This window comes from Phasianus colchicus, chromosome 12 (assembly GCF_987193195.1).
Source record: "Phasianus colchicus chromosome 12, bPhaCol1.hap1.1, whole genome shotgun sequence".
Classification (NCBI taxonomy): domain Eukaryota; kingdom Metazoa; phylum Chordata; class Aves; order Galliformes; family Phasianidae; genus Phasianus; species Phasianus colchicus.
Genome location: NC_143447.1, coordinates 1,098,081 through 1,150,781, shown reverse-complemented (window position 1 = coordinate 1,150,781; position 52,701 = coordinate 1,098,081). Strand labels below are relative to the sequence as shown.

The 52,701-nt window shown below is 45.6% G+C and overlaps 4 protein-coding genes, 1 long non-coding RNA gene and 2 other non-coding genes across 11 annotated transcripts; 3 read left to right on the top strand and 4 right to left on the bottom strand.

The window, feature by feature from the left end:
* Positions 1–6,050: 6,050 nt before the first annotated feature.
* LOC116244480 (mitotic-spindle organizing protein 2B-like) lies at positions 6,051–14,012 on the top strand. 5 transcript variants are annotated; one of them, XR_016470230.1, is made up of 5 exons: positions 6,052–6,260; positions 6,340–6,476; positions 8,978–9,681; positions 10,496–10,644; positions 13,754–13,880. XR_016470230.1 is itself a non-coding variant. In XM_090148563.1 (4 exons), the coding sequence occupies exons 1-3, from the start codon at positions 6,112–6,114 to the stop codon at positions 9,058–9,060; spliced, it is 369 nt and encodes a 122-aa protein (XP_090004689.1). In that variant the 5' UTR covers positions 6,051–6,111; the 3' UTR covers positions 9,061–9,093; positions 13,754–13,876. The 5 variants fall into 5 exon arrangements, 2 of the variants coding, with proteins under 2 accessions (XP_090004689.1, XP_031472022.1); XM_090148563.1 differs by lacking the exon at positions 10,496–10,644 and having other exon boundaries at positions 6,051–6,260; positions 8,978–9,093; positions 13,754–13,876; XR_016470229.1 differs by having other exon boundaries at positions 8,978–10,644.
* A 4,144-nt stretch (positions 14,013–18,156) lies between these two features.
* Positions 18,157–18,228, top strand: TRNAM-CAU (transfer RNA methionine (anticodon CAU)). The gene has a single exon. It is a non-coding gene; the product is annotated as a tRNA-Met (tRNA).
* Positions 18,229–18,421: 193 nt separating this feature from the next.
* Positions 18,422–18,495, bottom strand: TRNAI-AAU (transfer RNA isoleucine (anticodon AAU)). Its single transcript has one exon. It is a non-coding gene; the product is annotated as a tRNA-Ile (tRNA).
* A 4,608-nt stretch (positions 18,496–23,103) lies between these two features.
* LOC116225549 (olfactory receptor 10A7-like) lies at positions 23,104–27,372 on the bottom strand. The gene is made up of 2 exons (XM_031588004.2): positions 27,328–27,372; positions 23,104–24,126 (listed from the first exon to the last, which is right to left on the bottom strand). Exons 1-2 carry the CDS (start codon positions 27,370–27,372, stop codon positions 23,104–23,106), a joined length of 1,068 nt encoding a protein of 355 aa, XP_031443864.2.
* Positions 27,373–30,264: 2,892 nt separating this feature from the next.
* Positions 30,265–31,212, bottom strand: LOC116225557 (olfactory receptor 5V1-like). The gene has a single exon (XM_031588013.1). It carries the CDS (start codon positions 31,210–31,212, stop codon positions 30,265–30,267), a length of 948 nt encoding a protein of 315 aa, XP_031443873.1.
* A 9,090-nt stretch (positions 31,213–40,302) lies between these two features.
* On the bottom strand, positions 40,303–41,286 carry LOC116225555 (olfactory receptor 10A7-like). The gene has a single exon (XM_031588011.1). The coding sequence runs from the start codon at positions 41,284–41,286 to the stop codon at positions 40,303–40,305; it is 984 nt and encodes a 327-aa protein (XP_031443871.1).
* Positions 41,287–45,050: 3,764 nt separating this feature from the next.
* On the top strand, positions 45,051–46,855 carry LOC149916227 (uncharacterized). The gene is made up of 3 exons (XR_016470515.1): positions 45,051–45,275; positions 45,618–45,709; positions 46,571–46,855. It is a non-coding gene; the product is annotated as an uncharacterized LOC149916227 (long non-coding RNA).
* Positions 46,856–52,701: the final 5,846 nt, after the last annotated feature.

The window sequence follows — 52,701 nt, the reverse complement described above, 5'->3', positions numbered from 1 at the left end:
AGGCTGGTGTTCAATGGACAGTCGCGGGCACATAGCTTCTGGCCCTCCCCTCCTCTCATTTGCTCTGGGGATTTTTGGCTCTTGCTTCAAAAGCCTGATTGTGGTAGGGGATTTTGCCTGCATTGTTCAGCCTCATGGGCTGCAGGAAGATGCTCAGGATGGAGTAATGGTCAGCTTTCCCAAGCCAGCCTGGTCAGGGGTTGAACCTGAGCTTCTCAAATCAAGCAGATCCATGCAGGTCCTGCACATCTGGCGTCTCGTTTAGGGATTCCCACAGAAAGTATATTGCTCTGAGCATGGCTCTGGGTCTGGAATACTGTTGCATCCTCTCTTTGTGAAGCCCCATCCTCAGGGGCTTCCCAGAAAATTTAGATGGATTGAATCTCTCTTCAAACTGTTCTTACCCCTGTGTTTGCTCTCCTTTGAGTGAAATGAGTGTTGATGGGAAATAATAGAAGGGCAGATGTGTAACAGGGCGAGTGTAGTGACAGGGGATCCCCATTCATGAGTGAGCTCAACTCCAGAATGGACAAAGACCTGAGCAGCCCGATATGGCTTTGAGATTAACCCCACTGAGGGCATGAAGGTGGTCAAGAAACCTTTCTTTGTAGCAGTTCCCAACCCACTTGTTGTCACAATAATTCCCCATACCCTTCAGCTGCCTCTGTTCTCCATCCCTCCTCCCTGTCACTGAAACAGCTCTGCCATTCATTGCCTGATCTCTAGTTCCTTGCTAAGCCCTCCATAATTGCCAAACTGCTTTAGCATGCTGTAGGCCATGATAATGAAGGAAAGAAGTTTGTTTTGTAATTGGATTAGTGCTGCTGGGAGCATGCTCTTGCACAGAGGTCAGATTGGAGCTGCATGGCCCTGGAGCCCCACGCTGCTCTGCCTGGTTGTGGGCCAGCTTGGGTTTGTGCTTGCTCCTGCACAGGACTTTGCTGGCCAAAAGACACAGCATTGCAGGAGGAAGGCATCCCAGAAGGCTGAAGGGTTGATTCAGGGCTGAATTTGAGCCTGCCTTCCTTGGAAATGGGAATGTTTGCTGAAACTCCGTTAGCATCTGCAATGACCCTTGCCTGCTAGGAATGAAGCGCTTTGGTTGGGGTCAGGCTTGATGTGGGCTTCTTCACCTTTCCCAGCATGAGCCCTCAGGGCTCCTGAACACCAATAGCTGATCCTTGTGGGTTTGGGTAAAACCCATGTATGCAGTTGTCCATCATCGATACCCCCTCCCTGTCCCTCTGGCCCACAGAAGTCCTGTTAAACCTAAGCCTGGCAATTAGATTAAATCCCAGCCCTACCAGTGATGCCTGTGTTGCTTGGATGTTTCTGAGAACAATGCCCTGTGTCCTGTCTCCAGCCACAGCAATCTCCAGTGCTGCAGGGGAAGGATCAAACAAAACCTCAGCTGCCGAAGTTTATAGCAAAGTGGAGAAATTTGTTCCTGACCCCTGCAGGCTACCAGCAAAATGTGCAGTGTAGCACATATGTGCGTGCCATGTGTTTACAATACGGTGCAGCTGAATACCTCCTTTCAAATCTCTTGGAGACCAACGTGTTTGATGCAAGGGGCAGCTTCAGCTCCTGACTCAGAGACCACCCTTGCTCAGTTCCTTTGGTGTACTTCCCCAGCATCATCTTGAACCAGTTTCTTGCTCCTGGTGCCCTCTTTGAAAACTGTCCCAAAACATCTGTGCTCGTATGCTTCCACCTAATTTTCAGTCTATGCTTGTGATGAGTTCTCTCCTTTGCACAGTTTTGGAGGGCTGTTTTTTTAAAGCAGCATGCTTGGGTAGATCTTTTGGGTGAGATCTTCCCAGTGCCTTGCTACTGATGCAGCTCTGTCCCTCTTGAAAACTCAGCCTCGCTTTCATCCCTGAACTGTTTGCTGTTGGTATTCATGGGGTCACTCCAATACTAGGGGTGGAGAGAAAGTCCTAGAAATACCTCTTTGCTCAGAGACACCCTTGTTAATACAAAACATCATTTACTTGATTAGCTGGTTCCTCCACTGTAACCATACCCACCACTCCCATCATTGGAAACTGGTTCCTGTTTCTTCAACCAGCCTAAACGTGCTGCATAATCCTGTCTAAGAAGTTACTTATGAGAGAAGATCATTGAATTAAACTGACAGAATGTATCTGTGATAAATCGTTTCCATTTGCCTTTCTATCTTGAAGCTGGATTTCCTTCAAAACCTGCTCAGAGCCTCAGAAGCCTGTATGTTTGAATCTCTTTTCCCATTTCTGGGGGGCGTGTCAGCTGAATTTGCTTGCTGTTTAAGCTCTTTTCATATTATCCTAAATCTGGTCCTTTTTTTTCACAGTGTTCCTTTCCTCCTTTATCTCAAGCAGTACCTCCCCGTTGACCCTCATCTCGTGCATTGGTACGTGTCCTCACCTGGTGCCTGGGGCGCTGTCCCTCATGCCCCGCTCAGCCTGGTGACCTGCACAGCTACAAGCCTTTCATTTCCAGGATAAAAGTATGCATGCTGAATTTTTCTCCATTAAATGGCAGTGCACAGCAAGCCTTGCTATGTGCCGGCATGGGACCAGCGGCTCTCTGCACATGCACGTCCTCTCGCTGTTTGTGTTCGGAGTAGGCTTGCTGTGCAGATATGGTGCAGTGATTTACTGCCCATATGCAGCATTACAGCCTCTCTGCGCATGCACAGCATGTCATGATTTACTGCAGGCATTAATGGTTACCTCTCGGCACATTCGCAGCTCATCTGGTTTTATGCCCGTGCTCACTGCAGTCTCTCTGGTGCTGCACAGCCTGGCCCTATTTACACGCTAGGCTCATCCACCTCTTTGCCCCACTTGCTGCTCACACGTGCCTCTGTCTGTCTCCAAGGGGCACAGTCTGCCCAACTGGCCACTTGCACACAAGGCGGTGTCCAATTTACTGCACATGCAAGGGGTGGGCACTCCATGTGGTGCAGCATGGCCTCTGTGTGCTCACGACATCCTGATCTATTGCATGTGTGTTAGTGGCAAGTCCTGGCTTCTCATGAAATGCCATGCAGCCCCCGCACAGGCGCAGTGCAGTGCTGTTATCTGCATGTGTGCAAGCACTGTCATTGTGTTCTGACATCTGAGCACCCCCTCCTTCCTAATTTATGGTGCAGACTGCAGGCTCTGTGCTGCGTGGAATTCCCTTTACTTTCTACACATGGGGGCTGTCTGACTCTCCTCTGCCCGTGGCCATCTGCTCTGCCCCTTGTAACTGCCTCACAAGGGCTGAGATGCAGCCTTACATCACCACCGTGGGCTGCCCTGGCTGATGGCCTGCTCTGGAAACTGTGGGCTGTGAAGGTGTTACAGTCCGGTCTCTGGAGGACAGCAAGACCCAGTGTCCTGTGAATGTCATTTAACCAGAGCTCCAGGTGCCATCTGGATTGCAGCATCTCTGGTGGTCTTTCCAAAGGATATTAATGGGCTGCCAATGACTACCCCCTACCCTTGGCTTGGGAGAGCAAAAGGGGAAAAGTGTCCTGTCAGAGCACCCAGAAAAGCTTCAGTGGGCAGAATGGACCATGCACGTGCTCACATGCTCAACAATGTTGACTGCTGTCACTTGAAGACTTTGCAGAATGTACCCATAAGGCTCACACCAGGGAAAGTGAGGAAGGTGTGACTCCCAGCTATGGCATACAACTGCCTGTGAAGGAAGCATGGGAGAGTCAGGGTCTCCTATCACTTGCCCTGGAAAGGTTTGTAGTCCTGGTTGTGACACTGGAGGACAGCATGTGCAGAGAGCTGTCAGCTGGAGGGGAACTGGTGGGTGAGTGAGAAGGGGAGGAGCTGTGTCTCCTGCAGTTTGTTGCAGGGAATGTGGATTCTGGTTCTACTCCAGAAAACAGCAAATCATACACCAGAGCAGGCAAGAGACTAAGCACAGTCCTCAGTGCAGTCCTCCAAAGGGCCCACTTAGTTGAAGGTCTCTCCGAAATCCATCTTCAGGCTTTGTGGCTGTGGCCCTGTCTGCCCGCAGATTGCATGGTAATTCTGGCAGTTAGTTCTCACTGGCAGTTGCTGCTCCTGCTATCAGTGCTGTGATAATTGTCCCCGCTGGGCTGGTCCTGCTCAGAGCCATTAGCAGCAAGATCCTTTCATCAAAATATGTCTCATTCCTGTCTTGGCAACTACAGTAAATGTCTGTCTGTTACTGAGGCTGAACGTATATAATGGCACCAGGTGGGGTCACTCTGTAGCGGGGGCTGATTTTGATATGCTTGCAGGGTTCTTGGCACGTGGAATGTCCTCCCCCCAGCTCTGCCATCCATTCGGCAGTGCAGCTGCTGTGCCTGTAGTCTTTGCCATGAGGAGAGTGGAGCAGGTGATCCCTCCCTGATGGCAGAAGCGATGCTGATTTCCATTTAGATAGAGGAATTTCAATCTCAGCTTGATGTCTCCTTGCAACTCAAGACCCAAATTTCCAATTTGCTTCATTGTGTGAAGCCAGATGCTCTCTGCTGGCTTGGGAACTGAGACATGTTTAAGGTGCTGCACCCTAGCACAAGAGGACAGTCAGTGACTGTTTATCCATTTTTAGCTCCCCGGGGCAGCTTGCACATGTGGCTGCATGGCTCCTGCCACACACTGACATCCACTGCCCTGCCTAGGGCCCAAAGCACCTTCCCCACCTGTCAGCCCCCTGATCTCACCCTTGCCCAGAGTCAGGGTGGAGTGTCACAGCCTCATGGGGAATGACTGCAGGTACTGCATTGAAGTCTTGGGGCAGGTGCTTACCAGCAATGAAGGATGCCTTCAGGAAGGCTTTTGGTGACCAGTGGCTCAATGTCCAGGTGGAGATTGGTGACAAATGGTGTCCCTCAGCAGTCAGTCCTGGGACTGATGCTGTTTAGTATCTTCCTCAGTGACATTGACAGCGGGATCAAGTGCACCCTCATCAGTTTGTGGATAACACCAAGATATGTGGCGTGGTGACAGGCCCAAGGGGTGGGATGCCAATCAAAGAGACCCAGAAAGGTTGAGCAGTGAGCCCAGGAGGACCTCATGGGGTTCAACAAAGCCAAGTGCAAGGTCTGCACCACTACCAGACAAACTGGGGGATGAAAGGATTGACAGCAGCCCTGCCAAAAAGGCTGCTGGACATGAGCCAGCACTGCCCTCACAGCCCAGAAGGCCAACACATCCTGGGCTGCATCAAAAGAAATGTGGTCAGCAGAGTGAGGGGGGGATCTGTCCCTCTGCTCTGCGCTGTGCGACCTCACCTGGAGTGCTGCATCCAGATGGGGAGTCCTCAGCACAGGAGTGACATGGAGCTGTTGGAGTGCATCCAGAGAAGGGTGACAGAAATGATTCCAGGGATGGAACACCTCCATACAAGGACAGGCTGAGAACTGGGGCTGTGCAGCCCAGACAGGAGAAAGTTCCAGGGAGTCCTGAGAATGGCCTGTTGCTAAAGTGTCTAACGGGGCTGTAAGAAAGGAAGAGACAGACTGTTTATCAGGGTCTATTGTGATAGGATGAGTGGAAATGGTTCCAAAATAGGAGAGGGCAGATTGAGGTTGGATATAAGAAATTTTTGACACTAAGGGCAGTGAAGCAGTGGGACAGGGTGCCCAGAGAGGCGGTGGTGCCCCGTCCGAGCAGACACCCAGCGCCAGGCTAGGGGCTCTGAGCTCCTGATGTGCTGCGGGCGCCCGTGTGCACTGCAGGGAGTTGGACCAGATGACGTTTAAAGGTCCCTTCCAACTCAAACGATCCTGTGATTCTACGGTTTTATTAAAGGTGCTGCTCAGGAGCAAGGCAGTACTGCCCCCCAGGAGAGGCAAAGTCCAGGAGAAGACGGCATGCCAGCTCAGAGCTCGCTGCAAGGGAGACCAAAGGGAATTCCAGAGAAACCTTCCAGTTCTCCATGAACAGGGAACGAAGGAAACGGCGCGCAAACCGCCTCCGGCCGCCGGCAGGTAACCGCGGGCTGAGGCGCGGCTGCCGCCTGCCGGCTGCGGGAGGGGCGGGCAGGGCCGGGGCCAGGCGGCGAGGGGCGAGGCTTTGCCGTGAGGGGCGGGGCCAGGCGCGGAGGGGCGGGGCATCGGGATCCGGCGCGCGGGTCGGGCGGCAGCGCGGGGCGGCCATGTCGGGCGCGGCGCCGGGGAAGGCGTCGGTGTCGGCGGCGATGTCGGCGTCGGCTCGGCCGCGGCGGAAGGTGCTGAGCGCGGAGGAGGCGGAGCTGTTCGAGCTGGCTCAGGCGGCGGGCAGCGGGCTGGACCCGGAGGTGTTCAAGTGAGCGGCGGTGCGGGGCCGGGACGGGCGGGGAGCGAACGAGCCTCCCGGCCCCGCGCTGATCCCGCCCCGCCCGCAGGGTGCTGCTGGACCTGCTGCGCATGAACGTGGCGCCGCTCGCGGTCTTCCAGGTGCTGAAGTCCATGTGCGCGGGGCAGCGGCTGCCGGCGGGCCCCGACAGCGCTCCCCCCGCCGCGCCGCCCGCCGACAGCCGAGGTAGGGGCCGCGCGGCGAGCCCTCCCCTCTCCGTGTCTCCCGCGGAGCCCCCCGAGGACGCGCCCGCCTTCTCCTTCGCGCTGCGGCCTCCGCGCTTCGCCCACCCGTCGCCCCGCTGCCTCTCGGCGCCGCCCGCCGCCCGCCCCGCCCCGGGGCCGCCCCTGGGCGCTCCGGCGGCCGCTCCGCAGGGCCGGGGGTTCGGGGCCGCGCGGCGGGGGCTGCGGCTGCCGGCCCGGGGGGCGGCCCCGAGGGAGGCGGCCCCGAGGGGGGCGCGGGGCGCCCGCTCCGTGTGAGGCGGCGGTGCTGCGGCTCCTCGGGCTGTGCCCGGACCCGCCGCGCCGGAGCCCTCGCTTCCCTTGTGCTTAGAGGCGTAGCACGGAGGGGCGCGGGCGCTGCGCTGCGCTGCTCGGCGCTGCGGGGCCGGGCTCGGGCGCTCGGCTGCGCAGACGGAGGAGGCCGAGCCGGATGCTGCCCTCGCGCCCCCCTCTCCATCGCTCTCGGTGTTTCTGAGCGAGGACTGCCAGGTGCGGCCTGCGCCCCGCGGATGGGCTCCTCCCTGCTGGAGGAGATGCTCTCGGTTGCAGGCTGCCCGGTGAGAGGACGCTGGCAGTAAAGAGCCTCGCGCGTACCTCACGTGACTTTAATATACGCAGGGACGAAAGAAAACGACTTCTTGAGCAAAGTGAGGAAGGCACGGCACTTGGATGTTCTTCTAGCGCCGGGCCACTGCTGCGAGCTGCTTCAGGATAGCGCTAGGCCGGCTCAGGTCTGCAGTGGCTAAAGGGTCCCTTTTTGTGAACAGCATTACTTCCTCAAGAGGAAAAGCCAAAAACCCTATGGACAAACTTGGTCTGCCCTTGTCACTTGCTTCCTATCAGCCTGAGGTGCTGAAATGCATTAAAGAGATGGTAAACTTCCAGGAATTAGTGTCGGTGTTGGGGCCTTCAGTTGGTTCCCTCTCCATCGATGCAGGAGCATTTCCTGTCCAGGTGCTGTCCGGCTTTGCCTGCAGTCTCTGTGTCCCTGTGCAACCTGCCTTTCAGGCCTGTGTTTCTCCTTAAAACCAACACATAAGTATCTTTGAGTATGTTGTACTGAGCTGGTGAAGCGCAGGGGAAGCTCAGGGAAAGATAGCACTAGCTCTGTGTCACTTGTGGGAAATACAGTGTTAAATTGGTCTTCTGTGTGTCTCACTGCTGCTTTATGTGAAAATGTGAAAACATTTCTTCATTATTTCATGAGACTGGAACGTGCCTGCAGGGCTAGTTGGTGCACTATGTCACTGGATCACACACAGCTTACTAAGATAGGAGGATTGAGCCCATCAAGCCATGTTTTAGTGTTTTGTCCTGTATCTGTAGAGAAAGCTGGTCTGAAACTGGCACTGAGTCGGTGCTCAGTGCTCCTGGCAGAGGGATACTTTGGTCTCCTGTCTCACCACAAATGCTGGTGGGTGATGTTTGTGCAGCTTTGCTGGAAGGCTTGGTCCTCCCAGTTGCATCTGGTTTTTAGGTGTGGATCTTTTTTTTTTTTTTTAAATTTTCTGAGCGCTTTTGCTGCATCAGAACTCAGAGCAGTAGCTAACCTTGAATGAGAATTCTTTGGTGTCTATCAGCTCAAGTGAGTTTGCCAGACTTGATGATGATGAACAGCAGCTAATTCCTTTGTGATTAGAATCACTACTGGCTAGCCATCAGAAAATTCTTTGGGCAAAACTTGTCATGGCAGTGTCTTGTCACAAGCATCCTTACTTCTGTGACTATAAAATCTTCTTAACATCGAGAAAAGTGGACGTATTTGGTTTTTTGTTTTTATTTCCCTCCCCCTCAAGACTTCCTTTTGAGGATGTATTTCTGCAGCCTCTCAGGTGGGAGATGTCTGTCCTTGCTTTGACTCAGCTGCAGAGGGGCTGCCTTAGCTCAGTGCTTGGCCTGTCCTCAGATGGACATCAAACACATTTGCACTTCTGTACAACTTGTGTGTCAGACACCACAGGTGATGTCCACACTTGGAGCGATGTGCCTGTAGTGTCAGAGGAAGATGTTTAGTACTTTTGGTTGAAGGTCATGAAAACAGACTTCCAGAGAGGGGTCTTGGTTTGTGAGAACTGATGATGGTGTAACGCAGAACCAGGCCACCGGTGCCAGCCTTGTGTGTCTTTTACTGCACCTTAGACTGAAGGAACCCTGCCTGTCGAGCAGGAGCTTTACTGGAGCCCTGAGGAAAAGTGGTGTTGACATAAAGATCCCATTAAAATGATCAAATTTTCAGCAAACTAATTATCTCTCCTTTAACTGGGGAAGCAACTAGTTAGCTCAAACTGAAGAGGAAGAGGAATCGGGCTTTCTCGTTTCATGAGCTTTCTGGTTCTGGGCACAGTCCATCTTCATTGGCCCAGTTCGGGAGTTTGGGGTAAGTGCTAACAGGGTGATTGGGGGTATCCTCTGTGCCGGGTCTGTTCTGCAGGAGTGTTTGGTTTGCCTTGCCTCCTTTCCCTTTAGGAACTGCTGCAGGGAAAGGGAACCAAAGCTGTATCTGCTGCGTGCCCTGCCAGCTCCTGTTGGAAGATGCTCCTTCTGTTTAAGAAGAGGATGGTGTGGCTTCTGCACAGGACAAGGCATTGGGAAATGGGAGATGCCCACTGCTTAGCTGGGACTTGTCTGCTGACCAATCCAGAGCTCCTTGTGCTGATACAGAGTGCAGTGATTGTCCTCTATAAGCTTGCCAAGCTGCTTCGCACGATGTTCTTCGGTGCTGCATGTGTGCCCTTTCTTCTGTGCTTCTTCCTTTGTCAGAAGACAGACACGTGGCTGCAGTAATCCAGATCTTGCTACGCATCAGCTGAGACTGCTCTGTTCAAGTTTTATCAGTAGCAGCGATGTACTGGCGTAGGCTTCTCAGATCATCATGATGCAGGGAGGTTTGTTAAAGCAGGTCAAGATTGTTTTTCTGATCATTGTGACTGGGGTAGAGGTGAGAAAGTGCATCGCTTCCTTCCTCTTGCCCTTGTAGTAGTTATTTCAGCTTTCTTGCAGCTGAGGCTCTTAAGCAGCAGGGAATCTAATACAAATGACTTTGTATTGTGTTTTCCCATAGAGTATAACACTTTAAACCGTGATGTTCTGCTTGGAGTTGTTCACTGGTAACAATTCATAGCTGTCTCAAAGTGACTGTGAGAATTGGTGCATCTGTCTGGTGTGTTTAGGTAGGTACAGTCTCGTGCAAGCTGCATTCAGAGCTTTGTCACAGTAATGATTTGGTGCTTATTTTAAAGGGGAAGGATGTGCTTTGGGCAATTTCTTCCTATTCGTGCAGGGGAGATATGTGCATACCACTGATTGGTATGACCACTGTTGTTGCGAGGACCCCCAGTGATAGTTACCACTCCTGGATGCTGCTGGCTGGCTCAGCTGTCTTCTTTGGAGCCCTTTTATACCCACCTTTTGCTTACTCGGCCTTGTGTAGTCCCAGGGTTCATCTAGATGCTAGATTTGTAATGCATGCTTCTTTGTTAAGGAGATAAAGTTGTCATCAATGCTATGTGGAACTTGAATACGGTGGAGGGAATCCCTTCAGAGATATTAAGGATTTGTCTTAATCTTGATGGTGCTGTCAACGTGAACAAGTTGCAGAGAGAATTGGTTTTTTCTGGCTGGTGTAGGCATCTCTTCTATTCCACGTACAGGATGTTTGCAGTCTCATCTGAAGCTGTAAGGCTTTCTCTGAGCTAGATGTTTGAGCCAACTCTTTGCTGTTCTGGCAGCTGTTTTGAACACTGTATGGGCATCACTTTCAGTATATCTTTTTGAGAGTTATTAAGCTTTTATATATATATATATATATATTTTTTTTTCTTTTTCTGTGAGGTAAGAATTGACAGTGAAATGGGATTTAGATGAATACTCCAAATGCCAGACTTGTAATTTGTGGCTTTGGCAAAATAATGAGGTGGAGGTTCATTATGAACAGCAACTAATTCATTCACTTTCTCTCCCCTCGACCAACCTAAAAACACCCAGAAAGTCTTGCTGGTAGACTGAATAGAGCTCTGAAAAGTATGGAACATCTTCATCTCTTCTGTGATTTGCACACAAGAGAAGTGGAGGAAATGAGATTCACGTGTGTGATAATGAAAGCCAGCAAAGCAACCTTCTTAGAGAAGCAAAAGGTAATGGTTTTGAACAGGCTACTGTTCAGTAGGAAATGCTGTAAAATCCTATTCTTTGAAAGTTATTGAATAGGATTTGGCACTTGGTATGTTAATTTAAGCTTGCAGTTGTAGTGCTGCCTAATCCAGCTGAATACCTGGCTTGAGGTTGTAAGTTTTGTTCAGGTCTTTTGTGGCCTATGTAGGTTTCAGCTTTGTATTTCCTCTCCAAATTCAGATGTATGTGTGTGCAAGAGAAGGCAGGTGTTTAAATAATGACCCACTGCTCCATTTAGCTAAATGCATGCTTTCTTAGCAAACTACTTTAGCAGGTGCATTTGAAAACTCATTTTTCTTTTTCCTTGGTTTCAAGACTGTTCCAGTGGATTATTTGAAACATACTCTGCCAATCTTGCCTGGCCTCCTGACTGTGTCTTTGCAGGGAGGCTACTTTAACAGGGATGTTGTCTTGGCTCTGGGGAAAGCCCTGCGTGCCACATTTGTATGAGCTGTTAGGAATAGTTCAGCAGCTTTGGAGACCTGGAAACCCAACAGATTGAGAATGAAGAGCCATAGCTATATACTGGGATTGGTTTGAAGAATGAGGACTAGCTGTATAAGTCTCACTGCTGTTCTCATCTCCAATGGGTGGGCAAAAGTTGAGTCCTGGTAACCCTGTTGTGATTGCAAGAAAGAGGGTCTTCCATTCTTATCAGCTGTTTTTTCATCCATACTTAATTTTCTAGGAAGGCCAGCTTGCTTGCTGGGTCCCATGTAAGCCCTACTGCAAGACAGGAACAGGAGCAGAATTTTGGGGAGTTCAAAGCCCAAGCACAGTTTGCTCTGGCCTTTTTGAATGGGAAAGAGCTAGCACTGAGCTAAATGGGGCACACACATCTGCTCTTCTCATACTGTGTCAGGTTCTTGAGAAGGTGCAAATACAGCTGCTTTTTTTTGGGATCGTATTTGGGCAGACATGTGCCAAATGAGAGACAAGTCAAGCATGACTTGCATTCGTTGTTTGGGCTACAGTTGTTGCAGGACAGTGAGACACATCCGGGTTAAGGGCATCTTGTGTCAGCAAGCTAACTATCAGTGGAATCCTTTTGCTATCTGTCGTACTTAAGTTTCAGAGCTGCTGGTAGTAAACTCTTCTGTGTTTTGCAATAAAGAGCCCTGATATCACCGATAGTGTTTTAACTGGAAGGTTCACCAACCATGTCTGTTGTTGCACACTTTATGGGCTGCTTTGGTTCGGTGCACAGTTCTAGAGATGATGCTTCAAAAAATACAGTTGGCTCTTATGCTGTTGAAGTAACTGGTTTGTTTTGTTGTGATGTGAAGGCTAAGAGGATGGAAGGCAGCGTATGTTTTGTCTGAGAATAGCTTTCTTTTACAAAGAGGTTCTTTCTCCCCAGGTTTTTTCAGCTAGGTCAGAAGATCAAGGGCCTGGCTTCTGGTAGCACTTAATGGTACAATTGCTTGTACATGGATGTAGTTAGTCCATATGTGCAGGCTGAGAACGTGCACTCTTTCTGCACATAGGCATGTGAAGAAGGGGAGAGCCCTCACTTACGTAGAGATGTACTGGTCTGCTAAAAGCATCATGGTGGACTCCAATCCTTTGTGCCAGTTTTTCTCTTAGATACCATGAGGTTGTGTATTGCCTTTGTGCAATATGTTTATTTCCGTTGATGGTACTCACATTACTCAAACTGCTGACGTGCTTACAAGCTTGAGCTATACGAAGAAAAAATGCAAGGCTGGTTGGCTGGCTTGGGCTGATAACTGCTGGTAGATCATTAATGTGACTTACAATAAGAGACATTGTAGAACACCTGATTTGGCTGGGATAAGTGAATGTATTTCTTTTGCTACTCTAATCCATCAAATTTTACAGATAAGAAGGGGTCATACCCTTTGTTTGGAAGTTCTCAGTTGTCTTTCCTGTACTGCGAGGTGTTAGCTTGTGGTATTGATGTGACTGCTGTTCTCAGTTACGCCAAGGAGATGGGGCAGTTGGGTAAGTAAAGCAGGTATTCCTCTAGTCTGTGCCCTTTGGTAGCACAGATGTTCCAGGATGATCCAGATAGCCATGGAGACTCCTGTGTGTGCAGAAGCTAGTGGCATTCTGGAAGTTGCTCTGATACAGTTACTTAAATGTTGCTCTCCTTTTTCATTACATGCATGTAACTGCATGTTCAGAGGAAAACAGCTGACTGGTTTCCTGTGTTTGTTTCCTCCTTACTATGTTCATGTTTAGTGTTGCTTTTGGGAACATACTGTCCTTACTAAAAGCTGTGAAGCTCTTGTAGTCCCTCTGCATTATGTTTCTTTGTTCTTTTGTTTTTATCTTTCCTGATACTTCTCATCTGAAGTAATTCTACCTGATGTCAGCAAACATCAGTGTTCGTCACTTACCCCCTTGTGCTATTGGTTTGCAGCACACCTTTGTCTGTCAGTCTTTCCCCTTTTGCTGGATCTGGCAGGGTGGGCTGTGTGACCCTTGCTTTCTTCAACTTTGATCATTCTAGCCATTTGCTTCTCTCTTCTGTCACATTACACTGCAGACAGAGATGGTCACTTGTGCCTACAGAATCGCAACTTCTGAACACAGTAAGAAAAGTTGAGAGTAGCTCATCTTAGAGGCATCTGGGCTCCTGGAAGTTGCAGACAATGATAGGAAACCCAAACTTGCTCATCAAGACACAAGTGACGTGAGCAGAAGGGTTTCTTGTTTCCAGATTTTGTGACTACAGGCTTCAGAAAGAGGTGGGCAGTGGCACATCAGTTCACTTATCCCAGACTTGAGGTGTTTGATGCTCTTCATGTCCTTGAATTGCTGTTTGCAGTGCTGGTCTTCCTGTGCCAAATGAAAGCAAGTATTCAAAGTGCAGGTTACTTTGTAGATTAAAACTTGAATTTCTAATGCTTCTACTGCAACTCATTTTGTTGTTGTGGCCCTGATTTCACAATTTTGCTTTCTATGTTGGATGCTGGATACATCTGCAACATCTAATACATCTAATCTAATTAGCCTTTTGCATGATTACTTAAGGAATGCTTGCAGCTTAGATGCTGTATGGGTGATGCACAGGGCTGATGCTAATGTATGAATTTGTTCTTTCAGGGAGAAATAAAAGCAGTTCTGCTGTCAGTGGGACCCAGGTACTCATTGAAAGGAGCGGCCGGGAAGGATCTGCCCAGAGGATGCCTCGGCAGCCAAGTGCAAGCCGGCTGCAGAAAGCAGGAGCTTCTGGAAAGAACAGCGGAGGCAGCAGTAGCTAAGATCTTGGCAATGATGAATTTTGATGCTTGAAGATGTATATAAGCCACACCTGTAAAATTGTTTATGTTGTATCTATTAAACTGGCAAACGTTATTTGTAACTCATGGATTATAGCTGTTTTCTTTTTTTATTTATTTTTATTTCCAAAAATTCTGTTGGCAATGCAGACTACTTGGTGTTCTGTGAAGGTTCCTGGTATGAGGAAAGGTGTGGGATGCCTGAATATACTTGAAATAGGGCTGAAGTTGCTGCAGAGTCGTTGTAACTCATTTACAAACCACTGCTTATCACTGCTTCCTTCCCTAAGACTCAGTTAAATATATTCCTTCTAGTTTTATGAATTGAAAAATCTGTTGGTCTGCATTGAGAATGGGGTAGTGTCACGGTAGGTCATATATTGTTAAAGAAAGCTTTGCAACGATGATAGCTTGCACTGGAAACCTGACTGTCTGATGGGGCTATTTTCTTGTTCTTTAGTTGATGATTGCCTTGTCACTTCATGTATATGCTCAGGTGGGTTTTAGCATCTTACCCTGAAGATCGCTTTAGCCTCTTGTGTGAGCATGATGGTATGACAGTCCTAATGATGCTGATGTGATTACTCATTTATTGTTACAGAACTGTTGCCTAATGAGCCAGGTTAAAGAAAGGTTACGCCAGATAAAGGAAGAGAAAAGCTTCATCACTTAGTGTAAGGTACATGCATGTAGTTAAAACAGCTAAGAGGATTTATTAGTGTTCAGTGTTGTCATTCGTTACTTCAGAGCATATCCAGGCAGTTGGTGTACTTGCTATGGCCTTGGTAACTCAGAAGCTGTTAGTGAAATCCATTTCCCTATTCAGATAGAGTGCCTCTGTTCTTGGTGAGGGATAGATAATGTTTCCAAGGGTCACAGAGGTTTCACAGACATTTTGGTCTGTCTGTCAGCCCTGCATAATTAAGGGATTTTGCTAGTGTTGGTATGAGTGTGGAATACTCTGTTGAAGAGCTGTGGGGATGAAGAGGCTGCAGCCTGTCTATGGAGATCAGGACTTTTCAAGGGAGTTAGAAATGGGAGTAAAGTAGTTAATAGCTGGCAGTAGTATACTTTGAAGGGCATCCAAGTGAGGTAGCTTATGAGCTTTTTCATCATTATCAAGGTCTGGGATGTCCTGCTCTGATCTGTGTGCAAGGAAGTGCACCTATTTCCACCCCTACGCCCCCAGGAAAAGCTGAAACAATCATGCTGCTTAGGATAGGCAAATGTAATGGTTGTCCTAGTTGAATTTGCTGGTGGGAGAAGAGCAACTTTAGAGCTGTTTTTTCCTTTGAAAGAACCTTGACTAATGCTTTTTGTCCCTAGAAGGTTGAGCAGACTGGAGATGTGACTCAAAAGAGTGCCTTCCAGCTCAAACAATTCTATGATCCTGAGAATAAATAGTACCTAACAACAGAGTTGGTTCTTGCTTGCATGTTCACTACCTCCTCTCTCCAGCTGGTTTAGTGTCTGCATTTGTTCTGTTTACACCTCTGCATCTCAAGATATATCCTATGTTATACCTACCTACTGCTTTCAAGCTTTTGCAGCATCTTCCACAGTCTGTGGATCGGTGCTCATCTTTTCCTGATAGCCTGTTTTCCTGAGAAGATTGTCCTGCTCTCTTTTCCCTATTACCTTGCTGAATAATAGTGCTTGATGTGTACTCTAATATCCTGTCCCTTCCAAACATTTGCAGCAAGTGAGGCACCACCATTCCCTGCTGCGGGGGAGGGATGGCTTGCTCTGTTGTCTAGAGGACAGTGCTGCTTGGTGGGGGCACGGATCTGGGATGTTGTGTTGAGATTGTTAAAGGTTGTCCAACTCTCTTAAGTATTATTCCCTGTTATTTTTCCGTACAAGTTCTGATGATGCTAGGAAGGTCAACCTGGAACCTATCACACCTGAATATGGATTGGTAGTCCAGGCCATGGGAGTGGTAGACGGGGCTGAGAAGCTAAGAAGTGGATGAAACCTTCTTATCAGACAGATAGGAGCAGCTTCATATTCACAGGTCTCAGTCTTCATGGGGGCCTTTAGCCACCCTCGATCTCTGCTGGAAGGACAGCTGTATGGGAACTGTTGATCATGGCCTGAACCTCTGATTGACCACCTGAGGCAAGCAATGAGTCAGGCCTGGGAGTGCAGGTGAAGGCAATTCTCCTGCCCTACTGGAAGGGGTGGAGCCTGGCTGCACCTCTCCTAGACCCCATTCAAGGGCTGACTGCCTCTGAGGAAGGATCTCATTTGGAGATTGCTCCTCGTGGAGTTTATTGTGAGCCTACAACATCAGTGAGCATTTTTCATTTATTATCTTTCCACTGTGATAATCCTACTTAGCCTAACTTCTGTATGCTTATTGATTGTACAGCAGCACTGCAAGACCTAAGCAGTCCTGGTGAGTGACAAATTCCTGACCCAAGTGATACAGAAGAGCCTGTGAGGTGCTCTGCTGGACTTCTTCCAACTAGTTGGCAGGGAAGGGCTCACTGGGAATAGGTGGCTTTGGCTGCAGTGGTCATAAGGTGCTGGAGTTCAAAGAGTCAGTAGGGCAAAAAGCAAGATCGCAATGGTAGGCTTTAGGAGAGCAAGCCTTGCAAATGAATCTCTGAAGAAACCAAAGAGCCTCATGGAATAAGATCAAGAAGGGAAGAGGGACTCACAAGAGGAGGTTAGCATTTGAGGTCACCTCTTCCAAGCTTGAGTGATCCTTTCCAATAACCCAGAGCAGCATCCCTCACCATTGCCTTACAGCTCTTCCTCTCCCTCAAGCTGCGTCTTGAGCCACAGTCCCATGTCCAACCTTTATTGCAACTGCATTCAATTTTTCTCCCGGCTCTGCAGAACTTTAAGGGTGTACAGGAGAGTGTCTATTTTAAGGGTATTTGGTCATGGACATTTTTTAAAGGTGAAAGGGAGGCACTGTTGAGAACTAACTGATCAGTTACACTGATTTATGAGACCAGGCAAGGATGTAGAAATGCTTATTCCTGACGGGTAATCTAATGGAGGACTTTTGAGGTGGGAAAGAATCACAAGAAGCAGAGCTCCCAGTCACACTGGTGAGCTAAGCTACAGGTACCACTTCCAGGGAGAATAAACACTGCAACAGATGAGACTGAACCAAAGGGGCACTGCAGGGTAAAGAAGCTGCAGAGTTCTGCAGAGCCATGGAGGTGTGCAGGGGAAAGGTGGAGAAGAAGAAACAGAGGAGATTAGTAGAAAAGGATCAGTCCAAAGTATAACGTGTTTAGTTAGTATGCTTAATCCTGAAGCTGGTGCATGGGGTATGCTAGGAGGGCCAGGACAATGTGAGTGATGAAAAGTGTCTAGGACTAGTGCAAGGAGTAGCAAGGAGAGGGGCAAGGAAGGCTGGGGGTGGTAGTGACAGGAGCTAAGGCTGGTCTTTCTTGCCTGTTTCTCTCCCAGAACCATGGCACTGAGGGAAGAAGGAGGACCAGGGCTGTCCTTGTTGCAGAAATAAGGGGTGTTCTGGGGAAGCACAATCCCGAGGCTGCAAGGAGGCATGTTAGCGGATGTCTGTGGTATAGGCTTTGCAGATCCTCCCCCTCCCCCCCCATGGGTGCATTCCTTGGAACTGTGTGTGTGTAGGAAGGCAAGGATCCCCTTGGAAGCATTCTCCTTAAGTGAGTTGCAAGCAGGTTCCCCTGCACAGAGCAATGTTTGGTGACATGATTAGAGGCTCATCTCCATGGCTGAAGAGAAGTGGAGGAACAAGGATAAGCAAGTGGACACCAGGAATCATCACCAGCAAACTGCCTAGTTGGCTGCACTCATGCCTGTCCCAGAGGCACCCATCATGATGGTCAATGGAAGTGGCTCTTCAGATCATCTCTTGGACTGAGGAAGATCACTGCTAAGGGATGGTGTCTGTGTGCCGTTGGTGGTGAGCATCGAGCTTGGCCAGCTGTTGAGTGGGATAGGGGCTTGTGGGCTGGGTATTGAACACACCCTAAGTCAGTCAATACCCATACCCTGTCCCAGTCTGGGTGCTAGGAGGACCAGAGGGGCCTGTTCTGGGGACAAGGCAGTCTTGGGGCCAGTTGTAACGCCTGCTGCATGTGCAGATGTGTGTGCTTGTGATGAAGCAGCTGGTGGAATAGGATAACCTAAAAAACAACAGACAGCAAGAACATGAATAGAAAGAAGCAAGAGCAGGGCGTAGTAGTGCCTAGATATAAGGCTTTCTCCAAGCGCTGAGCGGAGAGCAGAGTGGCGCAGCGGAAGCGTGCTGGGCCCATAACCCAGAGGTCGATGGATCGAAACCATCCTCTGCTAGTCTTGTGTTTTTTTTTTTTCCTCCCCCCCCCGCAGTTTTAGTTTAAAGAACTACCTCACCGTGCTCTTCCTCCCTGCACGCCCTTGATTGCGTGGTGCCGGTGTGGGGCCGTGTGGATCGCGTCCGTCGAGCAGCGACGGAAAAACGGGGGGTGGGGGTAAAACAAAAAACCACGAAAATTACTCCCCAGTGTGGCCCGTACGGGGATCGAACCCGCGACCTTGGCGTTATTAGCACCACGCTCTAACCAACTGAGCTAACCGGCCCTCGCGAGAGTACGTCCCTAATAGCCATCCTTGTAGAAACAAAAGCTGCATCCCAGCAGAAGACGGTTTACATTCTGCGTGCCTCCGCTGTATCGCTCTGCTGTTCTAATGGGAGCCGCTCCGTGCTCACCCTCTTACCTATGGCCCAGCCTCACAGCCCTACCCAGCCCGGTGGATGTCCTCATGAGATGGGAGATGCTGCAGCAAAGTACTCCTATGCCGTATGTTATATGACTGTCCCATCTGCTGCGTGTGCGGGCTTTGAACTTCTCTTGGGGACTAGAACAGAAGTTATCTGCCATATTGCCGAAAGCTGAACAGCAGAAAAACTCATCTGAGATATTCTCCTGTGTTTTTGGCCATCCTGGTGTTAGCTGCCATGCTGCTATTGAATTCATTTGCCTTTGTGTGGGAGCTCAGGAAAATAGATAATTGTGCAGAATGTTAAAGAATGGGGACATGCATTTTTACACAAGTTTCTCAAAAATTTGGGGGCTTGATTTTGGCCTCATGCTGGGTTTCTGGCAATGACTGCCCATCTTGCTTCCCCCTTGCTTTCACATCTCATTTCAAATGGATGCAGGGAAGTGGAGGGGACCTCTTAGGGGTTGGTGTTACATCAGTGATAGAATCATAGAATTGCAAGGTTGGAAATGACCTGCAAGATCATCTAATCCAACTGTCCTCCCATTACCATTGCTACCACAATCACTAAACCAGATCTCGCAGCTCCTCATCCAGATGCCTCTTGAACACTGCAGGGACGGCGACTCCACCACCTCCCTGTGCAGCCATTCCAGTTCCTGACCACTGTCTGAGAGAAAAAGTTCTTCCTTATGTCCAACCTAAACCTCCTCTGGTACAACTTGCGGCCATTTCCTCGGATCCTGTTTGTTGCCTGGGAGAAGAGGCCAAACACCTCCTCATCACAACCTCCCACAACAAAGTCTCCTCTTCTCCAGACTAAACAATCCCAGCTTCCTCAGCCTCCCCCAGACCCCTCACCAGTTTCGTTGCCCTTCTCTGGACACGCTCCAGGGCCTCAGTGTCTTTCCTGTAGTGAGGGGCCCAAAACTGAACACAGCACTCGATGTGCGGCCTCAGCAAGGGTGTGTACAGGGGGTGATTACCTCCCTGCTCCTGCTCACTAAACTGTTTCTAATGCAGGCCAGGATGCCGTTGGCCCTCTTGGCCACCTGGGCACACCGTCAGCTCACATTCAGCCAAGCATCAACCAACACCCCCAGGTCCCTTTCCTCTTCACAATCATCCAGCCACTCGTCCCCAAGCCTATAACGCTGCATGGTGTTGTTGTGGCCAAAGTGCAGGACCCTGCATTTGGCCTTGTTGAACCTCATCCCATTCACCTCAGCCCAGCTCTCCGGTTTATCTAGATCCCTCTGAAGGGCCTTCCCTACCCTCACGCAGATTGACACTGCCTCCCAACTTGGTGTCTTCTGCAAACTTACTGAGGGTGATACAAACATGTTCTGGCTAACCTATCTCCTCTTCTTGCCTCTCAAAGGTAATGGCTGTTCAGCACAGAGAAAAATATGTGAAATCATATAATGGTTTGGTCTTTGAGGGGCCTTTAAAGATAATCTAGTTCCAACCCTGGGCAGGATCACCTCCCAGTAGGTAAAGTTACCTAAAGCTCCACCCAACCAGGCCTTGAACACTTCTAGGGATGGGGTACCCACAGCTTCTCCAGCCAGACTGTTCAAGCACCTCACCACTCACCACAGCAAAGAATTTCTTCCTAGTATCTAATCTTAATCTACACTCTTTTAGCTTAAAAATGTGTTCTCTCTTATCCTATCACTACACGCTCTTGTAAAAAGACTCTCCATCTTTCTTATAACCTCTTTAGGTATTAAAAGGCCACAATGAAGTCCTCTCAGAGCCTTCTTCATGATGAACTTGCTCAATACCCTTAGTCTTTTCTTGCAGGAGAGATGCTCCAGCCATCTGATCATCCTTCATGCCCTGTACTGAACCTACACAAACAAGCCTGTGTCTTTCCTGTGCCTATGCTGAGGGCTCAGCAGTACTGCAGAGGTGGATTTCATGGGAGCACTGTAGAGAGGGGCAATCATTTCCCTTGCCCTGCTGGCCATGCTTGTTTTTATGCTGCTCAGGGTATAGTTGGCCTTCTGGGCTGCAGGTGTTTACTGCCAACTCATGTACAAGTTTTCATCCACGAGAACCCACAGGTCCTTCTCTCTGCTCTCAATGTGTTCATTCTTCAGTCTGTGCAGATGTGTTCACCTCACACTTGGCTCTGTTAAGCTCTATGGGATTTATGTGGGTCCACTTCTCCAGAGCGCACAAACCCTTTGGATGCATCCCTTTCTTTTATTATATCAGCTGTATCACTCAGCTTGAAGCTGTATGCAAACATGCTGAGAGTGCACTTGATTCCCCTGTATGCTTCATTATCAATGATATTAAATATTACCAGTCTCAGTATGGACTCTAAGACCTGGACATGGGGCTGTTGACCACAGCTCTCTGGATGCAAGTGTCCAGCCAATTTCTTATCCACCAAACAATCCACTCTTCAAATTCTTCTGTCTCCAATTTAGTGGCAACAGTGTTCTGTGAAATACTTCCTGATGCATGCTTACCTATGCAGACACCTCAAAAGAGGATTTCTGTTCTCCTAAGCTTGCTTTCTTTGTTCAATCTCAAGCATTTCCTAGTACTTGCTCTAGTCCTTGATTCTCACACTGTTGAGGCCAGACAACATGGAGGCAGGGACGCACAAAAGAGGTATGAATTACTATTTCCAAATCAAGTGTCTGTTGACAGCAATCCTTCACCCCTCTGGTAGTGCTTGATGTCAGGCAGAGCTGTAGGACTCCTATGAGATATGATCCTCTACAGGTCCTTGGGAAGCCACAGTTCTTGCCTCAAGTGCAGAATCGAAGCCATAGCAAGGCTCTGCCCACTGTATATTTCACCAATCACTTTGCCAGGGTGCTCTTCCAATATTTTGTCACACAGGCAAGTCGTATGCTAACATCCTCATGTCTATGCCATGTCATAGAATCATAGACTGGCCTGGGTTGAGAAGGACCTCAAAGATCATCTAGTTTAAGCCCCTCTGCCATTGGCAGTTGCCAGCCAGCAGACCAGGTTGCCCAGAGCCACATCCAGCCTGGCCTTGAATGCCTCCAGGGATGAGGCATCCACAGTCTCCTTGGATGACCTGTTCCAATGCATTATTACCCTCTGTGTGAAAAACTTCCTCCTAATATCCAACCTAAACCACCCTCGTCTCAATTTAAAACCATTCCCCCTTGTCCTATCACTATCCACCCTTATAAACAGCCGTTCCCTCTCTTCTTTATATGCTCCCTTCAAGTAGGCCACAATGAGGTCTCTTTGGAGCCTTCTCCAAGCTAAACAAGCCCAGTTCCATCAACCTTTCTTCATAAGAGAGGTGCTCCAGCCCTCTGATCATCATGTCCCTCCCACTGCACAGCCTGAGAGCCCAGAGAAGTCCTTCTTCTCAAGAAGTCCTTTTTAAGACAGATCTTCCTGGTGATGCCTTGTGCTTTATCACTCCACTGCTACACTCCAAAACACTGTTTTCCTTCATTTCCATATTCCCATACTACACAGATGTGCCTAGAGTTGCATTTCATCTCTGACACAGCTGTGAACTGGTCTTGAGTAATTGTTCCTGGTGTTGGTTTGTAATTCTGTCGTATAGCAATACTCACTTTGACAGCCTGTGGGATCACCTTGATTTAAAAGCCATCTGCACGTCTGGTTGTGGGAAAGCAGGTACAGGTGGCCCAGCACGAGTAGGTGAGTTGAACCAAATGACCTCCAGAGATCCCTTCCAACTTCAGCCATTCTGGGCTTTATGACCTCTTACCTCATTTGGGTTGCCATATACCACATAGGCTCATGGGAAACTCACATCTTTTTACATTGGAACCAAAATAGGACGAAGTAGGACTTTTACAGAAATGCTAGATCTATCTTCAAGCCACCAAATCAAGCTCCTCTCAACTGTTCAACTAAATGAACTGAAATGTTGATAATCAAATTGACTAGATTGTCGTTGACTGTGATGAAGATAGAGGTGCTGACTTACCTATAGATACCTACAGTCAGATGTCATAATCTTGAACTGAATTCCATGCAGCTACCTACTCAACTGAATTTATCTGGTTCGTGTTTACTATCTAGTGGAAGGAAATAATTTCTCTGTAATTAGTCACATTGCTATGCAAGCCATATGTTGGCATTTTCTTCCTGAAACTGCACAATTTTGTTTTCTGACTAAGCTGGAATTTTGCTACATCTTAGGTTTCTGTATGTTGGAGTCAAGCATTCTTATGACAGTGATTTATTCTGTACTAGCTTGAAAGCAAACCAGTGTGTAGAAAAAGGACAAAGGCTTTAGCATATCATAATTAATACACTGACTTTGTGGCTCATTTCTGTAGTTTCTGTAATATTTAGGATAGTTTCATGAAACATATTTATTTAATACATAGATGATGTACATTTCTCAGTAATTTCCAGTAAGAGGTAAAATGTCCAAACTTTGAGAGATGTCCAGACTTTTAGGAAAGCATTAATTCTCCTGTTTTAACCTCTAAAGTGTGAGCAACTTTTTGAAAATAAGTGAAACCCTCTGGGCAGAGGCATCTTGCTGAATTGTCTCCTTCCAAATATCTTCCTTAGAGCATGCTTTACTTCTTTGTTTCGTAAGCTGTAGATGATTGGGTTCAGCATGGGAGTTACTACTGTATAAGAAAGAGCCACTGGTTTCCTGCTCTTTACCAAGAATCTGGACCTTGGCTTTAAATGTATCAAGCCAGTTGTGCAGTAGAACAGCATCACCACCACCAGGTGAGCAAAGCAGGTGAAGAAAGCTTTGTGTCTTCCTTCAGAAGATGGCATTTGGAGGATGGTATGGATTATTTGGATGTAAGAGGCTGCTATCAAGATAAATGGGATCAGAACAATTGTAACAGTAGCGACGAACACAAGAAGCTCAAATAAGTATGTGTCTGAACAGACCAAATCTAGAACAGGAGCAATATCACAAAAGAAGTGCTCAATCTCCCTAGAGCCACAAAAGGAATAGCTAAATAGCCAGCCAGTGAGTCCGGCAGAAAATGGAATACCAGCAACCCAACATGCAATGACCATATGAAAACATTCTCGCCTGTTCATTCTGGTGGTATAGTGCAAGGGATGGCATATAGCCACGTATCTGTCATACGCCATGGCACTCAAGAGGAAGCACTCGGAAGTGACAAAGAATATGACAAAATAAAGTTGCAGGGCACAGGCAGAAAAGGAGATGACCTTTTTCTCCAACAACAAATCCATAAGCATCTTGGGCACTATGTTTAACGTAAAGCAAATTTCAATCAAGGCCAGGTTTTTGAGAAAATAGTACATTGGGGTGTGTGAGGCATGGTCAGCAGTTGTGACTAAAATTATGAGAAAGTTCCCTGTCATTGTGATTAGGAACATGAGGAGGATTCCCTCAAAGAGAAGAACCTGAAGAGAGGCGAGGTAGGAGAACCCCTGCAAGGTGAAGTATGTCTGGTTTTTGAGCCCTTGTTCTTCATCAGCTTCCATGTGAAAGAGGAACCCAGCCTGTATCAGCCAATGAGAAAAATATGAAGAAGAAAACTCTTTACGAGGATGAATATAAAGCAGTGAGCTTCTCTGAAATCAATTCCAGTGTTAAATGGGAGAAACAACTATAAATGAGCATATAACATTTTGAGAGGTACGCTAGAAAAGCAACTTGTCATGAAAACAAAAGTAAAAAGAAAAATAGTGAGCTGAAGTGCAGAAGAGCTAGGATTTCCCTTATTGTTTGCCTGCTTTCCTTTTAAATTAAGATAAAATATTGCCACACCCACTTTACATTTCAGTTCTACTGGTATTTTCTCAAATGTAATTTTGTCAGCAATTAGAACATTTTATTTTCAGTGTTTGAAATAAGAGTTTATTTCTTACTGACCTGCAATCTAATTAAATTATCTGCTTTAAATTTTTTGGTTTTTGAAAAACTATTTTTCCCTGTTCTCACACATAAGCATGTATATATGCATACATAGATTTCAAATAAACAAGGGCAAATAAAATTGTTGAGTGTACAGACAAAGTTTTGATAGCTTAAAGAATGGATAGAATGCATATGTTATTATTTGCCCTCATCGTTGCTAACACAAAACAATGACCTGCTTATTTATTTATTTATTTATTTTAAATCTAGCATTGCACTTTATTCAGCTCCACTGGACATTTTATTATGTATTCAGTATTGTAAGAAATGTTCCTCTTTTAGATCATCTGCAACCTACCAGCCTGTATTTAGCTATCTGAAATGTAGAGGGCCACATTCAAGATAGAAATTTGAAGCATCTTCTCATTTGCACCAGCTGGAAAAGTAAGTCAGAAACCTATATTGTATTTCTCACTGAATCTAATTATTTTCATTGGAATCTGTTTGGGAATTCCTGTTAATCTCTATTCACTAGCACAGAAAGGTACAGCTCTCTGAATTGCTGACACACACACAGCTCTCTGAATTGCAGAAAGCAATACTAGCTGAGGAAGGTTATACCTGACAATTTGCAACATCAGCTTTGATTATCAGTGCTGACTGACCTTCTTAAGTATCTTCACAGTCAAATGAAATCTGCTTTTTTATACAACACAACCCCTTTCAGGATACTACCGTCTTGAGTGATATTAATGGAGTGAATGCTTCTCACAGCCAGATAGCATCTAGACCAGATTGTTGAATCTACCTGTGAAAGCTTGATGGTCCAGGCAGTTTTTTCACTCACCTGTTAGTTTTCTCATCCAGCTTCTATCTTCCCATTTTGGCCATGTGGCTATTGTGTCAAGAATTGTTAAATGCCATGCATTGCTCTCCCCTGTGGCCACTCATCACCACCGCACTCACTATCTGAATGACTGGGAAAAGCTTTTGTATTATTTCTGCAAACATCCATATGACTAATCAGCAGCTGAGATACCCATTTGAATTTCCTTTACAATCTATGAATAGGAACAAGAACACTCAGATGTTATTTTGTTTATTCTTCAGAAGTAATTTAAAATATGCTAATTGCTAGGTGTACTTGATTTGCTTTCATCTCAAAGTAAAATCTTACTAATAGATAATATATATATTAGTAATATATAGAAATGAATAGATATAGTAATATAAATAAAATAATAAATATTGCTCAGTCATTAGTGTATGCATTGCAGATATTTGTATATAGTGTTCAGATGCGTAGTATTCTGTCCTTTAAAATGTAAACTGTTCTTTCTTGAGTCATCTACACTAGTAAAAAATTTCTTTTGTTTTGTAACAGTTTTTGTTACCCAAAAGACTAGGAAATACCAGTATACCTCAATTTTTTTGAGAAGTCATCTGGAGCTTATGAGATAATGCCTCCGTTCATGATTTCAGATGCTGGGATACCTTCTTCAGCCTTTTGGGCAACATCAGATCTGTGAATAGTTTTGTGTTGGATCCTCTAGAGAAGGAGAGATCTGGCTGTTCTGAATGGCATCTTACATTGCCTTCTGAGATCTGAACTCCTCTCTGGATTCATTATCGAGTATACTCAAAAGACAAAACATCTCCCCTGGTATGGAAGTAGACTATGAACCACATAACTTAGTGAAAGTTGTGTGTGGGTTTTTTTTTTTTTTTTAATGAATAGAAATAACGAAGTTTGTTCAGGGAGATAAAGAGGGATGCAAGTGTGGCTGCCTCAGTTCTGGCCCAGAACTGCTCCTGTCTGGCAGATAAGACCTGGCTGGGGAATGGGACTGCCACTTCCCCCTCTGAATGTTCAACTGAGAGCAAAGTTGAGCATGTGTCATACAGGCTGACAGAGGCACGGAGAAGACACTGACACGACTAGCCAGAAAGGCTGCCCTGGACAAGGGCTGCCTTCAACAACACTCACAGGACTTATGTAAATGTAGTCATTTCCTCCTCACAGCAGTAGAAGTTCACTAGTGAAGACACGCATACAGCACTCTCTAGGTTCACAACCACACACATTCACATATCCTTCAAGGTGCATGGCCCCTCTGTCCATCCAGCACTCCCTGCCTAGATCCTTCAGTACCTCCATGGCCCTTCTCTCTGCTCAGTACCCCAAGTGGATCCCAGGCCCTCTGAAGTGGGTACACTGCATGGGTCACCTACTCACTGACCAGATAAGCTTGAATTTCACTTCTCCTCAGAACCAAGGCCCCAGCTATTTGCTGGCTGGTCTAGCTTCATCTTTTGCAGGGAGAAAATTAGAAAAGCCAAAGCCCAGCTAGAACTGAACTTAGCCAGTAAGGTGAAGGACAACAATAAATATTTCCATAAATACATCAGCAGTAAGAGGAGGGCTACGGAGAATCTCCATCCCTTGTTGGATTCTGAGGGCAACATGGTGACCATGGATCAGGATAAGGCTGAGGAATGTAATGCCTTCTTTGCTTCATTATTTAATAGTTAGTTCCTGGGCGCAAAGCCCCTTGTGCTGGTAGATAGGGATGGGGAAAAGAATAGGTCCCGCATAATCCATGAAGAAATGGTTTTGGACCTACTCTGAAAGCCGGACACTCACAAGTCCATGGGGCCAGATGGATTGCTCCTTGGGGTGCTGAGGGAGTTGGTGGATGTGGCTGCCAAGCCACTCTCCATCATCCTACAACAGTCCTGGCTATCGGGGATGTCCTTGTGGACTGGAGACTGGCAAATTTGACGCCCATCTTCAAAAAGGGCTGGAAAGATGATCCTGATAGCTACAGACCTATTAGTCTCACCTCGGTGCCGGGGAAGGTTATGGAACGGATAATCTCGGGAGCCATCATGGACCAATTAAAGGTCAACCAGGGGATCAGGCCCAGTCAGCATGGATTTACAAATGGTAGATCCTGTCTGAGAAACCTGATTTCATTCTATGACAAGATAACCCACTTAATGGATGAAGGTAAAGCTGTCGATGTGGTCAACCTGGACTTCAGTAAAGCCTTTGACACTGTCCCCCACAGCATCCTCATGGAGAAGCTGGCTGCCTACAGTTTGGATGGGTGTACACTCCGCTGGGTGAAACACTGGCTGGATGGTTGGACCCAAAGAGTTGTGGTCAGTGGAGTTAAATCCATTTGTTGGCCAGTCACGAGCGGTGTACCCCAGGACTCAGTACTGGGGCTGCTTCTATTCAGCATTTTTATTAACGATCTTGATGAAGGGACTGAGTGCAACCTCAGTAAGTTTGCAGACAACAGCAAGTTGGGAGCTGTGAAAATCCTTCTTTGTTTTTTGGCTCAAAGCTTGTTCCTGAGGTATTTCTTGTGATAAGACTCTGAGGAGGTTCTTTAATATCTGTATACCTGGCATGACATTAAGAAGCAACGATTCAAATGTTGGTCCAACCAGTTTATTACAAACCTTAATCAGGGAGATGGGGAAGGGAAGGATGGACTATTATGAATTAGGGTAATGGGGAAGGGGAGGAGAGCAATAGAAAAGATAGGAAAGAAGAAGCAAGGAGTCTTTATAGGAAGCAAGAGGGAGATAGTCACCACCATGGATCCAGCGTGGTTCATAGTTCAGTCACTGATCTTCAGTAGTGGTGGGTCATCAGGCATTGTTGTTCTGTTGACAAGGAGGATGATGACCATGGTGATGATGGCCCCTTTTCAATGCTTTCAAAGTGGTTGAGAGTGAGCTGTCTTTGAAGTGACAGCTCAAATCCAATTGGTTGAGTCAGTTCTCCTTGGAGTGGGAGGTTCTGGCTCTGGGATCTCAGCAGAAACTCCTTTGTTCCTATCTTCCTGGCCTTGCCAGCAGATAACAGGGAGCAGAGAGGTGCCAACTTATATCTTGCCTTCACAGGATACAATGGCATCATCCCTCAGTCTCCCATAGCAAGCTGGAGTTCTTTGGTCACAGGCTAGATCTTCTGCCAGTAAACAGTCCTGAGCATTATCTTCTCAAGATAAACAGCTCCAAAGAAATGCTTTCAAATGTAAAATTGTCCACACAGTGATGTTGATTGCCACACAGCAACACCCATCTCTCATCTCCTAGAGTCATATCACAAGAAACACCTCAGAAACAAAGCTTTAAGCCAGAAAGCAAAGAAGGATTCATACACCACCCTTTGCATATCAACAGGAGAAGATACAGACACTTGCCCTCCAGCAGCTGGCACCATGCACAAGGGGTGCGACCCACAGCCCATCTTCAGCCACTGGTTTGAGCCCCACATTTGCCTCATTTGTGCTGGTCCCCCCCAGCAGCTGGTTTGAAAGCACACACCTTTCCTGCCCTTGTGCCCAGGAGTAGGGAACTCCACTTGAGTAGTGGACATCATAGGCCAGAGCTTCCTACACCCTGATCTGACTCCAGTAGCTGGCACCCAGTCCACTCATACCAATCCTCTCAGGAGCTGGAAGTAGGCCTGGCTGATCTGACCTATTGTAAATAGATAGTGTGTGACAAATAAATGTGACAGAGTTCTTGAGTTACAAACCCTGATGTTTTATATAATCCAAAACCAGACATACAAAATGGATCAATGAACCCACACTCAAACAAATTTTCTCACTTTTTTTATTTGTAGCTGGGAGAGTCTAGAAGTCTAGATGACTATCTAGGTTGTAAACATCTACAAGATAGATGAAAAAGCTAAAAGTAATCTAGAATATAACATTAGTAAAGAATTGGTCTATCTGATTTGCGGAATCAAACTCTCTAACCCACGTAAGGTTATAAGAGCAGGTACGTCTTTATTTCAGCGCTGCGCCACACGCCGGGTGCAAGGGGGATCGCTCCTCCTAGCTTGCACACCGGAAAGTGAGATCCCATTACATTTATAAGTCAATCCATACATATTCAGGAGTGTTACCCAAGACTCACTAACATATTCATCACCTTTCTGGGAGTTCATTTACATACTGTCCCCCTCCCCAGTGCATGCGCAGCAGTATCCATTGGATGAAGGCCCGACGTCTTCCTCCCCCTCTGGTGGTCGTTCCGGGATGAAGTCAGACGTCTTCCTCGCCATGTCCTTCCGACCTTTGTCCCAGTTTTGGGCTCTTCTCCCGTCCTGCATACCTCAGCAATCTCTAATTCTGCCTATCCTTGCCTCCCCCTCACGTTCTCAGGGGCCTTTTCTGCTGACTAGAGACGGCTGTCTGTTGGGAGCGTATTTTGGGCTAGCAAAGGTTAAGCGATAAGTTCCCCTTGAGATAACAAGAGGTTAAACTAAGAAACGAATTCCCTAAGCTGAGCAATAAATTCCTCCTGAGTTAGCAAGAAGGGTTAAATTACGTGATGCTAATTTCTTTGAGTTAGTAAAGCCAAGCGATGTTACAGACCCCCCTTTCATCTTTCCCACTTTACTGTCTCATATCCACTATAAGCCGAGTTTCAATTTATTCTGAATTTCAGCTGTAAAGAGATGAAAAAAAGGTAGGCAAGAAGATAGTATGTGCAATAACACATTAATTCGTGGCTTTATTTTGCTTACTTTACAGAGTTCACTACATATTCTTTCTCGATGCTACCTGTCACCCCAAATTGATAGCAAGACTGTCCACACATTTTGTATTTCTCCTTATTTATTCTTTAGATGTACAATGTCGTATTCTCAAGTTGTACTAAAAATTAACTTTATCCATATGCCATGAAGTTTTATCTGGACCTTTAAATCATCAAGGACTATTTCATTTTATATTTGAAGTACAAATCAACTATCTGAAACCCAGTAATGTACTTGTCTTTTTTTGCAGAGTTTTCTTTACTTCTTCGTTTCTCAGGCTATAAATAAGAGGATTGACCAGGGGAGTGAGAATAGTATAAAAAATAGAGAAGTATTTGTTCAGAGATATTTGAACACCATGAAGAGGAAGGACATAGACAGTTAATATTGACCAGTAAAAAAGTAACACCACAATAAGATGTGACGAACAGGTGGAAAAGGCCTTTTTCCTTCCAGTGGAAGAAGGAATTCTCATGACTGTGATAATGATGTAGAGATAGGATGAGAAAGTCAAGAGAAATGGAGGCAGGGAGCATATACCTGCCACAAAAGAAGTTACAAGTCCCACCATGTGAGTGTAACTGCAGGATAGTTTCATCATTGGAAAGGAGTCACAGAAGAAATGTTCAATTTCATTAGGGCCACAGAAATCTAAGTTTGAGATCAGGAATGTTAATATAGAATTAGACAGAAAACCGCTTATCCAAGATGCAGCACCTAGCTGGAGACAGAGCTTGTGGTTCATAAGGAATAAATAGTGCAAGGGTTTGCACACTGCTAGGTACCTATCATAAGACATCACTGCTAGAAGATAACATTCTGCAGCTGCCAAGCAACCAAAGAAATAGTACTGTGTAAAACATCCAACAACTGATATTCTTCTGTCTCCACTCAGATAACTGAGCAACATTCTTGGCAAGATGTTTGAGCTGTAGCAGATATCCAAGCAAGCTAAATTGCCCAGGAAGAAGTACACTGGGATGTGAAGAGACTGATTAGCCACCACCAGCGCAATGATGAAGGTGTCCCCTGCTATGGTCATAATATAGGTTGTCAGGAACATTAGGAAGAGAAGATAATTCAGCTCAGGGCCATTTCCAAATCCAAGGAGAATAAACTCTGTAACAACTGTTTTGTTTCTCCATTCTAGTTTTGACATAACTTTTTTTTAGTGATGACAAAGGAAATTCTGCATGCTGTGTTGCTGCTGTTGAAACACTCCACTCACTGCCTCATTGTGCTCACATCCACTGTTTGGTCTCCATAAATGTTCAGCAAGCATTGATGAATGTCAGTGGATAAATTTTTTTCTGTATGGAGGAATTCAGTGACACACATTTGCTTTGTATGCACTTCCATGTGCTGTGGTTTAACCAGGCGGGTGGCTCAGCAGCACACTCATTCACTCACTCCCCCACTTCCCAGTGGGATGGGGAAGAGATTCGAGAAAGAAAAAAGTAGAACTCATGGGTTGATATAAAACTATTTTCTAAGATAAAGAAAAGGAAAAAGATAATAGTTATGATTATATATATTTATATATATATAAATGTGTATAACAATTGATGCACAAGCAAGCAATTGCTCACTACCCCACAATCACTGCCCAGCTAAGCCCCTGAGCAGCACAAGAGCCAGATGAACTTCCACTATTTTCAAAACTCTTTCCACATGATGTCATATGGTATAGAATATCCCTTTGGCCAGTTTAAGTCAGCTGTCCTAATTCTGTTCCTTAGTCCCTTCACTGAGAATGGCCTTGGCTCTCTACAACACTGCTTAACACTGGGGTGTAATCAACACACTTTATTCATGCCATTAGTTTTTGTCTCCATTTCTAGTCTACAGAGAGAAAAGAGTGCTTTGGACTGCAATCTATTCAGCATGTTTTGTAAATCTACTTTGTATGAGCTACATCATTTACTGACATTTTCTGTTTTCTTTCCACTGGTAAGAACAATTGTTTAGATATTAGCTCAGAAGTCAGTCATGTAGAGGTGTTAAAGTCTAGAACTCACCATGACCTGCATTCAATGCCAGAGAGCCACTTGAATGCCTGCCTTTTTAGTCTGTGAACATACTATTCTTTTTTTTTCTCTCTCTTTTTTTTTTTTTTCCCTATAGTTTGACTGTTTTCCTAACTGATATCATATGGAAGTGAGATTGTTCCAGGTCCTGGCTTTTAATCTCAACTTTCTACCTTGCATTTAATACTCTACTTTGTTAGACAAGGCTAATGAATAAATGCCTCTTGGCATTGTCATTTTTTATGTTCATACATGTATTCTCTGGGAGACAAACAGTGGGCAAATGAGATTTATTTAATATTCATTTAATCATGACCAACAGTTCATTGAATTTCTTATGGTGAATGCTATCTCAAAGCAGAAACAACATTTTAAGCTCAAGGAAGAAAGGTTTAGGCTGGACGTGAGGGGAAAGTTCTTTACAGAGAGAGTGGTGAGGTGCTGGAAACGGCTGCCCAGCGAGGCTGTGGATGCTCCATCCACAGGTAGGTGTTCAAGGCCAGATTGGATGGGGCCCTGGACAACCTGTTCTAGTACCGGATCTGGAGGTTGGTGGCCCTGCCCGTGGCAGTGGGGTTGGAACTTGGTGATCCTTGGGGTCCCTTGCAACTCAAATGGTTCTATGATTCTGTGAAAATTCGTGTTTTGCCAGAAAAGAAATGCAGTAAGGGAAATGGAGTAGGTAGGCAGCTAAAAACAAGGACTAGTCTATGCTTTCTTTCCAGATGGAAAAAGGACCATAGCGGTCAGGCTAGGAATCTTTAAAAGGCGATGTCTACCTGCATATCCTGTAACCTCTCTGACAGTTTTTCAGTTATCTTTGTGGAGATGCCTGAAAGATGGTTGCAATAATGGGGAGGCAAGCACAGCCATGCATCTACCAGTTAAGCTGTGAAAAGAAAAAAAAGATAAGAATATGTGGAAACACAGAACCTACAACAAAAAAGAGAAGTCCTCAAAACGTAGAAATTGTACCACGCAAACACCACTAGATGGAAGTGTAATCAAAGCAATCCAGAATATGAACATGAAATATATTGTAAATATTATATGTAGCCCAAGACAGTTCCTCTTTACTCGGTGCAGCCCACGCAAACGAAAAGACCGAACAGCCATGACCAACCCCCCTACTTCAGAAGGTTCTTGAGAGAAGTTTGCAGGTGGGTTATGAATATCACCAGAGGAGGAGACTGCTCAGCCTATCTGGGCAGCGTGTTCCAGTCCTCTGTGACCCTCCAAAGAAAGAAGTTTTTCCTAATGTTCAGATGGAACTTCCTGTGTTGCAGTTTGAGCCTGTTCCCCCTACCCTGTCACTGGGCACCATCTTGTGCTCTTGACACTTACCCTTTAGGTATCTGCCTCTCCATCTCAGTCTTCTCCAGTCCAAACATGGTCTCTCAGCCTTTCCTCGTTAGGGAGATGCTACAGGCCCCTAATAATCTTTGTAGCCCTCTGCTGAACGCTCTCGAGTAGTTCCCTGTCTCTCTTGCACTGAGGAGCCCAGAAGCAGACACATTACTCCATATGTGGTCTCACCAGGACATGCAGAGGGGGAGGATCACCTCCCTCAGGCCTCTAACTAGACTCTGTACCAGTGATCACGGCCCTCTGAGCTCTGCCAGTCATCCAATTCTCAATTCACCTCACTGTCCACTCCTTTGTCCCACACTTTCTAAGCTCAGCTCTCAAGATGTCATGGGGGACAGTGTCAAAAGTTTTGCTGATATCAAGGTAGACAGCCTCCACTGCTCGAACATCAGCTATCCAGCTGGTCATGAGAATCTTAGAATCATATAATTATTTGAGTTGGAAAAATCCCTTAAAGATTATGTAATCCAACTCCCCTGCAATGGACTGAAACATCTACAGCCATATCAGGTTGCTCAGTCTTGTCTATCCTGATCTTGAATACCTCCAGGGACGGGTCTTCCAGCCCATCTCTGGGCAACTTGTTCCAGTCCTTCACTACCCTTACTGTGAAGAACTTTTTCCTCACGCCCAATCTAAATGTTTCTTGTTCTAGCTGGAAACCATTTCTCCTTGTCCTCTCACAACAGACCTTGCTAAAGAGTCTGTCCCCTTCTTTCTTATAGCTCCCCTTTAGATACTGAAGGGCTGCCATCAGGCTTCCTTGGAGCCTCCTCCAGGCCGAAGAGCCCCAGGTCTCTCAGCCTGTCCTCGTAGGGGAGATGTTCTGTCCCTTGGAATGTTTTTGTGGCCCTCCTCTGGATGTACTCCAACAAATAGGAGACCACCAGACTGGTCAAGCATTATGTCCTCTTGGTGAGTCCAGATTAACTATTCCTGATAACCTTTTCTTCCAGGAGCTTGGAGATAAGCATCCAGAATCAACAAACTTCTTTACCTTCCAGAGACAAAGGTGACTCTGATCGGTCTGTAGTTACCTGGGCCCAACTTCTTGCCATTTTTGAAGACTGGAGTAACATTGGCTTTCTTCAAGTCTTCAGGTAACTCTCTTGTTAACCTGAAGACTTGTTACCCGAAGACTCTCCATGACCTTTCCAAAAAATGATTTCCATCATTTGGTGGTTTGGCAATCACTTCTGCCAGCTCCCTCAGCACTTGTGGGTGTATCCCATTGAAATTCATGGGTTTGTGTGCATCTGGTTTGCCTAGATGATCTCTGACCAGAACCTCCTTAAGTACGGCGAAGTCTTCTTTTCTCCGGATTCTCTCTTTAAGTCCAGTATCTGGGATTGCTGAGGGGCAGTGTTAGCAGTACAGACTGGGGAAAAGAAGGCATTCAGTAATTCTGTCTTCTGAGAATCCTCTGTCATCAGGACACTCAACTCAATCAACATCAGTCCCTGGTCATCTTTTTGCAGTTCATACACTTAAAGAAGTTCTTCTTGTTTTCCTTGACCTCTCCTGACAGATTTAATTCCAAGCGGGCATAGCCTTCCTCGCCGCATCCTTGCATGCCCTGACAGCATTCCTGTATTCCTTTCATGTGACCAGACCATTTTACACATTCTGTACCACAAACTTACAGTTGCAAAGCTTTTAAAAAGTTACTCTCTATTTTCTTCACTGGGGTAACTCTAATGGTGAATCCACTTATCTACACCTTAAGGAATAAAGAAGTTAGAGAAGCCCTGGTGGGAGCAACCCAGACTTGTGCGGGTGAATACAGATGTCATAGCAAGAGTTATGGTTTCTGTGACTTTCTGAGGCTGGGCTAGAGAGATATGAACTATTGGAGGTCATTCCTACAGCAAGCACGTGGTACTGATCTGGTGATTTACCTAGTCACAAGGAGAGACGAGTAGTTATTTGGAAAAAAATAAATACACACCTAGATGTTTCTGATTAAGCTCAAATTGGCCTATTAAAAACACACGCACACACGCACACACAAAACAGACCAACATCCTGGGAAACCAAGATGAAAACTATCTAAAAAATAATGTTGAATGAACTGAAAGCATATTTGTCACCCTTCCTCCTTATTTAGGTGACTTGGAAGTCAAAAGCCACAAGAAGAGAAAATGTCCTGTGTTGAATTAAGCCTCTTACAGGAATTCAGGAGTCAGTGCGGTGCCTCAGACGTGTCTCCCACACGCCATCCCAGCCTTTTCCTCATGTCCACCCCGACCCTCCCTGACGCAAGCTCCATGCTGCTGCTGTGCATCCTGTCATGGTCAGCACAGAGCAGAGATCAGTGCTGCCCCTATGAGGAGCTGCAGCTGCCATGAGGGAGTTGCAGGTCACCGTAAAGAGCTGCAGGCCACCACAGGGAGCTGCTAGCTGCCGTACGGAGTAGCGCCAGCTACTGGAGTCAGTTCAGTGAAGGCAGTGGGTGAACTGTGCACTGCTGAGGTGGGTGGACTTTGGGGGGTGGTATTTCAGGGAACTGGTTGAGGTTTTGGGATGGGGAAGAGGGTATGATGCTGAGAATGGGAGATCGTATATCCACTGAGTGGAGCTGAAGGGCAGGGCTGGGACTACAGATGGAGAAATATCACATCACCTAGGAGAAGATGCTCTTCAGCCATCCACTCCCAGAAAGCCAGGGGAAGAGTTTGTGGCAAGTGGAAGTTCAGGAGCTGCAAGAGCAGTCTGTGAAGCAGCACTAAAATAATGGCATCTGGTGGGGATCTAGTCGAGGGCAGGAGATTCCACATGGAAAAGTTGGGTACTGCCTCTGTGAGGCTGGGCTGCTGGCGGCCTACGGGCTAAGGTAGAGGTTTTATCATGAAAACTGAGGTTAAGGGCTGTGTTTCAGGACTGAGCGGCAGTGTATGAGGCTTATGAGCACAGGGGATGAGAGTAGCCCCAAGGCTGGGACAGCAGTGATGTGTAGGCCAGGCTGATACCAACGATGTACACGGCAGTTATGGGACAGTAGTCACAGAGGTTGTTCTCAAAGGGAAGATACTGTAGAGTTGTACTGTGACAGGGAGGTCTGTCCCTTTAACAGAGTCTTGGCTAGTTTTGGCTGCAGCAGCAAGGAGAGCAGGAGGGGACCTTTGCTCAGGCAGCTTGGCTGTCCTCCTCTGCCTCCTCCCAGAGATGTACATGTGCAGAGAGTGTGTGTTCTGTATGCTCTATGCTGACCATAAAGAAACTTCATTCAGGCGAGGGCTGCAAAGGTAATGCTGGGCATCAGCACCTTACCCCTTTTTTTTGTTTCTTCTTTTCTTTGCCTCTAAACATGCTCTCATTTTCTACTTCTAATCAGCTCCTCTCCAGAGGACCACTTAGATCTCCTGCAACAGCTCCATGTCTAATAGTCTCAGAAGGCCCCATTAAAACACCAGGAAACTTCAACTCTGAGTTTGCCCTTTGCACTATAATTTCAACCTTGTTAGGCTCGTTAGACCAAGCAATGTATAACAAGATTTTTCTAATTTTTTTTTCTTTTTTAATTTTTATTTGTTGTTGCTAATTTTCTGCACAGTCATGAGGGAGTTGACAGGTGAAATCTTCTCTCAGGAAAAGTGTTGCTAGACTTAAGGCTTTTAATAAGCACATGTTGCAGCACAGTACTTCTTGTTTTGTATTTAAATTGAATGAGTTCCAAGTGACCTTATTAACTGTCCGTTTCTGGTGGAGGCTGATGCTAGCAACATAAACTGAATATTACCTTTGAGGTGAAGTATCTTGTGGACTGCATGTTTTCAGCGGTTTCTCCGGAGCATGAAGCTCTCAGTAATGCCCCTGCTGACATCTCCTTCCATAGGAGAGACAATGCTACCAAAACTCATGCTTAAGTATAAGATTACTCAGAAACTGAATAGTGCTTTGGAACGCTGACTGCAAGAGACACCAACACAATGAACCCAGGCTGCATTGCTAGAGACGGGCATGCGATCAGAAGACACATGAACCAATACGTAGATACGAGCGCCACCATATGACAGAGAGATCAGAGATGGGAATTACAGATGATCCTTGTCCCAGAATTAAACAGACAAATATGAGATAGTACAAATATCAAGCTGATAGAAAAAATGTTTGGTAGGTCGTCAGACAGGAAGTAAGCATTTGTATGAATGGAGAAAAAGGTAGAAGAAAATTTAATGGATATTTATGCAGAGAAATTATTAAGAATACAAATGCGTACCATGCATGCATGGTCTTTTTTTTAACAAAGAAATAGAGAAGCATGGGGAATATTTGCAAGATTCTGGCCAATTTTAGAAAATCATTCTGGACAGCAAAATTAAAACTTAAAGTTCAGGAAATATATTGATGTTTATCGCTTTTGTATATTTTACATTTCCAAGCCAATTTTCTTTTAGAAGCGAGTCAATAACTATATTTTAAATAAGAGGTTAATTTGAAAGAAGTTAAATGGATGTGAACCATTTAGGAAGCCAAAATGTTTGTTGCATCCGATCATAGCCCCCAAACGTGGAATCGTTTGGATTGACAAGAGAGACAAGTAGAAGCAGTTGGATAGAGGACGTAACCCTGTATGGTATTGCCAAGCTGCTTTCTCTAGCATGGCTGCAGTTGTAACCCATATGAGGGAACTTCTGGGAGCTTGTAGTGTAGCTAGTTGAAAGTGGAGGTTTTCTCGATATTTCCAAAGGTCAGAAGTATTTTCTTCTTCTTGCTTTCTTCATCTGGCCTAAGGGTTAATATAAGGCTAAAATGACTTGCTTGAGCTGAGAGGAGAATCCGGTGGGGTGACTTCAAGTATGTTTGTTCACATTTATTTTGAAGGAGAGGCTACATCAACAAGTAGTTAATCTGGAGTTTGCTGCTCTAAAATTCCCAGCAAGTTATTTCAGAGGTTCTCCGTGCTTCAGAAGGAAAGTCTTCCTGCTCTTCTAAGGAATAATTTGCACTAAGATTGGCTGTAGAGACCCGATGGCAAGCTCAGGCAACAAGTATCATATCATAGAATCACAGAACATCCCATGTTGGAAGGGAGCCACAAGGATCACTGAGTCCAACTCTTGGCTCCACACCGAATCCCCCTGACACATTATATGTATTCAATATATATAAGCCCATGTCACAGGTACCATGACTGAACATCAGCACTGAGGACTGCGGTATCTGAAGTTACAGATATTTTTCTTGGATATAACTAGATTGGAGAAGAATTCTCTGATGTAATTGAGATATTTACTATCTAGAAGCTTGGTCTAAGCTCAGCACTCCTGTTCCACCTGTAGCTGGGAGAGCAGTTTACTTCTTTTTCTCTGAGACATGCCAAGTACAAGCAGGGTGAATTTCCCTCAAAGACAATATAAAAAAACTCACAGGTCTTCATGTAGCATGTGTAGGGAGTATCAAAGTGAGATATTTTTGCATTGAAATCAGTCACCAGGACTCTACAGAACAATAAACAGAAATGGGAACTTCTGGTATGCAACTCACAGAATGAATTACAGAATCACAGAATGGCCAGGGTTGGAAGGGACCTCAAGGATAACGAATCTCCAACCCCCTGCCACATGTAGTGCCACGAACCTCCCCATTTAATATTAGACCAGGCTGCCCAGGGTCCCTTCCAATCTGGCCTTGAGCACCTCCCTGGACAGGGCATCCAGAACCTCTCTGGGCAGCTGTTCCTGCACTTCACCATTCTCATAGTAAAGAACTTCCCCCTGATGTCCAACCTAAATCTCCCCTCCCTCAACTTAAAACCGTTTCCCCTTGTCCTGCAGTTATCTACCCTTTTAAAGAGTTGGTTCCCCTCCTGTTTGTAGGCTCTCTTTAGGTACTGAAAGGCTGCAATGAGGTCACCCTGCAGCCTTCTTTTCTCCAGGCTGAACAAGCCCAGCTCCTTCAGCCTGTCTTCGTAGGGGAGGTGCTCAAGGCCCCTGATCATCTTTGTGGCTCTCCTCTGGACTCTCTCCAACATCTCCAAGTCTTTCTTGTACTGGAGACTTCAGACCTGGGCGCAGTACTCCAGATGGGGCCTCACAAGAGCAAAGTAGAGGGGGACAATCACCTCCCTGTCCCTTTTGGCCACCCCTCTTCTGATGGAGCCCAGGATACCGTTTGCTTTCCGAAACTCATTTGAACTCTCTGTGGCATCTGTGCAAGGATGAAATTTGACTAGAAATGACAGCTTTCCTCCATACAGAGGATTATATCAGGTGCTTTGATGACTAAATCTGAAACAGAAATGAACAGATTTTTATCTGTTTATGGTTCATTCAGCTGTCTGTTGGAAGGGGCTGAGAGCAGGTGTCAGGAAGCAGAGAAGAGATGAAGTTGTGAGTTCTGGAAGACTACTTTAGTGATAGGATCTGGACCTGGCTTTTACTCAAAATCTAAGCTTGTTATTTAGATCTCTTATAGACAACACGTCTGGAAAGTCCTCCTTTGGACAGTGATTTCTTTTAGTTTGTCTGGGCCACCCGCAAGAACAAAGTAAATGCTATATCCACTGGGACAACAGGTGTCATTGCTAGAGACTTTTCCTATCTTGGTACATAAGTTACCAGTTATGTACACCACTTATGATGGGGGATGAATCAAATATTACAACAAAGATGCTGACTTTTCAAATATTCCCCTACTTTTTCAGATTTACTTAGTTGCTTGCAAGGCCAGAGGTAAAATCACAATAATTTATTCTTATACGCTCAGTAAAAAGGGCCTGATATTGTATGGACGTAACAGCAAAGGATTGCTAAAATAACACATCTTTTTGAAAGGCACTTAACTTCTTTCAGAAATACCTCTTAAAATTATTCAGTAGGGTAACACTTATTTCCTGTGCAGCTATGAGGAACTCATGAGCTGGACAGAGAAAAGATCATCTGCTTCCCAAGCAGCCTCTTGTTGATGCATTTCCTCAGGCTTTGCTTGACCTTCTGATTCCTCAAGCTGTAGATGAAGGGGTTGATCATAGGCGTAACAACTGTGTAAGAGAGGGAAACCATTTTCTTCATATTGCTTGAGAGGCTGGACCTAGGACGCAAGTGAATGATGCCTGCTGTGCTGTAGAAAAGAGTTACTACCACCAGGTGAGCTGTACATGTGGAAAAGGCCTGCCTCTGGCCCATGGCTGAGGGTATCTGAAGAACAGCATGAATAATGAGAAGGTAAGAAATAATGATCAGTGAAAAGGGGATCATCACTATTATGACTGTAGAAATAAAAATCAGTAGTTCAAACAAAGCTGTGTCTGCACACACCAGCTTCAACACGGGAGAAACATCACAAAAGAAATGATCCACCTTGTTTCTCCCACAGAAGGGCAGAGTAAACAGCCATGTGGGGAAGACCAGAGCAACTGGTATCCCAGAGAGCCAAGACCCAACAGCCATCTTGAAGCAGAGGTCCCTGTTCATCATGGTGCCATAATGCAGTGGGTGGCATATTGCCACTTGTCGGTCATAAGCCATTACACCTAAGAGAAAGCACTCACACATGACAAAAAGTATAGCACAACTGAGTTGCAAGGCACAAGCTGGGAAGGAAATAATTTTTCTCTCCCCCAGCAGAATCAAGAGCATCCTGGGGACAATACTCAAGCTGTAGCAGATCTCTGTCAAGGCGAGATTCTTTAGGAAGTAGTACATGGGAGTATGCGGGGCAGAGTCAATGACTGTGATCACCACAATTAGAGAGTTACCTATCATGGTGACCAGGAATGTGACAGAAATCACTATGGAAAATAGGAGGTGCATCTTGCCACGTAGGCCAAACCCCCAAAGTAAGAAGTGAGTAACGGTGGTTTGGTTTCCAGGCTTTGTTTCTTCAAGAATTCTCATCCTAAAAGAGAAAAAAAAAAACAACAAAAAAACCACACACTACAAACGGATTAGTAGCTTGGGACAGACCTCAGAAGGTCTCAGAAGTACTTACAGCTGCAAGTAATACCGGGCATAAAACATGAGATGAGGCTTAAGATTGGATATGACTGTGACCTTTGAATAAAAGATCTCTGCTGGGGAACCTGCACAAGAACATCCTTACGGTCACAGGCTGAGAATCACCTGTAACTTAGGTGCAAAAAAGATAAACCTACAAACTTCCAATAACCGTTCTGTGCTTACGTTCTACAGAAAGAAGTAGATACCTCCAAAGTTCAGCTTATGTTATCAAATGAGTGAGATTTGTGGTCAGCCAGAAGAATTTCAGTTTCAGTTGGCTGGATGTCTCTCAGTTAACTTCAGTGTCTAAATATTTATAGTCACCTGGATGCGAGCTAGGTGACCTAGAAACAATTTGTATTTAACAAGGAGAAATACGGCACAATGCAGAAACACAATTCCTAAGATGAATGTCCAAAGATGCTTGGATTGATGGTATCACTTATCATGAAATTCAAGACATAGTGAACAAACAGTTGGATATCTGGAATTAAGTGAAATTCACTTCATGCTTGGTTCTCAAAGCTAGGTGATACGTCTATCTTTGTGAGTTTCCACCTACTAACTTGACTCAAGCAACGATGACCTGACTATTATTTTCATTGTCAACTCTACCTGCAAAAGTACAGAACAAATCTAACCAAGCTTAAATCCATACAAATATTCACATGCTTACACTTTTTCATCAAACGATATAAAATCCATATCCTGAATTTTAACTTGAAGTAAGCTCAGAAGTAAGAAGATGCAGACAGCAGTCTACATAATGTGGTCACCTGAATCTGCTCCTTGCTGCCATTTTCTTGGGACTAAATCATCTCGTCAGATCTGTCAGTGAGTTTATTTGTCTGGGAAACATCCTGGTGTTTCAGCCAAAGTCTGCTTGGCTGATATTTGAGAGAGACAGACGCAATAACAGAATATGTATATGTATTTCTCTTCTGTACTTATACCATTTGGAGTGAGATAATCTGGCAGGGAGGATCTGAACATCAGCTTCGCTGTAACAAAACTAAGAATTAGCTATTATTCTACAGGACAATGCGCAAGTGTGTCAAGAATTCCAAATGTCTAATGAAAAACAAAGGGCTTAGTGTATTATGAAGATATATGTATGTACAGTGGGAATTTGGCTTCAACCTGCAGGTGAAGAAAAGCTCTTATTACCTAAACAGCAATGAAACTGTGTCACTAAAAGTCATAAAATAGCTTACAGTTTTGGAGTCTTTGGGTTCTCAGAGTTTCTGAGCTCATTTTTCACTTTTATTTCACAGTGGTGAAAGAGAAAATACGTAGATGAGTTAGAGAGACACTGTGATTCATTATATTCATTCAGTATATTAATCTGTAAAATAGGCTGCTCCAGTTATGACCATTTTTTTTTTTTTTTTTGTAAACAACAGAAAGAAGAAATAAGCATTTAGTCAGTGTGATTAATCTTCCTCTACCATAGACATTTAAAATAAGACAAGCTACTCAAGTGAGAGAGAATTTATTTCTCTTAGTCGACCAGGTGATTCAGATATAAAAATCTGTACTGCTAGTGCATAAGGGTAGGTTGGATAGATTCCTTTTGGATATCTTATCAGCAACTCCGGGCTCCAATTAGAGAAATAAACCTTATAAACCACTTATGTTTTGTTTTCCTTAGAAGCCAACCAGCAATGAAGAACAGAAATTGAAATATTACCTTAGGATTCCAAAATGGGTTGAATTCTCTCTCTCTCTCCAGTTGGGATAATAATTCCAAAGACACAATGGAAGAAAAATTATCAATACAGAGGAAAAATGAAATTAGTTTTCCTCTGCAAGACACAGTATCTTCTCCCTGATTTTAAGGGCTGCTACGGATAAAGGGAAGAGGTATTTGAATTTTCCTGTGCTCCCTGAAGGCTCAGGTCTCCAGACAGAGGTATGCTATTAGGATGAAAACATGTATTAAGTGTTCTCTTTTAAATCCCTGGTTTATATAAACATGTCTTGTGGTTTAACCCTGGCAGACATTTATGTACCACACAGCCACTTGCGCACTCTCCCCAGGTGAGATGGGGAAAAGAAGGCGAAAGGTGAAAATGCGAGATCTCATGGGTTGAGATAAAGACAGTTTACTAGGTAAAGCAGAAGTTGTGCAAGAGCAAAACAAAGTGCTTTGTGTGGTAGTTAGACTTTGGACTGCTACTGGAGTCCTATGCAGCCAATCTCTCACTGCCCCTTCCCAACAGGTCAGGGGGAGTAAATAAGCTGAGAAAGCTCATGGGTCAAGGTAAGGACAGGGAGATCACCTACCAATTGCTGTAATGGGTAAAGCTTACTTCACTTGGGTAAAATTAGTTTAATTTATTGCCAATTAAAATAGGCTGGATGGTGAGAAACAAAGCCAAAATACCTTTCTCCCACCCTTTCCTTTTTCCTGGGCCCAACTTCACTCCTTCATTCACAGCTTCACTTGCTCCAGGTGACACAGGATGGGGAATGGCGACTGTGGTCAGTTCATAACGGCTCCTCTCTGTCGCTCCTCTCAGTGCTTCAGCGTGGGTCCTTTAGCATAAACCTGCTGCAGGGTGGGCTCTTCACGTGCCCCAGTTCCTTGAAGGAGCAATCTGCTTAAGGGGTTGAGGTCAGGCAGAAGTTGTTTATTTCTCTAGGAATAGGAGAGAGTGCAGAGCAGCAGGGATTGAGTCCTCTCTCACTAAGGATATTGGCATAAAAGAGAAGTACTGGGCCATTCATACGCTTACGGCAGATGTAAACTGCTTTGTGAAGGTGCCTGATATTGTCAGAGCAGCATCTATCTAGAATGATCCTCAGCAGAAGTTCTTAGTGTTCCTGATGTACCAGAGACTGCAGCTCTGTGGCTGGACATAACTCATGCAGTTCATCCAGCTCTTAAGGTACTTGACCTAATTCTGGGGTGAGAGAGACTATCTTCCATCCTAACAAACAAGCTTAGTTTCTTTCTCAGTAAGATATACCTGAAGTTAATTTTGTCCTGCTCTAGGTCTGCACTTCTTTAAGCCAGTGACAGACAGTTAGGCAACTGATAGTAGCTGTTACCTGAGAAGGCAGCTTGTCTACAGCAAATGAGCCCTCTGGTTTCTTTTGAGATAATTCAGCTTCCTTTGCAGAGGTTGTGAAGAACCACTCCTTCATTGTCCCCTTGTGGGGGGAAGATGTAACTGTGAGCAAGTCAGCAAAGAGTTTATCAGACTCCTTGATAGACCCTATCACTGTGAAACCTTGGGAGTCCGGAGTGTAAGACAGAGAGCAAATAGTATCTGTTTGTGTCTAAGGGTAAACAGGAGGTTCTGTTTGTATGCATTGTTAACACTATCACACTTAAGAAACCTTTCATCCTTTATTATTGTGTTTTGGGAGAAGCTAGGCCAATTAACTGATTAGAGGGACAGGAATTTCTAGCTTGTAAGTGAATGGAATATAAGATGTATGTTGAACACAATAAAGCAGAACTATTTGGAGAACTATTCTGATGCTACAAGAAACTGTGAGAGCTCTCTAACTCGAATGAGCGCCAACATCCCTTGAGCCCCAAGTGTTCTTAGTCTCTGCCTGCCTCTTCAGAGCATCCCCCCAGTTTGTGGTATGTGTGTGCACGTGGTATGCAGTTGTTGTGGTTTTGTGATTTTTCTGTTGTCAGTATTCCACATCAGAACATCATGTGGACCAGTGGGAGTTAACGAGTTCTGGTTCCGTTTACTGTTGTGGACTCTTTGAGCATCCCGATGGGAGGAGAGGGGGCGGCATCCCCGGAGGAGCAGTGGGGTGGAGCTGCGGACGGGACCCGGAGCGGCTGCTTCTCCCCGTCTGGCCCGGCTCAGCCGTCTCAGCCCGCCGCGGAGAAAGCGCGTGCTTTCCCTCGCACTATCGTGGTTTGACTCTCATTTTTTGATACTCTTGTCTCTCTCGTTCTGTTTGATTTAGTTAGATTCAGTAAATTACCCTTCCTCCTCAGATCGTTGCTGTTCTGTTTTCTTTTTGTTAAAACTATCTGCTAGCTCTCTGCTCTTTATTTAGTTAGATTCAGTAAATTACCCTTCCTCCTCAGATCGTTGCCGTTCTGTTTTCTTTTTGTTAAAACTATCTGCTAGCTCTCTGCCCTTCCCCCTCTCCCGGAGCGCATGTGGCCCGGGGTCGGCCGGGTTGCATGTGGCCCGGGGCCGGCCGGGTTGCGGCAAACCGTCCATACCTTTTTTTTCCTCTCTTCTTCCCAGTGCCTGTGCCCCCTATCACGGACTTATATCTAAGGATAACCTGTGACAGCATTCCATGATTGTGCATCTCGCTGTCAGTTTACATGATGAAGGTGCGTGGGATAATTAGAAATGATTGTCTTTCAAATACTTGTGCTCTGTCTGAACATGCAGAAATGCGGTCCAGAAAGCCAAAATCCAACCGGAATTGGGAAAATGTGGATCCACTGCTGAATCGTTCTGGGTGACACAGGACATGGAAAATGTTGAGATAGCCAAAGTCTTCTTTGACTTGATCTTTGCTAACAAGACCAGTCTCTGGGAATCCCAGGCTCCAAGGAGCAGGGGTAGATACTGGAGGAAAGAAGAGAAATGTTTGGTGGAAGAGGATCAGGCCAGGTAGCACTTAAACTGACTGAGTGTATATAAGTCCATGAACCCTGCCAGAATGAGCCCATTAATGCTAAGGGTGCTGGCAGATGTACTTATATGGCCACTTTTCCTGGATTGCTAGAATAGATTGGGTTGGAAAGGACTTTAAGGATGATCTAGTTCTAAGTCCCCTGCCATGGGCAGGGATGCCTTCCACGAGATCAGCTTACACAGGGCCTCTATTTAACATGGCCTTGAATGATTCCGAGGATGTGGAATGTGCTTCTCTGGATAGTTTGTTCCAGTGCCTCACAACCCTTCATAGTATGGTGTTTCTTTCTTATGTTTGTTCCAAATCTATCCTGTTTATTTTAAATCCATTCCCCTTTGTCCTATCACTACACTCCCTGATAGAGACTGTGTCTCCATCGTTTCTGTAAATTCTCTGTGAGTACTGAAAAGTCATTCTTAGGGCTTTCTGGTGCCTTTTTTTCTCTAGGCTAAACTACCCCAAATTTCTTGGCATTTCTTCATAGCAGTAGCACTCCAGTCCTATGATGATCTGTGTGGTCCTACTTTAACAGATATTTCCTATGCTACAGTTTATGGGAACGTAAGAAAAAACTGCTCAGAGCAGCAGCTGTAGAGCAGGGGGAGCTGCTCGGAGCAGCTGCGGAGCAAGAAAAGAACCAAGGCTATCTTCAGAAGAAGAAAGAACATCTCATGGCTCCGATTGGCTAAGCGTCTGTGTGAACAGTTAAAGAGTGTTTTGCAGAATGCTCTGTTAACATGTATAAATAGAGTAGTGCTTAACAATAAAGCAGACTAATAGCTTTTAACCACACTGGTGTGCTGTTATGTCTCTAGCGCGTCCTGAGAATCCAGAGACTTCCCTACAACAGTTCTCTGTCCAGGATGAAGTACTCCAGGTGGGGTCTCATAAAAACAGAGTGGAGGGGCAAAATCTTCTCCTCAGATTGCTAACTACACTTCTTTCAATGCAGCCCAGGATATAGTTGACTTTTTGTGCATGTTGCCAGTTCATGTCAAGCTTTTCACCCTCCAGGAATGCTGATTTCTCTCCTCAGGGCTATTCTCAATCCAGTCTTTGCCAGGTTACATTCAAGTTTGGAATTGCCCTGTCCCATGTGTAGAACCTTCCACTTGGCCTCGTTGAACTTCATCAGATTGCGTGGGCAACTTGCTGGGGGTGTACTCAAATCCAATGTCCATATTGCTGACAAGGATGTTGAATAGTTTCAATGTCAGTACTGACCATCTAAGGAGCACCAGTCATCAGCTGTCCTCCCATGGACATTGAGTTGTTGACAACAACACTTTGAGTGCAGCCATCTGTAAGAGATTATTCTTTTACATCATTATCTCAAAGCTTGCTGGGGACAGATGAACAAGTCCAAGCAAGTCCTGGGGAAGGGTTGAGAAATCCTTTGTCTGGGGAACACTAATGGACAAGTCCTGGGCAAGGGTTGCAAAATCCTTTGTCTGAGGGACACAGATGGACAAGGCGAGGGGCAACGAGAGAGAGAGAGAAGCCGCATCTTAATGGCCGTGAAACGGTTTTTGTGTGACTTATCTTGAGGAAGATGGCCGTCTCAGGAGGTGCTGCACCCAGGAATGCCACGCTGGCAGAAGAAGGATTAAAAAGGGGACCTAAACCATGAGGTTTAGGTTTTCTGGCAACAGATTCCTCATGAAGAAGAAGGGGTTTCTGGCATGAAAAGCCTCATGACCTGCCTCTCTCCCTCCTGGACTTGCTCTGCACTCTACCACGATGCTGAAGAAGAACAAATGTGTCTGCCATCAGATCACTACGGAATTTCTGCATGCTGACGGACTCTCCTGGGCCTGCTACCTGAGTCCTGCTGTTTCCTCCCAGATTGGCTCTGCGACTTCTTCTTGCTACCTGCTTGCTGCCCAAGGCCGGCCACGCTGCTGCTGCTCTTCCCCCCTGCTACTTTTGCCTCAGACCTTCAAAATAGCATGCAATTGGATTGCTGCCGGATCCTGGTGGTGACTATCCCCGCTTTACACGATTCTTGCTTCTTTCCTATCTTTTCTATCACCCTCCTTCCCTTCCTGTCTCCCCGATTAGGATTTATAATAAACTGGTTGGACCAGCATTTGAACTGTTGTTTCTTAATCTCACGCCGGGTATACAAATATTAAAAGAACCTCCTCTCCCTCCTATAAATTGGTGCGAGACACCATCCAATCAATTCCTGGTCCACTGAGTGAGTAGTCCATTTGTCACATCCATGTGTCTCTTTTAGAGTCAAGGATGTCACATGGAACAGTATCAAATGGTTTGCACAAGTTTAGGTAGATGACATCAGTTGCTCTGGAAAATCCTTGATCTGTTTGTGGTGGTTGGAAAAAATGCTTAGACTGTGGAGGAGGATCATGTAACTCCTAGATTCAAAAAGGGTAAGAAGGAGGACACACTGAAGTACAGGTCAGTCAGCATGATCTCAATCTCTGTGAAGGTGATGAAGCAGCTGGACTTGAAATCCCATTTCCAGATATACGAAGTGCAAAAAGCCTACAGGAGTGCTGAACTTCAGTAAGGAGAGCAGCAGGCGAAGAACAACCCCAGCAACAGGACATGCTGGGGGCTGCTCTGATGGGAAACAACCTGTCAGAAAAGGCCCTGGTTGTCCTGATGGACCCTGAGTAGACCAAGTCTCAGCTATGTTCCTTTTGGGGCAAAGATCAGCTGCTGACTTGAGACGATCCTCTGTCTCTCCAGTATCTGATCCTACAATTACAGCTTGAAGCTTATCAGTGAGTCTCACAAACACACATAGTCTGAATAGAGAGTACCTTAAATGGAAATTGTTTGGAAACTGAGTTGAATAAGATGAAAGGACAGAGGGCACTGATCATAGAATCATCGATTTACCAAGGTTGGAAAAAACCTCCAAGATGATCCAGTACAAACATCCACCTAGGAATAATTGCATGCACCGGTACATGTTGGGGGATGAGCTGCTGGAGAGGAGCTCTGCAGAGAGGGACCTGGGTGTCCTGGTGGATGACAGGTCGACCATGAACCAGCAGCGTGCCCTGGTGGCCAAGAGGGCCAATGGCATTCTGGGGTACATTAAAAAGAGCGTGGCCAGCAGGTCGAGGGAGGTGATCCTCTACCTCTTCTCTGCCCTGGTAAGGCCTCATCTGGAGTACTATGTCCAGTTCTGGGCTCCCCAGTACAAAAAAGACAGGGATCTCTTAGAAAGAGTCCAGCGGAGGGCCACAAAAATGGTGAAGGGCCTGGAGCATCTCCCCTATGAAGAAAGGCTGAGTGAGCTGGGTCTGTTTAGCCTTGAGAAGAGAAGACTGAGAGGAGACCTGATCCAGGTCTATAAATATCTAAGGTGTGGGGGGCAGAGTGGTGAGGCCAGATTGTTTTCAGCGGTATGTGGAGACAGGATAAGGGGAAATGGCCGAAAACTGGAGCATAGGAAGTTCCGCTCCAATGTGCGCAAGAACTTCTTTACGGTGAGGTGACGGAGCACTGGAACAGGCAGCCCAGGGAGGTTGTGGAGTCTCCTTCTCTGGAGATATTCAAGACCCGCCTGGATGCCTACTTGTGCAACCTGGTGTAGGGAACCTGCTTTGGCAGGGGGGGTTGGACTCGATGATCTCTGGAGGTCGCTTCCAACCCCTACAATTCTGTGATTCTGTGATTCTACCACCTTCTCCACTAAACCATGTCCCTCAGTACAACATCTGAATGTTTCTTGAACACCTCCAGGGACTCCACCAACTGTATCCTGGGCTGCATCAAGAGAAATTTGACCAGGAGGTTGAGGGAGGTGATTCTGCCCCTTTACTCTGCTCTTATGAGACCCCAGATGGAGTGGAGTGCAGCATTGATTTCTGGGGCTCACAACACAAGAAGGACGTTGAGCTGTTGGAGTGGGTCCAGAGGAGGGCCACAAAGATGATCAGAGGGCTGGAGCACCTCCCTAATGAGGACAAGCTGAGAGAGCTTGTCCTTGTTTCTTCAGCCCAGAGAAGAGAAGACTCCAGGGGGATCTTACAGTGGCTTTCCAGGGCCTGAAGGGGATCAACAGGAAAGCTGGGGAGGGACTTTTTATAAGGGCATGTAGCAACAGACAAGGGGAAATGGCTAGAAAGCAGAAGAGAGTAGATTTAGACTAGATCTTAGAAAGAAATTCTTTACTGTGAGGGTGCTGGGACACTGGAACAGGTTGCCCGGAGAGGTTGTGAATGCCCTCTCTCTGAAGGCATTCAAGGCCAGGCTGCATGGGGGTGGGGCAACTTGGTCTAGTGGGTGGTATCCCTGCCTATAGCAGGGGGGTTGGAACTAGATGGTCTTAAGGGTCCCTTCCAATCCAAACCATTCAGCGATTCTATGATTCTAGCACTATGCGACTGTGTAACAAGTCAGTGTCCATTTTTTTTGTAAGCTCTCTTTAAGTGCCAAAAGGCCACAGTGAGGTCTTCCTTGTCCTCCAGTCTCTGGGTACAGTCTCGCAATGAGTTCCTCATCTGTCAGACAGTCCACCTGTCAAATTCTTATCTTTCCACTTTGGAGAGAAGGATGTTATGGGACACCATGTCGAAGGCTTTACTGAAGGCTAGACAGATGACATCAGTGGCGCTTCACCTTTCCACAGACAGTTATGCTAAAAAAAAGGGACAAGGATGGTCAGGCAGGACCTGCCTTTGTTGAAGCCATCCTGATTATGCCATATCACCTTCCCCTCTTTCATGGGCCCTAGCATAGCTTCCAGAAGGATCTGCTCCATGAGTCAAGGTGATGAAGTTAGGAGTGCCAATGAAGCTTCAACCTGTTTAAAAATAGTAGCGATAACTACATGCAGAATGGTGAGTTTCTCAGAAAGAGAAACTCTATTTTGTGTAATTTTTTTTTTTTTTTAAATATCATTGAGATGTAAGATGTAAGATGTAACTATATCAAAAAGGCAATAGATGCTGTTACTTTCCATCTTTCTCCTGAGACATCCACTGTGTGTCGATGTCTCTTACTTTTTTTTTCATTTTCTTTAAACAAAATTTTCTTTCTTGCAGATTTTTTTACCTTCTCAGATATGAAGATATTCCTCTTTTTCATGTTTTGACCTTACTGATGGTAGTTTGGACTACCCAGTACTGGAAGGACATTGCTTAGTGGAGTGGATGCAGTGGAAGAATACAGTGAAAGCATGGTGAAGAGTGATCTATCTGACACACGTGAGGGAAAAAGTCTGGGAGACTGGGTTTGTTCATCCTTTGGAAGGGAAACTTTCAGGAGATCCTGTTGCTTACTGAGACTACTTTGTGCATCATGAGTGTAGGCAGAGTGGAGGTAAATGCTTCTCTGGGGAGCATGGTGATACAATGAGAGGTGATGTGTAAAAGTCAAAGCATGAGAAATTTGGATTGAGTACTAGGAAATGGCAGGGCAGGGAGGGGATTGTCCTCTTAGACTCTACCTTTGTCAGGCCTCATCTGGAGTACTGCACCCAGATGTGGGGATCCCAGCACAAGTAAGACATGGAGGTGTTAGAATGGCTCTAGTGGAGACCATGATCAGAGAGCTCGATCACCTCTCCTAGGAAGGAAGCTTCCTCTTCTCCCCCCCAAATAGGAAATAATTTAGGTGTAAGTCTTTTTCTTTGACTGGATATGTTAATCAGTTCACTAGATAAAAGATTAGTCAGCATCTGTGAAATAGATGGAGTACGTTAGATAGAAATTAGATACAGAAGACAAAAAATGTGGTTAGGAGGAATAGAAATAAGTGATTAGATCAGCTGTGGTCAACTGAGAAAACTAGGCAGAACCAGCAGACGTTGTGTGGCACACCTTGATGTCATAATGCCTTTTCCCAGATGGATTTCAGTGCTTAAAAGCAGCAAGTAACATTTAAGAAACGAAGCATTGATTCTTGATAGAGGATAACATCTCTGACTCCTCCAGTGTAGGTGGCTGACTAACATTTTGGTGAGTCAAGAATATTGTTAGATCTAATGTTTCAAATGCCTTTTATTCAGTAGGTTATGCTAAAAGCATATTCAGCCATATACAATGAATTTTTTTTAGAGTGGATATGTATCTATATAAACTGCCTTATGCTACGTTTGCATTCTTTACATAACCATTTTAAAGAACATTTTGTTTGTTTATTGTTTTCATGCTAGAAGAATAAGCTAAAGAAGTCTGAGAAAGAGAGTGACTGGGATGGATGTATATCATAATGACTTTTAAAACCACGTACTCTCAATAAAAATATTTGGTTGAATGTCCAAGAAAGACTATGAAATGTGTCTATCTTTGTTTTAGCATCTTTGAAAAATTTTGGAAGCAATCTTTTTTTTCATTAGTTTTATTCATCAGCAATAATGGTCTCTTTCCTGAAAGCACAAAGAAAAACAGTCATCTTGCAAAATTTGCAGTCTGTACTGGAAGCCACAGATACCTGTGCACTAGTAAAATAATCTCAGGCCTTTTTTTTATCCTTTTCTTGTTTTCTCGTGTACGGTCAGGAATTATGCATAGTGCTAAGCAAACTTACCCAAAACAGAAAAGAAGTGAGAGCATTTTAGAAGACCAGAGATACTTTTCCTACAGCCTTAGATTTACCATTGTGGTGTTGTCAGGGACTGTACACTGACTCCTGTCTCATTCATGTGCTGTCACTCAACAAAAAGACACTGTTTAGCTCAAGTACATAGTTTAATAACAG

Bases quoted from the DNA above. Each gene is read 5' to 3' on its own strand.
- LOC116244480 (XM_031616162.2), top strand. From the start codon at position 6,112: ATGTCGGGCGCGGCGCCGGGGAAGGCGTCGGTGTCGGCGGCGATGTCG. The intron at 6,261-6,339 runs GTGAGCGGCGGT...CCCCGCCCGCAG, and splicing joins CTGGACCCGGAGGTGTTCAA to GGTGCTGCTGGACCTGCTGC. The intron at 6,477-13,753 runs GTAGGGGCCGCG...TTGTTCTTTCAG, and splicing joins GCCGCCCGCCGACAGCCGAG to GGAGAAATAAAAGCAGTTCT.
- LOC116225549 (XM_031588004.2), bottom strand. From the start codon at position 27,372: ATGGCTCCCGAGATTATCCGTTCCATAACCTTCCCCGGCACCGAG. The intron at 24,127-27,327 runs GTGAGACTAATA...TGGCTGATACAG, and splicing joins TAACCTTCCCCGGCACCGAG to GCTGGGTTCCTCTTTCACAT.
- LOC116225557 (XM_031588013.1), bottom strand. From the start codon at position 31,212: ATGTCAAAACTAGAATGGAGAAACAAAACAGTTGTTACAGAGTTTATT.
- LOC116225555 (XM_031588011.1), bottom strand. From the start codon at position 41,286: ATGAGAATTCTTGAAGAAACAAAGCCTGGAAACCAAACCACCGTTACT.